Here is a 72,089-nt window from a genome sequence, read left to right as displayed (position 1 = left end):
TCCAGGTGACCAGGCAGGGGTCCACTCGCATCCTGTTCAGTTTGTCCTGAAGCAGTAGAGGCTGGATGGTGTTGAAGGCACTCGAGAAGTCCAAGAAGAGGATCCTCACTGTGCCATTTCCCTTATCCAGATGCGAGTGGGCTCGGTGTAGCAGGTAGAGGATGGCGTCTTCCACACCGACACCTGCCTGGTACGCAAACTGCAGACAGTCCTGGGCATGTTGTACCTGGGGTCTGAGGAGGCTGAGGAAGAGCTGCTCCAATGTCTTCATCAGATGTGAAGTGAGTACCACCGGTCGTAAGTCGTTCAGCTCGCTGGGCCGATTCTTTTTGGGAACTGGAACAATACATGATGTCTTCCAGAGGGTGGGCATTCTTCCCAGCTGCAGGCTAAGTTTGAAGATGTGTTGGAGTGGTTCACCCAGTTCAGCAGCACAGGTCTTCAGTAGTCGGGGACACACCTTCTCCGGGCCTGCTGCTTTCCTGGGGTGAAGCTTCCTCAGTTGACCTCTGACCTGGTCTGCAGTATTGCATGGAGGAGTCTGTGTTGAGGTGGGGGAGGAGGGGGAGGAGGGGGCTGCTGTGATGACTGGGGGGAGGTGTGTTGAGGGAAGAAGGAGAGATGGCTGCAGTGAGGGAGAGGGTGGGGGGGACGTAGGCTGATTGAACTGATTGAAAAAAAGTCATTCAACCCTCTCCACTGTCCCCTCAACGACTCTGGTCTTTGTGTTGTGGTCTGTGATGGTTTTCACACCTTCCCAGACCTCCCTCATGCTGTTCTCCTTCAGCTTCTGCTCCACCTTTCTCCTGTAGCTGTCCTTAGCTTCCCTCATGCAGCGTTTAACCTCCTGCTGTGCTGCTTTCATTGCCTCCCTATCCCTGCTCCTGAAGACGGCCTTCTTCCTGTTGAGGACAGCTTTGACTTCCTGTGTTACCCATGGCTTGTTATTAGGGTAACACTGTAGAGTCTTAGCGGGGGACACCACGTCTGCACAGAAGTTAAGGTAATCCGTCAGACAGTGTGTCAGCCCCTCTATATCCTCACAGTGTGGGCTAAGCAGCACATCCCAGTCTGTGATGTCATAACAGTCCCTGAGGGCATCTTCCATTTCAGGGGACCACCTCCTGATGGAGCTAGTTGTTGCAGGCTGCCTTTGAACCAGGGGGGTGTACTCCAGCTGTAGATGGACCAGGTTGTGGTCAGACTTCCCTACTGGGGGGAGGGGTGTGACTCTGTATGCATCCCTCACATTAGCATACAGCAAGTCAATTGTCATGTTGTTCCTTGTTGGACAATCCACAGCCTGGTAAAAAGCAGCCAAAGTAGAGTCCAAAGTAGCATGATTAAAGTCCCCAGAAATGATCATAAATGCCTCAGGGTGCTGTGTCTGCAGCCTTGCTGTGACAGAGTGAATCCTCTCACATGCAGCGTCTGCATCTGCCCTCGGAGGGATGTAAACACAGATGGTGATCACGTGACTGAACTCCCTTGGCAGATAATATGGCCACAGGCTAACGGCTAGCAGCTCCAAGTCCGGGCAACATAAAACTGTCTTTACGGAGATATGTCCCGGGTTACACCAGTGATTGTTCACATAAATGATGAGTCCCACACCTTTGCTTTTCCCGCATGTGTTAGTGTCTCTGTCGGCTCTCACAGCAGTGAATCCCCGCAGGTCCATGTTAGCATCCGGTACAAGGTGTGTTAGCCATGTCTCCGTAAAGATAAATAAGCTGCTCTCCCAGTAAATCCGCTGGTTGTTCAGAGCGGAAAGCTCATCGACTTTATTCTGCAGTGAGTTCACATTCCCCATGATAACGGAGGGAATAGATGGTTTGTAGCACCGCTGGTTGTCCGCTAGCCTAGCCTTTAGCTTAGCTCCAGCCTTGCAGCCCCTGGGTTTCCTCCTCAGCTCGGCCGGGATGGGGTGTCATATCCCGGCTCGTCCCATTGTTTTCAGGGCCAGCAGCTCCTCTCTCGAATAAATGAGATAACTGGCTCCTGGTTGCGTGTTAAAGTTAAATATATCCATGTTATATAGTAAAACACACTATGTCTTCGTAGAAGAGCAGAAAAGTAAAAAAAAGGGTGGAAAAAAAGAGGTTTAAAGAGCTAAAAACTACAGAGCTACTGGAGAGGCAGCCGTCTCACACAGCGCCCAAACCGCCTCTTAATTTGAAGGGATTAAAGCAAATAATGTGCATGAAATCACTCGCTTTGTGCAGTCAAGCAGACAGAGGAAGTCCGTGTGTGTGTGTGTGTGTGCATGCGCAGGTTTACCTTCTTCTTTTGGGTTTTATAGCAGCTGGCATACACAGTGTTGCATTACTGCTATCTACAGGTTTCCCTTTGAGCGTGCACTGACAGTTCCATCATTCTGTCGCTAAATGACCAGCTGATCACACCGAGGTGCTCGCTGAGCGCCCATATTTATTAGTTTGGTCCTGCGTTTCTTTTCCTTCACATATAACATAGCGTCTTTTCTTCTCGCTTTCTTTCCATTACTGTAGTTGGTCTTTCACGTTTCATTCGCACACTCACATCCTCCATTTTTCTCTCCTGTTTCAAATTTGTATCCCACAATGCCTTGCACAAATGGGGAAAGCCCACCACATGATGCATGACATAGTATCTTGAATTGGGTCATGATGAAGCAGGAAAAAATAGTGGAGAATTTAGGGCCACGTAGAGATAAATGCATTAATTGTTCTGTTTAAAAAAAAAAGAGAAGTCTGTGATTCGAATTCAGTAGTTTTCGGTCCACTTAACAAAAATAATTAGGTGTCAGGGAAAATTCTTTTTATGACCTACACTTGAAAAATCTGAAAAGCAGTCTCTCTTTAAGAAAAGAGGTTTGCTTTTTAGTTTATACACATAAAAACCTAAGCTTGCTTTTTTAGGGTCCTTTAGGATTATTATTACCATACATCAGCTTTCACGCACTGAAATCCATATACATAAGGTGAAATTGGCAGTGTTGAATTTCTATAGTTTATGTGAAGCAAATGCCACATGAACTTTTCTCGCAGTTTACTACTGATTTTATTGTGCTGGTGTTGACTTTTCTTCGTCAAAGTTCTGCTCTTTATGAGTTTTCAAGAGCACAAGGCCACATTCCAGACATACATCATCCAACTTCTAAGACCAACTTTATCTTTCCCTCTGCTCTCAAGTCATTCCATGGCTCTAAACCTGCTGGTGGGGGTATTGGTGATAAATCAGTTTCACAACTGGTGAATATTTATTTCCTCTTGGGTCCCTGACATTCAAATGAAACAATGACTTTTTTGTGTTAATACTTAAGAAATATGTTTGTTCCGGTATGTTTGGATTCTGTTGTACTATTGTTTGGTTGTACTGTTGTTTCTATCTGTTGCACTACTGTGATGTATTAAAATTGAGTGGTTAACAGTGCATGATGGTGTGATTTCTTTTACCTTTGTATTATAATTTTGAAACATATTTTAAACTCATCTTACCAGCTGAACATTAAAACTTAATGTTGTGATGTAATATGGTGCTATAACCATTCAGTAATGCTATTCTCTTTTGGATCCTGCTCTAATCTACCTGTAGTGTCTGGCTGTGGTGAAGCAAGGTCCTGTATTATAACCACAGTATGAATGCCAGTGTAAACCCTTTGATATTATGTCTAAAGTCCTTCCCATGCCATGCAATCAGGCGCACTGGGTGGCGCCGATCTCCGTTTCTATAGCTCTCGGCCTCTCGCCTATACAGCTAGGGTTACAGTGGGGGGCTAGTCCTCGGGTAACCATGAGAGTTTGACTCCCCACTCACATCTGTATTGCAGCGTGCCTTGCCAGATGGCAGTAGGTACCATTTTTATGATGGTTTTTGGTATGACCCGACCATGAGTAGCACTTGCAATTTCCTGATCAAGAGGTGGACACGCTAACCACTAGGCCAACTCACAGTTTTGATATGATGTAACCATCCATTAATGGGGAGGATTCTGGACTGCTGCTCTACCCAGGAGTCTTGGAATAAGCCTTGTTAAAGACATTACATTGCATTACATTACATTAGAGGCGCTCTTATCCGGAATGACATACAACATACCCAGAGCAGCCTGGGGAGTAGTTGGGGGTTAGATGCCTTGCTCAAGGGCCCTTCAGCCCTTCTTGTTGGTCCAGGGAATCAAACTAGTGACCTTTTGGTCCCAAAGCTATTTCTCTAACCATTAAGCCATGGCTTATAAGACAAGGGTTTTATAGAGCAGCCCCAATCAAATGAGATATCAAAACTTCTCTAATAGCTCACAATGTGTAAAGTATCTAACAAAGTCTTAAAAATGCAATGACAAGGTCAGCCAATGTTTATCACATTTATCTGATTTTCTAAAAACTGTACACTACCGTTCAAAAGTTTGGGGTCACCCAGACAATTTTGTGTTTTCTATGAAAAGTCACACTTTTATTTACCACCATAAGTTGTAAAATGAATAGAAAATATAGTCAAGACATTTTTCTGGCCATTTTGAGCATTTAATCGACCCCACAAATGTAATGCTCCAGAAACTCAATCTGCTCAAAGGAAGGTCAGTTTTATAGCTTCTCTAAAGAGCTAAACTGTTTTCAGCTGTGCTAACATGATTGTACAAGGGTTTTCTAATCATCCATTAGCCTTCTGAGGCAATGAGCAAACACATTGTACCATTAGAACACTGGAGTGATAGTTGCTGGAAATGGGCCTCTATACACCTATGGAGATATTGCACCAAAAACCAGACATTTGCAGCTAGAATAGTCATTTAGCACATTAGCAATGTATAGAGTGGATTTCTGATTAAAGTGATCGTCATTGAAAAGAACAGTGCTTTTCTTTCAAAAATAAGGAAATTTCAAAGTGACCCCAAACTTTTGAACGGTAGTGTATAATACAGTGGTAACTTGCTAGATATACTGTATTTTATCACAAATGTCATCCATTTTGTTCATAGTGAGACACAAGAAAGCATTAAAATTAGAATAAAATATCTATAATCCAGAGGTAAAACTTGCTGCTGTAATTTTTAGGAGCCCTATTACAAATAGCCTTTTTCCATTTTTCCCCCATCAACCAAAATGATGTACTGGATTTATCAGTGAAATTAATGTGGGGGGAAAACAAACTATACATTTGAAATATCTTACAAAATATAGTAAGTAACAAAAAGCTGTAACATTTATTTCCATTTAATTTTTTCTTTTTTTTTTTTAAATGAAATAATTTACATAATCATGTCATGTGTCTTGTTCATCATTTATGTAGTTGTCTTCGTTAGTCCAATCTTATCTCTGAACTCCTTTGTGATGAAATATTGCACATAAGATAAACACATTTCTCAAAGGACGTCAGTGTCATGAGTTTAAGGCACCATCAGTTTACACCTTGATAATGTGCTTTAAAGTCTACCTTTAGATAAAGTGTCTTGTTTGGAGCAGAAAGGTATGCATATTGCGCACACCAGAGTTGGGTGAACAAGCATTTAATCATTGAGAGAGTAAATGAGGTTATCTGTTCAGCCTGTACGTGTGTGTGTGAATGTTCCGTGTGAACCCCAGGCTTGTTGATTGCCCCAGATTGCCCCCTGAACCCACATTTCACCATAGATACTAAAGCGTTAATGGACTTTGCCTTACCAAAGCAAACAGGTTTTTTTCTGTTTTTTACACAGACCATTTTTGAATGTTACATTTATTCAAGAAAGGTAAGTAATGAAAAGATGATTTTTTTCATAAAGTGAGGTTGATTTTACAGCACACTATTCCTAATAGGCTTAATTATATTTTATTTTACATTCAACATGATGTAAGAGAGTGATGCAAGTAGATGCTGTTCTACGTTTGCTCTCAGAAGCTTTGTAAACATGCACAGAGACCCTGCCAAATATACTGTTAAATAACAACAAAACATGTACTACCAATTTGTATTACGGTCAATTATACAACCCCATTTTCAGAAAAGTTGGGATATTTTCCAAAATGCAATAAAAACAAAAATATGTGATTTGTTAATTCGTGTGAACCTTTATTTAACTGACAAAAGCACAAAATAAAGCTTTTGTCAGTAAAATAAGAGTTTTGTTAAAATAATAGTTTTAATGACCAACTTAATTGTACTTTGTAAATATAAATGAAGTTAGAATTTGATGTCTGCAACACACTCAAAAAAAGTTGGGACAAAGGCAGTATAAGACTGAAAAGTTCATAGGATATTCAAGTAACACCATTTTGGAAGATGCCACAATAAGCAGCTTAATTGGCAACATGATTGGGTATAAAAGGAGTATGCACCAAAGGCTCAGTCTTTGCAAGCAAGGATGGATCATGGCTCACTCCTTTGTGCCAAAATTCATGAAAGAATTGTTAGTCAATTCAAAAAGAACATTTCTCAATGCAAGATTTTAGATCTTTCAAAATCTACAGTACAAAATATTGTGAAAAGATTCAGGGAATTCGGAGACATCTCAGTGCATAAAGGGCGAGGTTGGAAACCACTGTTGAATGTAAGTGACCTTCAAGCCCTCAGGCAGCACTACCTGGGAAACCATCATGCTAATGTGATAAATATAGCTACATTGGCTCAGGAGTACTTTGGAAAACTGTTGTCACTTAACACAGTCTACCGCTGCATCCAGAAATGCAACATGAAACTGTGTTACGCAAGCAGGAAGCCATTCATCAATTCTACGCAGAAACAATGCTGATTGCTCTGGGCCTGAACCCATCTCAGATGGACCAAAAGACAGTGGAAATATGTATTATGTTGAATGTAGACTCATCTGACACGTGTTCAACATAGTAAATACTGTCTTTTGGTCCATCTGAGATGAGTTCAGGTCCAGAGAAATCAGTGTTGTTTCTGCATTTCCACTTGTTTTTGGGAAAACCAGATGTCGAGTCCTCAATGCCAAAGGTGAACATGATCAACCAGTTTGTCATCAGAGAAAGGTGCAAAAGCCAGCATCTGTGATGGTATGGGGGTGCATCAGTGCCTACAGCATGGGGGAGGTGCATGTGTGTAAAGGTACCACTGATATATTGGGGCATATATTGGGATTTTAGAGAGACATATTCATCAAGGCAACATATCTTCCCAGGAGGTCCATGCTTATTTGAGCAGGACAATTCCAAGTCTCATTCTACACAGGCTACAACAGCGTGGCTTCGGAGATACAGAGTGCATGTCCTTGACTGGCCTGCTGCCGGTCCAGATCTATCTCCTATTAAGAATGCATGCGGCATCATGAAGAGAAGGATCAGACAACGGTGACCACGGACTGTTGAGCAGCTGAAGTCTTATATCAAACAAGAATGGACAAAAATTCCAATTGCAAAACTGCAACAATTAGTATCCTCAAATCCCATAAACTTAAAAAGTGTTGTTAAAGGAAAGGTGATATAATACAATGGTAATAATGCCTCTGTTTCAACTTTTTTTGTGTATGTGTTGCAGGCATCAAATTTTAATTTTGTTTATAGTTACAAAATACAATTAAGTTGGTCAGTAAAACTATTGAAAATCTTGTCTTTGTACTTTTGTCAGTTAAATAAAGGTTCACACGAATTAACAAATCACATATTTTTGCTTTTATTGCATTTTGGAAAATATCACAAATTTTCTAGAAATAGGGTTGTATATTCAACCATATTTATATTCTTACATTAACATCAAAACAACATAAAAATGAGTTTAACATTTAAACACTGGAACACACAAATATAATTACACACTACCACCACCCCAGAAGCAGATATCTGACTTAAGGTCAAAAATGGTGATCGGGTATGTCCTTGTTATCAAAACGCAAACAATTTGCTTGTCCTGAGTCCACATTTGGCCTCACATGCTCTAATGATTGAAAACAAGGGAGAGGCTGGGGAGGGTGTCACCCTTCCATTAGACTTGACATTTTGGCATTACTTCAAGAGGGAATTCCTATGGCATCTTTCGGCACTGTGCCCTTAAGGGAAATTATAACTCTTTCGCTGCAGCAGAAGCACAGCACCTGATAACAAAGTGCTATATCACTTTTTTTATATGTGTATATTCATATCCACCCATATTTTATGCAGCTAAACAAAGCAGATGATTTTACAACATCATTATTCCGTTGCAACCACTCTATATATGTATCATATCTTTGCTATAACCTCTTAAAATGAATAATAAAAACCCCAAATACACCAATACTGTATATGTTTGCTTTAATATCATGAGCCAGAAGATATTATTGCTAAATGATCTTTTAAAAATATGCAACTCTTATATCCAGGCTTCTTTAGCGAGCACATATGCATAACAATCAGGCATTCACAATATCTCCTCTCAGGCTTGATTTGGTCTGTGCCCTAGTAATTCAGTATGTGTTACACAACCACCTTGTTACTTGTGAAAGCAAAATACAGGATATTTGTGCTTGCAGAATAATTTTGTCATTCAATAAATTTTCTAGCTGGGGGCTACCCAGTAAGATCACGATACATAAGACACTATGAGCATTGTAGAGAGGCACTGTAGTGACTTAGAAAAGAGAACAGTGTATAGAGCTGGAAGTTAAATGTAACCTGTGTAGGTGTTATCTAAGCCCGTTTATCACTTTCTCAGTGTGGGTTTTATTTAAAAAAATAATTCAGGAGGGTCATAAAATTGTATCATTTTCAAGAATATAATATCCAAGATTATATCTTGACATTACAAAGAATTGGCCATGAACACCCAAACATTCATTCATTTATTCATTCATTTCATTCTGTTTTCTTGGTGGGTTTGGCAGTGGCAACTGGCTGAGAAGGTCAGTCCAGACTCTGTCTCTATCCCTAACCTGTCACGAGCCAGCCAGAAACATCTAGGTCCTGATCTGGTCTTCCTGACTCTCCCTGGTTTTCCTTGAGCCTTCCCTGCACTGTGGCCAGCACACCAGTCTCTCATCAGCTCATCCATGGCTCTATATTACACCACTTGGAGATTCATTCAGCATGGGATTGTCTTCGACTCAGGATATGTAATTTTGCCTTTTTTCCCCTGTTGTTGAATTCTGTTATTTTGCTGTGCATTGTGGGATTACTCTGCTCTTTCTGTTGGATTACTTTTGCCTCTTGTTTTTTGGGACTGCGAGCACATTTCTTCCGCCACGAAACTGCTCTGGACTTTTAACTTTTGTTTTTGCACTGTGAGCTCTTTTCCCACTGTGGGGTTGCGTTCTGGATTTGGTGACATTTTTTTCTGCTTCCGCATTCATCTGACACTTCTTTTCTTCCTGTTTGACACTAGCCCCCTTTTCCCCAATTCTCCATTCCCGAATTTCTTCTAGCGGCTGCTCTCCTCCTCCAGTGCTTCGCGTTCAAGATCAAAGACTTGTCTTCTTCACTCCTGTGCACGTGAGTCTGCTTTTGGGTCTAGCCAGCACCTACAGCCATTTGGCTCATGACAGAACAATCCTCCCAAGAGAAATGGAACCAGTAGACTTGGATGCAGTCAGAGTAGCATTGACCAAACAAAGCTCTATTTTGGGCTACCGTCAGCAGGAGATCACAGCTGTCCACCAGAGTATGATGGCCATCACAAAGATATTGAAGAAACTCTCCTCTCAGATGGAGAGCCTTCAGCATTCTATCTCCAGTCAGCCAGCACCTATGCCTGTTACCGGTAGCTCACCAGTTGCCCTTACTGTCATTCCAATGCTGCAACCCCACCGAGAGCCACATCTGCCTGCCCCACAACCTTATGATGGGGAGTGTGGGACCTGCTGTTTATTCCTATCCCAGTGCTCCTTGTCGATGGAACTCCAGGCCTCCCCTTTCCCTTCTGAGAGCTCTAGAGTTGCCTATGTCAGCATGCTTCTGACTGGAATGACTCTGGAGTGGGGAACAGCGATTTGGGATGCAGGGCCCCCTTGTTGTTCTAGCTACAAGGAATTCCCTTAAGAGATGCAGAATGATTTTGACCAGTCACCCAAGGGCAAGGAGGCAGCTAGGCAACTAATGGGGCTCAAGCAAGGCAAGCAAGGTTTACGACTATGCCATTGAGTTTCATACCTTGGCTGTGGCCATGGACTAGAATGCCAGTGCCCTGTATGATGCATTTTTTTCATGGACTTAACAGCTCTACACTGGATGAGCTCATCCCTCACAACTTTGAAATTTCGAAATTTACTCAAGATGGCGCCAGTGTGTTTGTCGGCCTGCCGTCTGCTCCGTGAGCTCTTACCTGTCCGATCGTTGCTTTGTCTGTACCTGCTCCTCTCCCTGCTGCACTGGAAATACTCCACTGCTTTTCGGATTTACAATCGCCAGACACTGCTACATATTAAGGACTCCCTAGAACTTTTCACCGGTGGTAATCCTGCCACTCACAATTGGCATCATCATACGTTTGCTCACCTTCCCACAGAGTGCATTCGCCGGCTTCCCTGTTGCACTGTCCACCACAAGAAGCGTTGCAGAGGTGCGGAGGTTTTCGGGTGTGGAGGTTTTCGGGTGAAGATCAGGAGCTGGGCGAGTTCCGCCCTCTCACAACTAGGGCACATGGGGTGGGATGATCTCTTCCTGACCCGGCGTTCGTGGGACAGGAATTACTCTTGCCATGTCTCCATTGCTCCACTGACTACCCTGATGCCCGACAGCCCAGTTCGATCGAGGCCACGTTCTATGCTCGACAGCTCTGCTCGACCGAGGCCACGCATCCATAGTGGCAGGGTAAATCCCCGGAACATTTGTAAGTTGGAATACTCTTGTTGTCTTCAGGACATGGCTCATTCTGTGGCTAGGATGGCGCTAGTCAACAGCAGGTCGGTGGTGAACAAAACTTTTATACTGAATGACTTTTTCTCCCGTCATGATCTGGACTTACTGTTCCTAACTGAGACCTGGATCGCTGCTGGAGTTGGTGAGTCTTCTGCCTTTGGTGAACTGTGCCCTACAAATTGTTCCTTCATTAGCACTCCAAGGCATATTGGAAGAGGAGGCGGAGTAGCTCTTGTTTACAAAAATGTCTTCAAAATACAGTCGCTTCCTGTAGAGACATTTTCTACTTTTGAACTTCAGTGTATAACAGTGGAATCTAAAACTAACCTGTTGGTGTGTGTATAGATATACAGACCCCCAAAGCCAGATAAAGATTTTATTGCTGAATTCTCAGTCTTTCTTTCTTATTATGTGTCAGTGCATGACCAGTTATTAATATTGGGTGATTTTAATACTCATGTTTGCTGCCCAGATAAACCCTTAGTAAGGGAATTCTGTGATGTATTGGACTCTTTTGGCTTCACTCAACACATAGATCAACCCACCCATACACTGGGTCACACCCTTGCCCTCATTTTGTCATATGGTTTCACTGTAGATAACATTATTATTTAGGAGGCTACTTTCTCTGACCACACACCTATCCTATTCAACACAATCCTTCCCAATCCTGTGCAGACCGTCAGAGCTCTTGGTCACTACTCTAGACGCATAAACTCACTCACTACAGCTCAGTTCTCAGACTGTTTTCTCAGTAAGGCTGTTGCTACTACTTTGTCTACAGCTGCATCTGCCTCATCTTGCCCAGATGAACTGATTGCTTTATTTCATTCCTCCTGCACATCTATTCTCGATTTACTGGCTCCTCTTAGTTATAGACGACCACATTTCAAATCTCAGGTCAGATTAGATGAGGCTACCTGCTCTCTTAGGCAGGCCTGCCGGAGAGCTGAAAGAAAATGGAGGAAAGATGGTCTCACTATCTCCCTCGAAATCTTTAAATCTTCACTAAAATCCTTTCAGGCAGCTGCTAAAGCTGCCAGAGCTAAGTATTTCTCTGATATTATTAATCAGCACTCTAACAGACCTAAAATTCTGCTTGACACTATAAACTCAATCATAAACCCAGCACTCTTACCAGCTCCTATCACCAATACTGATGCTTGTGAGAAATTCTTGGAATTTTTCATTGACAAGATTGAGAATATCAGAGCTCAGTTCCCCCTCCCACCACCAACCCCCCTTTATGTCTCCCCTGGCCCTATACCTGGTTTCAGTCAATTTCATGTATTCCCGTTGCAGATTTGAAGGGCTTAGTCCTACGCATGAAACCAACCTCCTCTCCTGGTGATGTTGTCCCCTCTTATATTATTAAAGAAGCTTTTGATGTAGCTGGTCCATCCATACAGGTAAAATTTGTGTCTGTCATCTGGTGTTGTTCCTGTGTGTTTTAAGCATGTGGTTGTCCAACCCCTGCTTAAAAAGCATAACCTGGATGGTAAATGCTTGAGTAATTACTGCCCTATCTCTAAGCTCCCTTTCATTTCCAAGGTGCTGGAGAAAGTCGTGCTGTCCCAGCTGCTTCCCTTCCTGTCTGAGCACAACATTTTAGAGCTGTTCCAGTCAGGTTTTAGAGCACTCCACAGTACTGAAACAGCTCTGCTTAAAGTGACTAATGATCTACTGCTCACTCTAGACTCAGGCAAGAATGCAATCTTGGTCCTATTGGACCTTAGTGCGGCCTTTGATACTGTGGACCATGACATCCTCCTCTCTCGTCATGAGGAGTGGGTAGGCATTAATGGGACAGCACTGCTTTGGTTCAGATCCTATCTAAAACACAGAACATTTTCCGTATCTCTCGGTCATTTCTCCTCTTCCTCAGCCTCAGTCTCCTATGGGGTCCCGCAGGGCTCTATTTCGGGTCCAGTACTTTTCTGTTTGTATATGCTCCCCCTAGGTAACATTATTAGAAAGTATGATATCTCCTTTCATTTCTATGCAGATGATACACAACTGTACCTCCCCTTTAAATCTAGGGATTCCATACAGCCGCTATTGGATTGTCTTGAGGACATTAAGTGCTGGATGACCAACAACTTCCTCCAGCTAAATAATGACAAAACTGAGGTTATCATTTTTGGTCATCCCAAATCTAGATCCTCAGCGGCTGACAAGCTTGCTCATCTCTCTCCATACATTAAGTCATATGCTAAAAACCTAGGTGTCACTCTTGATTCAGAACTCTGCTTTAAAAAGCAGATTAGTACTGTTATTAAGAATAGCTTCTTCCAGCTGAGAATGATCTCCAGTCTCAAACTTTCTTTATCCTTTGAAGACCTAGAAAAAGTCATCCATGCCTTTATTACATCCCGGCTAGATTACTGCAATTCCCTCTATCTTGGTCTCCCCCAGTCTCAATTAATGTGTTTACAGTTGGTGCAAAATGCAGCTGCTAGACTGCTGATAGGTACCAAGAAGAGAGAGCACATTACCCCTGTCCTGGCTTCTTTACACTGGCTCCCCATTAGTTTCAGGATCCAATTTAAAGTCCTACTAGTAGTCTATAAGGCGCTGCATGGTCAAGACCCTATTTACATCTCAGATCTTCTGAAACCACCCCCTGCACCTAGGTCCCTCAGATCTGCTGATAAAGATCTCCTCCATGTGGCCCAGACTCAACTCAAACAAAAAGGTGATAGGGCATTTGCAGTAGCGGCTCCAAGTATGTGGAACTGTTTGCCCCCAGACATTAGATTCGCCCCCTCTGTCTCCTCTTTTAAATCCAGGCTCAAAACTCACCTCTACTCACTGGCTTTTGCATCCTCTTAGCTGCCCATTCCCTAGTTCTTTTTGTAGTGGGTGTTATTCAGTGTTGTTGTTCATTTGTTGTCTGTGTAATTCTGGTCTCTTTGTCTATCTGTCAATTTCTGTGTTTGTAATGTGTATTTTTGTTGCAGCTATTAATGCATCTTTTCTTTTTGTGTTTGTTTGTTCATTTTACTTCTGATTTCTTAGCTACCCTATGTACAGCACTTTGGTCAGTGAAAACTATTTTAAATGTGCTTTATAAATTAAATTTACTTACTTACTTACTTACAACCTCCCTAAGACTCTGGATGGCCTCATGGACCTTGCTGGTCAGGTGGATACTCCGTTACACCAACAAAACCTGAGAAGGAGCCTCAGGTTTGAACCCAAGGTTGCTGTTTCCTCATCTGAGGCCACTGCTTCCCCTGAACCAGAACCCATGCAGTTAGGCAGAATGCATGTCACCCCCGAGGAAAGAAGGCACCACCATGAGACCAAGTCCTGCTTTTACTGTGGCAAACCAGGACATTTTATCTCTCATTGCCTGTTAAAATGGCCTGCCCACCAGTAGCAGCAGGGATATGGGTGGGTGTATTGACACAGTTTTCTCCTGCTGAGAGGCTAGTGCTTCCCACTAAGATCATCTTTCAGAACAAGATTCACCCGATGAAGGTGCTCACTGACTCTGGGGCAGATCAAAGTTTCATCAGGATGTCTTTTGCTGAGGAGCTGGGGGTCAGCTTGTGAAAGTTAGACTACCCCCTAGCCACCAGGGCACTCAACAGCATTGAACTCAGTCCTATCTCCCATATCACAGAACTGCTCACCTTCAAGATCTCAGGGAACCACGTGGAATCTCTCTCTTTCATCACTATGAATAACCCTCATGAGTTGATTGTTCTTGGTCTTCCTTGGTTACACCTACATAATCCACATCTGAATTGGAGTAACGATACAGTTCTCCCTTGGAGCATCTGCTTCTTGGCTACCTCTTGTCTTCTGCCAAGACTCCCCTCACCCTCCAAGTCACCAGCCCTGATGAGTCCCTTGACCTTTCCAACATCCCTATGGAATACTGGGACCTCAGTCAGGTGTTCAGTAAGGCCCAGGACACCTCTCTCTCTCCACACCGACCTTATGATTGTGCTATTGATCTGCTTCCTGGTACTCCTCCCCCCAGGGGTTGCATTTATTCCCTCTCACTCCCCGAGAGAGAGGCCATGGACAAGTATATTTCAGAGTCTCTTGCAGCTGGTATCATTCGTCCCTCATTGTCTCCAGCAGGAGCTGGTTTCTTTTTTGTGGTCAAGAAGGACAAGTCTCTCAGGCCTTGCATTGACTACTGAGGCTTAAATGAGATCACCATCAAGAACCGTGACCTGCTACCTCTCATGTCCACAGCTTTCAAGCTGCTGCAAGGGGCCCAATTTTTCTCCAAGCTGGATCTCTGCAACACCTATCATCTGGTGTACATTAGGGAGGGGGATGAGTGGAAGACAGTCATCAATATGCCCACTGCGAATACTTGGTCTTACCATTTGGGCTCACTAATGCACCACCTGTCTTCCAAGCACTGGTCAACGACATCTTGTGAGATTTCATCAACCAGTTTGTCTTCGTATACCTCAATGACATCTTCATCTTTTCTCCCACATTTGAGATCCACTGGTCCTATGTCAGACAGGTTCTGCAGCGGCTACTAGAGAACCAACTTTTCGCTAAGGCTGAGAAATATGAGTTCCACAAGTACACAATCTCGTTTCTGGGTTTCATTATCTCCCCTAGTAAAGTCCAAGTGGACCTGGATAAGGCCAAGGCAGTCTCGGACTGGCCCATCCCCTCCTCTTGCAGGGAGTTGCAATGCTTCTTGGGGTTTGCTAATTTTTATTGAAGGTTTAGCAAGAATTATAACTCCATTGCTGCCCCTCTTACTGAGCTCACATCCTCCAAACATCACTTTCTCTGGAACAACCATGCTGACAATACATTCACATCTCTCAAGACCAAGTTTTCCACTGCACCCCTCCTTATCATCCTGGACCCTGTAGCTCAGTTCATGCTTGAGGTGGATGCCTTGGACAAGCGGTAGGAGCAGTCCTGTCCCAGAGATCCTTGAAGGATGGCAAGATGCACCCCTGCGCATTTTTCTCTCACCACTTGACTTTAGCTGAGTGCAAGTATAGCATAGGTGATCGGAAACTGTTGGCCATCAAGTTGGCTCTGGAAGAGTGAAGACATTGGTGAGAGGGGACTGAGACTCCTTTCATCATATGGACTGATCATAAGAACCTTGAGTACATCAAATCTATGAAGTGACTAAACTCATGCCAAGCCAGGCGGTCTTTGTTCTTTTCATGCTTTAACTTTGTGCTTCCTTTCAGACTGGGCTCCAAGAATGCTAAGCCAGATGCCCTCTCCAGATAATTCTCACCTGACTACCAGAAAGATGCCACAAAACCTATCCTTCCCGCCCACTGTCTAGTGGCTGCCACCTGGTTCAATATTGAGAAGGTTGTCCAGGAGGTTCTGGCCAGCGATCCAGGTCCAGGTAACAGACCACCTAATGTTCTGTTTTTGCTTCTTTGTGTATGTTCCCAGGTGCTTCAGTGGGGGCACAGTTCAAGTCAAGTCAAGTTTATTTGTATAGCGCTTTTAACAATAAACATTGTTGCAAAGCAGCTTTACAGAATTTGAACGACTTAAAATATGAGCTAATTTTATCCCTAATCTATCCCCAATGAGCACGCCTGTGGCAACAGTGGCATGGAAAAACTCCCTCAGACGACATGAGGAAGAAACCTCGAGAGGAACCAGACTCAAAATGGAACCCATCCCCATCTGGGCAAAAACAGACAACATGACTATAACATTAACAGTCCTAACATAAAGTCAGCTTCGTTGAGGCTATAAACCCCCCACCGACGGAAACCCAAGCGCAAAACCATTCACGACAACCATAGTCCCAGAGTCAGCAAGTCAACTGCAGTCCTAAAGTTAGCAAGTCAACTGCAGTCCCCAGCCACAAAAGCACCACTGCAAGAGTCCAGAGCATCCTCCAGGCGCGACCCTCAACTGTCCTCATGGGACCGCCCTCCACAGGAGCAAAGCAATGAGACTCCAACCAGACACAAGGCAACAGGATGGATCAGGCAGGTCCGAGGAGCAGAAGAGGTCAGCATCTTGATCCCAGGACCGACATGTAACTCAGAGGGACAGATTTGGAGGGGGAAGAGAGAGAAAACACAGGTTGTTAGGTATGCCCAATGTCACCTGAATAAGTTGAAACAGTATACATATTGCACTGAGTACAAGCAGGGACTCCGGCAACTAACTATGACAGCATAACTAAAAGGGGAGAGCCAGAAAGTAACACAGGCATGAGGGAGCCCCAGGACATAAAGCAGCAGCCACTACACCATCAACAAACTCGAGTGAGCAAGCGAGTGGGGACTGACAGCATCCATACATCCCAGTTTACCAAAACACTCCATGTCTGAGGACCCTCCAGATCTACACCTTTACCTCATAAACACCATTAACAAAAGGCTTGACTAAACAGATATGTTTTCAGCCTAGACTTAAACACTGAGACTGTGTCTGATTCCCGAACACTACTTGGAAGGCTGTTCCATAACTGTGGGGCTTTGTAAGAAAAGGCTCTGCCCCCTGATGTAGCCTTCACTATACGAGGTACCAGCAGATAGCCTGCACCTTTTGATTTAAGTAGGCATGGTGGGTCATAGAGGAGCAGAAGTTCACTCAGGTACTGTGGTGCGAGACCATTCAGTGCTTTAAAGGTCAATAGTAGTACTTTATAATCAATACAAAATTTGATTGGGAGCCAATGCAGTGTGGATAAGACAGGGGTGATGTGGTTATATTTTCTAGTTCTAGTAACAACTCTTGCTGCTGCATTTTGAACTAACTGGAGCTTGTTTATGCACTTATTGGAACATCCAGACAGTAAGGCATTACAATAATCCAACCTGGAGGTAACGAAAGCATGAACTAGTTTTTCCGCGTCATGTAGTAACATTAAATTTCTTATCTTAGCAATATTTCTGAGATGAAAGAAAGCTATCCGGGTAATGTTATCGATGTGAGTTTCGAATGAAAGACTGGGGTCAATAATCACCCGAGGCTTTTTACTGCTGCACGTGAAGAAACAGAAAGGCCATCCAGAGTTACTGTGTAATCAGAAAACTTACTTCTAGCTGCATGTGGTCCTAGTACAAGTACTTCAGTCTTGTCAGAGTTAAGCAGAAGGAAGTTAATAAGCATCTAGTGTCTAATGTCCTTTACACATTCCTCAATTCTATTAAACTGGTGTCTCTCATCAGGTTTTGCAGAAACATACAACTGTGTGTCATCAGTATAACAGTGGAAACTAATACAATGTTTATGAATAATATCACCCAGAGGTAACATATATAAAGAAAAAGCAGTGAACCCAAGACAGAACCTTGTGGAACACCAAACTTTACCTCAGTATGTCTAGAAAAATCACCATTTATATCAACATACTGATAGCGATCAGTTAAATAAGACCTGAGCCAGGAGAGGGCCATTCCCTTAACTCCCACAACATTTTCTAGTCTATCCAGAAGAATGGAATGATCAATGGTATCAAATGCTGCACTACGGTCAAACAACACAAGCAGCGAGACACAACCCTGTTCAGACGCCAACAGTAGGTCATTTACTACTTTAACCAGAGCTGTCTCTGTGCTATAATGAGGTCTAAATCCTGACTGATATATTTAATGGATGTTATTCCTATGTAAATATAAGCATAACTGCTGTGCCACAGCTTTTTCAAGGATCTTGGAGATAAAGGGGAGGTTTGATATTGGCTGATAATTGGACAGCTGACAGGGATCAAGGTCAGGTTTTTAAATCAGGGGTTTGTTAACTGCTAGTTTAAAGGATTTGGGTACATAGCCAATCCTAAGAGAATAATTTATTATTTTTAGAAGCGGTTCAATTACTTCAGGTATTATCTGTTTGAATAGACATGTAGGTAAGGGATCTAGTACGCAAGTTGAGGCTTTTTGATGCCGAGATTAATGAAAGTAATTCAGTTTCTTTTAGGGGAGTAAAACATTCTAACTGATGATCTGATATAGTTAAATTGTTAACTACAGGGTCACTTACCATACATTGTCTGACCTTAAATTAGTAGTTTGAATTTTTTGTCAGATATTCTCAATTTTGTCATTAAAAAAATTAATGAAATCGTTGCTACTACATACTACAGGTGTGCATGTGTCTATAGTGGACTTATTCCTGGTTAATTTTGCTACAGTATTAAATAGGAATCTAGGATTATTTTTGTTATCTTCTATTAGGGAGGAGAGATATGTTGATCTCGCAGCACTAAGAGCTTTTCTATACTTCAGGAAGCTCTCCTTCCATGCTAATTTGAACACTACCAATTTTGTTTGACACCATTTACGTTCCAATTTTCGAGTGGTCTGTTTTAATGTGCGAGTGTCATCATTATATCAGGGTGCTAATTTTTTGTCTCTGACTATTTTCCTTTTAAGAGGAGCTACACTATCTAAGGTATGGCGGAATGTTGACTCTAAGCATTCAGTTGCCTGATCAAGTTCTGCAGGGGCTGACAGTGACCCAATCAAAGTTGATAACTCTGGGAGATCATTTATAAAGCTCTGTGCAGTAGTTGATGTAAATGTACGTTTAATACAGTAGCGTGGTGAGGTGCATATATTATTACTCAGACATATTTTGAATGAGATGAGATAATGATCGGAGATAACTTCAGACTGTGGAAGTATGACTATATTTTTTACGTTTAACCCGAATGTTAGTATTAGATCGAGAGTGTGACCACCATTATGGGTCGGTCCTATGACATTCTGATTAATCCCTACTGAGTCTAAAATGGACACAAACGCTGTTTTCAAAGCGTCTTCTGGGTTATCGAAGTGAATATTAAAATCTCCGACAACTAAAGCTTTGTCTAAGGAAATAACCAGATCTGAGATAAAATCTGCAAATTCTTGCGTGTCACCCTGGGATGTCCCAAACCCTCTTCGTTATCAGACAACGTGGCCAACAATGCAGCAAGACGTCAAGACTTTTGTGGCAGCCTGCGACATGTGTTCCAGAAGCAAGACTGGTAACCAGCCCATGGCTGTACTATTAAGACCACTACCTGTACCTCATCGTTCCTGGTCCCACATTGCCATCGATTTTGTCACCAGCCTCCCCAGTTCCAAGGATAACACCTGTATCTTGACAATTGGTGATCATTTCTCTAAAGTGGCTCATTTTATCCCTCTCCCCAAGTTGCCAGCTGCTAAAGAGACTGTTGAACTCCTTATTAACCATGTTTTCAGGATTCATGGCCTGCCACTGGACCTCATGTCTGACAGAGGTCCATAGTTTTCTGCTCACTTTTGGAAGGAATTCTGTAAACTCATTGGAGCCACCCCTAGTCTTTCCTCAGGTTACCACCCTCAGACTAATGGTCAGACAGAGCACACTAATTAGAGCTTAGAGGTCACCCTACAATGCTTGACCTTGAGCGATGCATCTTCCTGGAGCCAGGCCCTGCCTTGGATTGAATATGCACACAATAGCTTCCCATCATCCTCTACTGGATTGACCCCATTCCAGTGTTGTCTCGGGTACCAGCCACCTCTATTTCCTGAGCAAGAGGAGGCGGCATCTGTCCCTTCTGCCCAAGCCTTCATTTGACACTGTTGCAGAGTGTGGGCACATGCCAGGCATCATCTGCTACACTCCAGCCAATTATATAAGAGGAAGGCGGACCGATGCCGCACACCAGCCCCAGTCTATCATCCCAGAGAGAGGGTTATGTTATCTACTGCCAACCTTCCCCTTCAAACCCCCTCCTGTAAGCTGGCACCCAGGTTTGTTGGTCCTTTTCCCATTTCCAAAGTTATTAACCCCACTACTGTCAGGCTGATGTTACCTAGGTCCATGCGTTGTGTTCACCCTTCCTTCCATGTTTCTCAACTGAGACCCCCGGTCTCCAGCTCTTTCTCCCCTCCCTCCAAGACCCCTCCCCCCAGGTTCATCAATTGAGATGAGGCCTATACTGTCAAGAAGTTGCTAAAGGCCTGTCAGTGAGGTTGGGGGCTGCAGTACCTGGTTGATTGGAAGGGGTACAGCCCGAAGGAGAGGTGTTGGGTCCCAGCACACTTCATCCTGGACCCTTCACTCATCAGGAACTTCCACTGCAAAAACCCAGAGGCCCTGTCTGGGACGCCTGGAGGCATCTGTAGGAGGGAGGGTAATGTCACGAGCCAGCCAGGAACATCTAGGTCCTGATCCAGTCTTTTACTCCACTCCCTGGTTTTCCCTGAACCTTCCACGCACTGCAGCCAGCACACCGGTCTCTCATCAGCTCATCCAGGGCTCTATATTATACTGCTCAGAGATTCACTTGGCGCAGGATTGTCTTCGCCTCAAGATATGTAATTTTGCCTTTTTTTCCCTGTTGTTGAATTCTGTTATTTTCCTGCTTTGTTGTGCACTGTGGGGTTACTCTGCTCTTTCTGTTGGCTTACTTTTGCCTCTTGTTTTTTGGGACTGCAAGCGCATTTCTCCCATTGCAGAAGCACTCTGGACTTTTAACTTTTGTTTTTGCACTATGAGCTCTTTTCCCGCTGTGGGGTTGCATTCTGGACCTGCTGATTTTTTTCTGCTTCTGCACTCATCTGACACTTCTCTTCCTGCTTGTCACTAGCCCCCTTTTCCCCTAATTCTCTGTTCCGGAATTTCTCCAGGTGGCTGCACCCCTCCTCCAGTGCTTTGTGTTCAAGATCAAAGATCTGTCTTCTTCACTCCTGTGCACATGAGTCTGCTTTTGGATCGAGCCAGTACCTACAGCCATTTGTCTTGTGACATAACCACTGATTTCTGCTCCAAAGCCAACTGTGATATATAATCATTCCAGTGAGTCCTGGGTCTATCACAGGGTCTGAGTCCAGTAGGACATGTCTGATAAAGCTCTCGTGGAATCTGACCATGAAGAATCCTTGTAAGGTGTCCAAACCACCTCAGCTGGCTCCTCTCAATTTGTAGAGCAGCAGAACTATTCTGAGACTTTCCCAGATTGTTGTGTTCCTCACTTTCTTTTGGAATCTTAGTTGTGCCACCTGACCTTATTCTTTCAGTCATTTTTTTTCTAGATCAGTCTTCTCTCAGCTTAGCAGCAGGGCTGTTAGTGATGGACAGGACACTGGTAATGTGCACTGAGGAAGGTGCTGACTTCACTTTTGAATTTCTGCCGGTCTCTGATGGTGACAATTTCTTCTGGAAGTTTGTTCCACAGATCTACCATGGTTGGTAGGAATGTTCTTTTATGGGTAACTGTATGAGAATCATGGGTCTCCAGAGTTTCCTTGTGTTGGGAGCTTGACTGACATGTAACTCGCTGCACCTATTTGTGTTTTGGGACTAGATCATTCAGTAGGGAAGGTGCTTCTCTGTGGCACATTCTGTGAATAAGGGTCAAGGCTCCTACTTTTCTGCATTGGTCCAGGGGCTGGATCTGTGCCTTATTTAATGCAGCTGGAGGGAGACTGATGATTTTTAAGGCTCTTTTTTTTTTATTGAATCGAGCCTTGCTAGTTTGGTTTCACACGCAGTGACGTTCGCTTTCAGTATCTGGTGTGACCCCCTTGTGCAGCAATAACTGCAACTAAACGTTTCCGGTAACTGTTGATCAGTCCCGCACACTGGCTTGGAGGAATTTTAGCCCATTCCTCCATACAGAACAGCTTCAACTCTGGGATGTTGGTGGGTTTCCTCACATGAACTGCTCGCTTCAGGTCCTTCCACAACATTTCAATTGGATTAAGGTCAGGACTTTGACTTGGCCATTCCAAAACATTAACTTTATTCTTCTTTACCCATTCTTTGGTAGAATGACTTGTGTGCTTAGGGTCATTGTTTTGATGCATGACCCACCTTCTCTTGAGATTCAGTTCATGAACAGATGTCCTGACATTTTCCTTTAGAATTCACTGGTATAATTCAGAATTCATTGTTCCATCAATGATGGCAAGCTGTCCTGGCCCAGATGCAGCAAAACAGGCCCAAACCATGACACACCATGTTTCACAGGTGGGATAAGGTTCTTATGCTGGAATGCAGTGTTTTCCTTTCTTCAAACATAACGCTTCTCATTTAAACCAAAAAGTTCTATTTTGGACTCATCCATCCACAAAACATTTTTCCAACAGCCTTCTGGCTTGTCCACATGATCTTTAGCAAACTGCAGATAAGCAGCAATGTTCTTTTTGGAGAGCAGTGGCTTTCTCCTTGCAACTCTCCCATGCACACCATTGTTGTTCAGTGTTCTCCTGATGGTGGACTCATGAATATTAACATTACCCAATGTGAGAGAGGCCTTCAATGGAGCACTTGCATGTGACGTCACAGCCGATCCAGATTGTGACAGACGCCATCTTGTCGGTCAAACGCCATATTTCCGCCTTCTACTTCTACTTCTGGCTCTACTTCTGCTTTTACTTCTACCTTTTCTTCTGGAAAACCCTACTATATACAATTCTACTACAATGGCTGCGGCTACAAGCTCTCCCTACCTGTGCATGTTTTTTATGTTTTTTGTGTGTATTTTTGCGTGTTGTTTGTCTGTACCGGACTTCAATATCCACTACAACCGTATGGACTTACTGGACATTGGTTTCCAGCATAAAATCACGGTTTGTAGCGATTTCCATCGCATGCACAACATTCCGGACGAGATAGCGAGACCAGCGGGGTCTCCGTGGATTGTTATCGGAGGCAAAGCGAAGGAGGCGGCATCGGGAGCGGAAGCAAAAGTGAGGCTGCAGAGCCGGCCTGTTGACTAAGCTCAGAAAACAGCCACTCAAACCTCCACTGCTAAGCCTCTACCTCTCCAACGCCAGATCCATGTAAACAAGACGGACGATTTGGAATTACAGCTGGAATTACCTTATTCTATTCTATAATCGGCTGGTCAGTGCTATACTCAATACTTAAGTGACTTACCCATCCAATGAGGATTCTTGTTTACAAGATGCCACATCTGAGTTGCTGACAAATCCTGAATTTCTGTAAAGATAACTGTCCAGAGATTTATAAGCACGCAGTGCTTCACCACTGAACAGCGAGGGAAAGTTAATGAGGTAATTATACACGTCCGGGTATTCCGCTGGCAGTTCAAAATCCGGTCATGAAAACTCCGTCCAGTAAGCCATAAGGGTCACTAATCTGTAGCTCGTTTATTTTAGACATATATCTAGTTATCTGTTCGGTAGAAAAATGAGCCATGTAGTCTGTCGGTTAAAATTGATCCATTCTGTACACGAGTGCAGCAGTATTCAGCTGTGTTTTTTACCGACAAGATGGCGGCTGTGTACTTTCCGGTCACGTGACTGCAAGATCTCTATTGCTTAGAAGTTACCCTGGGGTCCTTTGTGACCTTGCCGACTATTACATGCCTTGCTTTTGGAGTGATCTTTGTTGGTCGACCACTCCTGGGGAGGGTAACAATGGTCTTGAATTTCCTCCATTTGTATACAATCTGTCTGACTGTGGATTGGTGGAGTCCAAACTCTTTAGAGATGGTTTTGTAACCTTTTCCAGCCTGATGAGCATCAACAGCACTTTTTCTGAGGTCCTCAGAAATCTCCTTTGTTCGTGCCATGATACACTTCCACAAACATGTGTTGTGAAGATCAGACTTTGATAGATCCCTGTTCTTTAAATAAAACAGGGTGCCCACTCACACCTGATTGTCATCCCATTGATTGAAAACACCTGACTCTAATTTCACCTTCAAATTAACTGCTAATCCTAGAGGTTCACATACTTTTGCCACTCACAGATATGTAATATTGGATCATTTTCCTCAATAAATAAATGACCAAGTATAATATTTTTGTCTTATTTGTTTAACTGGGTTCTCTTTATCTACTTTTAGGACTTGTGTGAAAATCTAATGATGTTTTAGATCATATTTATGCAGAAATCTAGAAAATTCTAAAGGGTTCACAAACTTTCAAGCACCACTGTACCTCCTCTACCTCTGTGAGTATATTATCCATAAAGCTCAGGTGAGAGTGTGAGTCTGCAGCATCCTGCAGTCAACTGATTTTAATGCTTTTGCATTTTGCAGCTCCAAAGTGGATATTCCATTAATTTTCCCAGTCTTGGATTTCTTTTACGTCTTCATTGAAGGATTTGGCTGATTAAACCCTAGACTGTCTGTTCTCTATAATGCTCAGTACTGATGTGTCATCTACATACAAGATAGCCTGGTTAAGTTGTTTTTCTGTTATGTCATCAATGTAGATGATGAACAGTAGTGAGCCAATGATAGAACCTTGGGCTCCAGTGTTTGGACTATCCAGTGTTTGTTACCACAGATGAGGATATGGACATATATTGATGGGTAAATAGAAGAATGTTTTGCTCACAAACTGAGCTCCTGTTTCACAACCACAGAATGGTCCAACTGGAACATTGTGCCACTGGACTGATGTACCGTACTAGTCAATCTCACATTCTCTTTTTCCAACACTCATCAATAAGATCCCAAGATACTTAAACAGGGGCAAGGTCTCTGAAGGGACCTTCATCCCTCTCTTTTCTGGGAGAGAATCATGCCATCAGACCCTCAGACGTGTAGGTGCTGACCCCAGCCTCTTCATAGTCAGCAGCTAAATGTTCAAATAAATGTCAGAGGTCCAGATCAGATGGTGCAAAGAAAAGAACATCATCTGCAAATAAGTGGGATGTTACCTCTAGTTCTGCTTGCATCTTGATATTCTGTTCATGAAAACCACAAACAGCAGTGGAGATAAGACACACCCTTGACAGACCGACCTTAAATGATTATAACTTAAAGATAAGAATGCACAGACAACTCTCATACAAAGTCCAGATCACACAAAATAGCAACCCACATATCCTGCACTCCTGCAGTCACTCCCAAAACAAATGTTGAGGCACACAATCAGCATTCTCAGAAAGCACAAAACACATGTAGACTGGATTAGCATGATCCCATGACCCCATGTTCTGAAAGAGTGAAGGGCTGCTCTACTATTCCACAGCCAGGACAGAAGCAATACATTTACTCCTTATAGGTTCAACTATGAGATGGAAATTATTCTCCAGAACCCTGACATAATTTAATCACTCATCCTAGAATTCACCAGCATCTCAGTTTGGCAGTCACAAGTCACTGCCAAAGATCTCCATGCAACATTGAAGAGGTGTATGAAAGCCAAACAAAAAAAAAACAAACAAACTAATTTATACTGATAGATAATATCCACACAAGACATGTCCAAGTGTTCATTTGTTCAAATTTGTACCTGTATCCTGTGTACAGATTTAATTTTAAAAGAAAAACAACATCCCTGGATGCTGACATCTTAATCTCTCTGAGATTCAAATATTGTGAGTACAAATCGTGATGTCACCTACTCCTCACATGACTTACAGTGTCTTGCAAAAGTATTCATCCCCCTTTGTGTTTGTCCTGTTTTGTCATATTACAAGCTGGAATAAAAATGGAATTGGGGGGAGGGGTTATTTGATTTACACAACATGCCTACCACTTTAAAGGTGCAAATTGTTGTTTTATTGTGACTCAAACAATAATTAAAATGAAAAAACAGAAATCTGGAGTGTGCATAGGTATTCAAATACATCCCCCCCCCCCCCAAAAAAAAGTCAATACTTTGTAGAGTCACCTTTTGCTGCAATTACAGCTGCAAGTCTCTTGGGGTATGTCTCTATTAGCTTAGGACATCTAGCCACTGGGATTTTTGCCCATTCCTCAAGACAAAACTGCTCCAACTCCTTCAAGTTAGATGTGTTGCATTGGTGTACAGCAATCTTCAAGTTATGCCACAGATTCTCAACTGGCTTGAGGTTTGGGCTTTGACTAGGCCATTCCAAGACATTTAAATGTTTCCCTTTAAACCACTCCAGTGTAGCTTTAGCAGTATCTTTAGGGTCATTGTCCTGCTGGAACATAAACCTTTGTCCCAGTCTCAAACCTCTGGCCGACTCAAACAGGTTTTCCTCCAGAATTGCCCTGTATTTAGTGCCATCCATCTTTCCTTCAGTCCTGACCAGTTTTCCGGTCCCTGCAGATGAAAAATATCCCCACAGCATGATGCTGCCACCACCATGCTTCACTGTAGGAATGGTGTTCTCAGGGTGATGGGAAGTGTTGGGTTTGCACCACACATGGCGTTTCCCATGATGGCCAAAAAGATCAATTTTAGTCTCATGGATGCTGCCACCACCATGCTTCACTGTAGGAATGGTGTTCTCAGGGTGATGGGAAGTGTTGGGTTTGCGCCACACATGGCATTTCCCATGATGGTCGAAAAGATCATCATTTTAGTCTCATTTGACCAGAGAATCTTCTTCCATGTGTTTGGGGTGTCTTCCACACGCTGTTGGGCAAACTCCAAATGTGTTTTCATCAGCAATGGCTTTTTTCTGGCCACGTTTCCATAAAGCCCCACTCTGTGGAGTGTACGGCTTAAAGTGGTCCAATGGACAGATACTCCCATGTCTGCTGTGGATCTTTGCAGCTCCTTCAGTGTTATCTTTGGTGTCTTTGTCGCATCTCTGATTAATGCCCTCCTTGCCCGGTCTGTGACTTTTGGTGGGCGGGGCCTTCTCTTGTCAGGTTTGTAGTGGTGACATTTTTTTTCCACATTTTGCTGTAATGGATTTAATAACGCTCCATGGACTATTCAAAGTTTGGGATATTTTTTATAACCCAACCCTGATCTATACTTCTCAAGAACTTCATCTTTGACCTGTTTGGAGGCTCCTTGGTTCTCATGCTGCTTGCTTCGTAGTGTTGCAGAGTCAGGGTCCTTCCAGAATAGGTTGATTTATACAGACATCATGTGACAGATCATGTGACACTTTGATTGCACACAGGTGGATCTTAATCAACTAATTATGTGATTTATGAAGTGAATTGGTTGGAGTAGCTCTTATTTAGGGGTTTCATACAAAAGGGGGTGAACACTGATGCACACTCCAGATTTCTATTTTTTCATCTTAATTATTGTTTGAGTCACAATAAAACAACAATTATGCACCTTTAAAGTGGTCGGCATGTTGTGTAAATCAAATGGTGCTAACCCTCCAAAAATCCATTTTAATTCCAGCTTGTAATCCAACAAAACAGGACAAACACCAAGGGGGATGAATACTTTTTCAAGACACTATACCAAGGCTAGTGGATCTCATGGACACATTGCTTCTAAATTGTTGTCAACAACCCTGAAGATTGGATTAGATTCAACTTTATCATTGTTCAGAGTACAGGTACAAAGCCAATGAAATGCAGTTAGCATGTAACCAAAAGTGCAAAATACAGTATTATTTTACAGAAAAGTGCCAGAAGTACTGCAGCATAGTGATGTTACACTATATACAGTGATAGACGGTGACAATATATAAAGATGCCCGAGTGTCAAGTGTTTGGGTGTAAAAATAAGCCAGACCATTGATTATTTTATGTGACATGCTTTTGTTTGTTTTTATTCATTGAGAAAAGTGATCTTTTTAGATGGCAAGAATTATGTTGTTATGGCAATGGGGTTGTTTACTAGAATCTGTGTCAGAACTGCATATGAGTTATCTAGCCGAGTGAGATTTAAACTTCATAAAAGTGAAGTCTGTTGATTTACGTGTTTTGTTGCCAGTAAAAATCATGTTTACAGAAAATTTCTGATTAGATTTTTAGAATTAGAAGCTTTTATTTGTCACTTATACATTACATATATATTACAGGGGCGGCACGATGGTGTAGTGGTTAGCACAGTCCTAAACTATCGTAGCGAAACTGCAAGTGTTCACTTCTAAATGTGTCTTTTGACTGTCCATATGGGACCATCCTCTACAGGAGCGAAGCAATGAAAACCTCAGCCAGAAGTAAGGCATCAGGATGGATCAGGCAGGTCTGAAAAGCAGGAGAGACCAGCATCACTTACTCACCTAAATTTTTATGTGAGAGAAGACAGTAGGTCATCTCTACCATGTGTAATCCTGCACTCTGAACCTAGGTACATTGGACACAATCGTCTCACATCTACAGAGAGAGGCCTGTGCTTTTACTATAGAGAAGCTACCTACAGTGATTTTGCATCATTCAGACACTCCGTTTTTCTAGGTTTAATTGCCACAAAAGCTGCAGTTAATTCAACCAGAACCTGGCGAAAGATATTTACTGAGAGATGCAACCACTAGCATTTCTAGTGCAAAGTCAAGACCTGGATGGTTAATCCATAGGAGAGAATATGATAACACAACAAGTCCTTGGTTGAAACTTGAAACAAGTGCACTCCATCAACAAACCATTGAATGCTTTGACTCACAATCTTTCCCATATACAGTGGTGCTTGAAAGTTTGTGAACCCTTGAGAATGTTCTATATTTCTGCATAAATATGACTGAAAACATCATCAGATTTTCACACAAGTCCTAAAAGCAGGTAAAGAGAACCCAGTTAAACAAATGAGACAAAAAATATTATACTTGGTCATTTATTTATTGAGGAAAATGATCCAATATTACATATCTGTGAGTGGCAAAAGTATGTGAACCTCTAGGATTAGCAGTTAATTTGAAGGTGAAATTAGAATCAGGTGTTTTCAATCAATGGGATGACAATCAGGTGTGAGTGGGCACCCTGTTTTATTTAAAGAACAGGGATCTATCAAAGTCTAATATTCACAACACATGTTTGTGGAAGTGTATCATGGCATGAACAAAGGAGATTTCTGAGGACCTCAGAAAAAGCATTGTTGATGTTCATCAGGCTGGAAAAGGTCACAAAACCATCTCTAAAGAGTTTGGACTCCACCAATCCACAGTCAGACAGATTGTGTACAGATGGAGGAAATTCAAGTCCATTGTTACCCTCCCCAGGAGTGGTCAACCAACAAAGATCACTCCAAGAGCAAGGCATGTAATAGTCGGGGAGGGGTCAAAGGACCCCAGGGTAATTTCTAAGCAACTGAAGGCCTCTTTCACATTGGCTTATGTTAATGTTCATGAGTCCACCATCAGGAGAACACTGAACAACAATGGTGTGCATGGCAGGGTTGCAAGGAGAAAGCCACTGCTCTCCAAAAAGAACATTGCTGCTCATCTGCAGTTTGCTAAAGATCACGTGGACAAGCCAGAAGGCTATTGGAAAAATGTTTTGTGGACAGATGAGACCAAAATAGAACTTTTTGGTTTAAATGAGAAGCATTATGTTTGGAGAAAGGAAAACACTGCATTCCAGCATAAGAGCCTTATCCCCTCTGTGAAACATGATGGTGGTAGTATCATGGTTTGGACCTGTTTTGCTGCATCTAGGCCAGGACGACTTGCCATAATTGATGAAACAATGAATTCTGAATTATTCCAGTAAATTCTAAAGGAAAATGTCAGGATATCTGTCCATGAACTGAATCTCAAGAGGTGGGTCATGCAGCAAGGCAATGACCCTAAGCACACAAGTTGTTCTACCAAAGAATGGTTGAAGAAGAATATAGTGAATGTTTTGGAATGGCCAAGTCAAAGTCCTGACCTTAATCCAATCAAAATGTTGTGGAAGGACCTGAAGCGAGCAGTTCATGTGAGGAAACCCACCAATATCCCAGAGTTGAAGCTGTTCTGTACGGAGGAATGGGCTAAAATTCCTCCAAGCCGGTGTGCAGGACTGATCAACAGTTACTGCAAACGTTTAGTTGCAGTTATTGCTGCACAAGGGGGTCACACCAGATACTGAAACCAAAGGTTCACATACTTTTGCCACTCACAGATTATGTAATATTGGATCATTTTCCTCAATAAATAAATGACCAAGTATAATATTTTTGTCTCATTTGTTTAACTGGGTTATCTTTATCTACTTTTTGGACTTGTGTGAAAATCTAATGATGTTTTCGATCATATTTATGCAGAAATATAGAAAATTCTCAAGGGTTCACAAACTTTCAAGCACCACTGTACCCCAATGTTTTAGGAATCCACAGAGTTTATGATTTTAATAACAAAGGCCAAAATACAATTATTTAAAATATTTATTATATGGTATTGCATATGCTCATCACTTACAACGTCTGCTTGTCTTTATTTTATCTTCCCCATCATTGTGTTCTCCCCCTTTCATAATTGAATGAGCTTAATACTTATTTAAATCTCCTAAGCCCATCCTGCAGTCAAGCATATTTCTTGTGATTTGACTTTGAATTTCACCATATTAAAATATTTAATATATTTCTACTAATCAGTGACGAAAGTAATTATGCAGTGAGTACTTAAGGGTGCCATGGTTAATTAGGAAACCATAATCTGGAAAGGGCAACAAAGGGAATCAGGATGTGTGCTGTTCTGTTCTAATTTGCTGTGAATTTCAGTATGGTGATGTGCAGTGGGTACTTTTAAGGTAATCTTTCACATGAAAAAGAGGAAAACTTGAGGAAAAAAATTAAAAGAAAAGAATCAGCAAAAAAGGCAACACTGAAGAAATCTGAGTTTTATTTGGTTTCACTTTGTTAGATTTTTTTTTTTTAAAAGCAGTGCTAGCAAAGAGTTCAAATCGATAATTAAAAGTAAAGGCTACTCTGGCCCTGAAAGCCTGGCCAGTGATTTAAACTGAATGAATAAACATACAGTATACCTGAGAGTCCATCTTATAAATCCAGACAATCCAGAGATGAGCAAATATCTCTGGCTCGTCTTCGAGTCGTTCAGTATTATGCTAGCTGAATGGAATATATCTGCTAGACCACGAAAAAAAGCCAGCCAATATTATTATTATACATACACACTCTTCATATCAGCATTCTCGAAGGCCAACACTAGCTTACCCGCAACTTGGTGCTGCACGGTGGTGTAGTGGTTAGCACTGTCACCTCACAGCAAGAAGGTTCTGGGTTCGAGCCCAGCGGCTGGCAGGGGCCTTTCTGTGTGGAGTTTGCATGTTCTCCCCGTGTCTGCGTGGGTCCCCTCCGGGTGCTCTGGTTTCCCCCACAGTCCAAAGACATGCAGTTAGGTTAACATGGGGCAGCCTTGGGCTGAAGTGCCCTTGAGCAAGGTACTTAACCTGGGGTGCTGTAGTATGGCTGGCCACTGCTCTGGGTGTGGGTGGGTATGTGTGTTCACTGCTTCAGATGGGTTAAATGCAGAGGATGAATGTCATTGTGCATGTGACAAATAAAGGCTTCTTCTTCTTAATGCAGCAGTCCAGTTAGCTTCCAGCCGGTGTAGCATTAGCAAAGGCTGACAGTAATTTACCCGCAATTCAGCACTGTTAATGTGGCAGTCCAGTTAGCTTCCAGTTGGCGTAGCAGTAGTGTTAGTAAAGGCCTACAGTAGCTTACCCACAACTTGGTGCTGTTAGTAGGGCAGTGCAGTTACCTTCCAGCTGATGTAGTCTTAGCACAGGCCAAGGCTAGCACAGTCAAGCTGAATATTATTATTATTATTATTATTATTATATATTCTCATCTCATCTCATTATCTCTAGCCGCTTTATCCTGTTCTACAAGGTCGCAGGCAAACTGGAGCCTATCCCAGCTGACTACGGGTGAGAAGCGGGGTACACCCTGGACAAGTCGCCAGGTCATCGCAGGGCTGACACATAGACACAGACAACCATTCACACTCACATTCACACCTATGGTCAATTTAGAGTCACCAGTTAACCTAACCTGCATGTCTTTGGACTGTGGGGGAAACCGGAGCACCCGGAGGAAACCCACGCGGACACGGGGAGAACATGCAAACTCCACACAGAAAGGCCCTCGTCGGCCACGGGGCTCGAACCCGGACCTTCTTGCTGTGAGGTGACAGCGCTAACCACTACACCACCGTGCCACCCAATTATATATTTTCCCTGTGTAATTTACTTAGTTACTTTTAAAATCAACATTGACAACTACACACAACAGAGCTACCTAGCAGCCAAAATTCTCTCAAAATCTTCCGCTTTCAACAAAGCAAACCTCGCGGCCATGTTTGTTTACAAACTGTCAGTCACTCGCTAGCGTGGACATTTTACATCTCCAACGTGTCTCTTTTCTGGATTTTCTGTGAGCAGTGTCATATAAAGGCAAGGTACTGTCATTCCTCACATCTCAGACAAATGTCATATTAGGAATGAAATACAGTGCTTCCACAATCACGGTGCTATGTTCATTTCATATTATGAAACAGTGACAGAGAAGTGGAAAAGTAACATAGTGACAGATCACTGCAAATTTACAACCCCGATTCCAAAAAAGTTGGGACAAATTGTAAATAAAAACGTAATGCAATAATTTACAAATCTCAAAAACTGATATTGTATTCACAATAGAACATAGACAACATATCAAATGTCGAAAGTGAGACATTTTGAAATTTCATGCCAAATATTGGCTCATTTGAAATTTCATGACAGCAACACATCTCAAAAAAGTTGGGACAGGGACAATAAGAGGCTGGAAAAGTTAAAGGTACAAAAAAGGAACAGCTGGAGGACCAAATTGCAACTCATTAGGTCAATTGGCAATAGGTCATTAACATGACTGGGTATAAAAAGAGCATCTTGGAGTGGCAGCGGCTCTCAGAAGTAAAGATGGGAAGAGGATCACCAATCCCCCTAATTCTGCACCGACAAATAGTGGAGCAATATCAGAAAGGAGTTCGACAGTGTAAAATTGCAAAGAGTTTGAACATATCATCATCTACAGTGCATAATATCATCAAAAGATTCAGAGAATCTGGAAGAATCTCTGTGCGTAAGGGTCAAGGCCGGAAAACCATACTGGGTGCCCGTGATCTTCGGGCCCTTAGATGGCACTGCATCACATACAGGCATGCTTCTGTATTGGAAATCACAAAATGGGCTCAGGAATATTTCCAGAGAACATTATCTGTGAACACAATTCACCGTGCCATCCGCCGTTGCCAGCTAAAACTCTATACCGTAGTTCAAAGAAGAAGCCATATCTAAACATGATCCAGAAGCGCAGATGTCTTCTCTGGGCCAAGGCTCATTTAAAATGGACTGTGGCAAAGTGGAAAACTGTTCTGTGGTCAGACGAATCAAAATTTGAAGCTCTTTATGGAAATCAGGGACGCCGTGTCATTCGGACTAAAGAGGAGAAGGACGACCCAAGTTGTTATCAGCGCTCAGTTCAGAAGCCTGCATCTCTGATGGTATAGGGTTGCATTAGTGCGTGTGGCATGGGCAGCTTACACATCTGGAAAGACACCATCAATGCTGAAAGGTATATCCAGATTCTAGAGCAACATGTGCTCCCATCCAGACGACGTCTCTTTCAGGGAAGACCTTTCATTTTCCAACATGACAATGCCAAACCACATACTGCATCAATTACAGCATCATGGCTGCATAGAAGAAGGGTCCGGGTACTGAACTGGCCAGCCTGCAGTCCAGATCTTTCACCCATAGAAAACATTTGGCGCATCATAAAACGGAAGATACAACAAAAAAGACCTAAGACAGTTGAGCAACTAGAATCCTACATTAGACAAGAATGGGTTAACATTCCTATCCCTAAACTTGAGCAACTTGTCTCCTCAGTCCCCAGACGTTTACAGACTGTTGTAAAGAGAAAAGGGGATGTCTCACAGTGGGAAACATGGCCTTGTCCCAACTTTTTTGAGATGTGTTGTTATGAAATTTAAAATCACCTAATTTTTCTCTTTAAATGATACATTTTCTCGATTTAAACATTTGATATGCCATCTTTGTTCTATTCTGAATAAAATATGGAATTTTTAAACTTCCACATCATTGCATTCCGTTTTTATTTACAATTTGTACTTTGTCCCAACTTTTTTGGAATCGGGGTTGTAGTAAATATAATAAATAGCATATGCAACTATACAGTAAACGCTATAGTCCACTCTAAACAGCAAACGTAATACACAGTCGTGTTATTTGATGAATTAATTCATGCCCTGAGAAACAGTGACTTGTGTGGTGTGCGAGGAATTGTTATCAACTGTCAAGTGTGTGTGTGTGTGTGTGTGTGTATACACAAAGCATTTTAAGGGGTTTATAGAGTGGGAGTTTGGATGGATGTTGATTCCAAGACAATGAAATGAGGGAGCTAATCAACAAAAATAATGTCTTCATCGCAGGTTGACACGTTTATAAGCAGAAGAAATCAAAAGCAAATTCAAATATATGTTCAAAGACATATGGTTAGGTTAACTTGGGGCAGCCATGGCCTGAAGGTTGGGCTGAAGTGGCCTTGAACAAGGCATCTAACCCCCAACTGTTCCCTGAGTGCTGTAGCATAGCTGCCCACTGCTCTGTGTGTGTGTGTGTGGGTGGGTGGGTGGGTGTGCTCATTGCTCACTGGTGTGTGCATGTGTGTGTTCACTGCTTCAGATGGGTTAAATGCAGGAGGAATTTCACTGTGTGCTTAAAGGAGATACACAGAACCTTTATTTTTAAATACACTTCTGAGTGGATAGTATCTCCATCCATGACTCTTGTATGCTGCATAATTGGGAATAAAAATATATAGTTTTGAGAGTTAAAATTGACCGCAAAGTTGGCATTCGAGCTGCCCCGCTGAGCCAGCCAGCCCTGGGTGGATGGCGTCACAGCGGGAACTGGTGCTATAGACCAAAGCCAGACTCGGCAGGCTAGAGTGGTTGCAATGGCCTCTTCGTTCGGATTTATTGGAGATTCTTCAGATTCCTCAGATAGTAATACATCTGACTGTGATAGTCCTGAAATTGGAGTGTGTGTGTACATACTACTGCTATACACGTAGAACCGTATCAGTTTGAACTATCAGAAAGTGAATCCGATAGTAACACATCGGCCACAGAGGCCCCCGCCTTACAAAATAAAGCCAGAGAACAAAGCCATCTAAAGAATTGGATGGAATTGAACTGACAGTCTCATGTGACTCTCATTAAAACAGGATAGGCGTTATAACTTATGCACCATACATGTACATGCATGCATTTTCACTGATAAAACGTAAAAGGCTCATTAAATAATCAGATGAACTGAGACAATCACATTCTGAAGCAAATTAAATAATCTTATACCGGCAACTTAAATACACAATACAAGTTACATGTATTAATCTAAATGCAGGTAAACAATGAGTGTTGTTGTTTTTTGTTCTGTAACCAAATGAGAGTCGCATCTTACCCATCTATGTTCTCGCTTCCTGAAGGCCAATCTTGTGGCCGATTGTTTTGAAACAATCTGACTTTCAGTTCTTCGTTCATCCGCTTCTTCCACGTAAGTGCGAGATATTGTTGCTGAGGCAAGCATATCCGGGGGGGGGAAGCATATCCAGCAGAGATATCTGATGACTGGTCCACTCATTCTCCATTTTCTCCATACTGAGTACTCCGCCATTACTGCTCGGCTCACACTCTGGGAGAACTGGTGCAACTGAACTTACTTTCCTTTTCTTGTAGTTTTCTTTTCCTTTAATTGTTGGTACTGCACCCTCTTTCAATACGGGCTTATAGCCAACGCTCCTCAACAGATCAGAGGTTTCATACAAGTCCTCAGTAAAATGTGCAGAGCAGAGGAGAGACCACTTCGTAAGCACCCAATCCGTGAATTTCTCACAAAACGCGTCCAAATCTTTGCAGTTTGAACATTCTTGGGCCATGAATGCAACATAAATCCACCTTCTGTCATGTTGCTGCACCCACCAGCAACACATCTACTGTACGTGGCATGGCGATAAATTAGCTCAAAATGGAGGATCGAAGTTGCAGTCAGCTCTGTGTTTTAGTATAGCGGAAATGGCGATGAGACCATTAGACTTCCTGCTGTTACGTCACAGATGTCAAGGTCATTCACTCAGACTGCGACCTATATGAATCACTTTAATCATAAAAATTACTACATTAGATTTATTGTGAATGCTTAAAACTATTCCTGTGCCATTCTTGAGGTCTCAAGGCGTTTATAAACAAAAAATGAGGCCATGGCTCTGCGTATCTCCTTTAAGTCTGTGCTTGAGTGTACATGTGATAAATAAAGGCTCCTTCTTTTTCTTCTTCTCAAATTGTTTTTGATTTTTCAATTATAATTTCCATGATATGCTGTATTTTCAATAATGACCTATATTCTGCATTTTATCATAATTTTATCATATTCTATATTGTATCTGGGCAGCATGGTGGTGTAGTGGTTAGCACTGTAACCTCATAGCAAGAAGGTTATGGGTTCAAGCCCAGTGGCCAGCAGGGGTCTTCTGTGTGGAGTTTGCATGTTCTCCCTGTGTCTGTGTGGGTTTCCTCCGGGTGCTCCGGTTTCCCCTACAGTCCAAAGACATGCAGGTTAGGTTAACTGGTGACTCTAAATTGAGCGTAGGTGTGAATGTGAGTGTGAATGGTTGTTTGTCTCTATGTGTCAGCCCTGTGATGACCTGGCGACTTGTCCAGGGTGTACCCCGCCTTTCGCCCATAGTCAGCTGGGATAGGCTCCAGCTTGCCTGCGACCCTGTAGAACAGGATAAAGCGGCTAGAGATAATGAGATGAGATGAATAAATATAAATACTTCATATTTAAACTCATGTTGCCATAATCTTATTCTTGGGTTTCACGTGACGTCACATCCGCCTCATTAGTTATTCAAAACTTTAGCTGGTGGTCGACCAAAGCTCAGTCGACAAAGCGTTTGTACGGAGAAGGTGCCTTGCTCGCATGAAAAATGCCTCATGCTTGTGTTGCTTTAGGTTGTTTGAGTCGATCAAACCGTGAAACTGAAAAGTTCCTTCAGGGTTCGCCGTGAACTAATAAAAAAGGGTGAACGAACACAGGATTTCACAAAAAGATGTTGAGAAAGGTGGCTTTTGAACCTCTGACTGAAATCGAAGGGAGCCGAGTTGAAGCACGCTCGAGTTTGCAGTGATCACTTGGTGAAAGGTTTGTATTTCCCTCTCAGCTCTGTCCTTAGTGTTTTCCAAGTACTTTTCTTGCTGTGTGTCGCTATTTTACGCGGTACTTTTTTCAGTCACGTAGCGCTAAAGTCCCCAGCTGTTTCTTTGTTTACTCCTCATAAAGTCCATATGCATGAAGGTCGCGACAAAATTCTTCCCCAGCCGTACAGTTACAATGCGCCGTGATCACTTCTCCGTCTTGTTTAACTAAGATCCAGGTCTTTAAAGGGGTTTCTGATGATCTTTGAATGATTTAGCTGAGAGATAAGAGCCAACACAAGTGAGAATCAAGCCAACTGTTGGTTGTTTACACTTCAACTTGCAGCACTTCGTTGTAAAGATGTGAACGAAAAGCTTAAACAGACTTCCACGGGCAAAAACAATACAGGATTCATTCGGCAGCGACTTGATACTGAGGCCCTTTACCCAGCCACATACAAAAAAGTTGTAAACCTCCGTACTCTTCCACACTTTCATCTGTTTTGCGGTGTAGAAGGACGTCTGCAACACCAGATAGTTCGAGATGTTGGGGAACTCGACTGAAGGGTAGTTTGCGAGATCGTATGACAAATCCTTCTTTCCCAGACTGTAGCGGTCGATTCCATTGCACATAGCAATCTTCTGACTATATCTAAAGCGAGCAGTGGCTTCTAGATTACGAGCGTACTCTGATAAGTCATCGCTAGTTGTTTGCACTACGGCAGCCGTTTTGGTTTGCTTGACCACCAGCTGTTTTACCAGAAGTGAAATTGCTAAGAAAAGTCACGTGACTGAAACCCAAGAATTAGAATATCTGTTCAGAGCTTTTATTTGCCTGTTTCACCAGCACTATAACACTCCATTCACAGCTCATGATTTTCTGGCAAGCACAGATGAATTCTGTGAAGCTCCATGTCTTCAAATCATTTTATGTTCTTTATATTTTGTCATATTTTAGATGTCAGTTTTATTTTTTGCTCAGAGAATTCTAAATATGACATTATAATACAGGCACATGGGTCACATTTCTGAGCATGCAGAAGTTATGGAGTAATAAAAAACTTCAGCTAAAATAGCAATGATGAACTTTTCATTAAAATATAGGAGTCACTGTAATGAGACAGAACAGGACTTGATTCAAGTGTGTGTGTGTGTTTTCTTCAGGATGGCTGTTTCCTGTGAAGAAATATGTGGGTCACAGTCGTTATTTGTTACTCTCCTGGGGAAGAAAAGGTTCCACATACAGTCATAAAATAGACTGAAAACAGCAGTTTTAAATGTTTAATTTATTTGTTTCATTTTGACAAATCAGATTCTGCCTGTCAGAACACATGAACAACTCCACCAATGAATTGCAGCCAAGATGGGATGCGGATTTTTATGGGCTTAATAAAACAAATTAAATCATCGGGTACCCACTTTCATTCAAGTCAAGACAAGTAAAGCTTTGTCATCTCAGCCACATCCCATAATTCTCAAAATTTACATAAATTCTGATGATTTCAGTGCAGAGTTTAAGACTGTTATGTGTGATGATATTGTGTCCAGGTTCATCAGCTGTCCTCATTTCCCATTATCTGCCCTTTTGGCCCTGTGCCTGCTTGTTCCCTCGCAGAAGCATCAACATGTTTATCAAAATGTGTGTTTGTGCGTAGCCACACAGATTTAGGAGTGCTTTCTTTCTGATAAAAAAAAAAAGCTCTGTGGCCTCAAATGCCCCTATTTTTCAGAGGATGCAGTGCACCATGCTGTAACGGTTTAGCTCAGGCCTGGAGAACACCCAGGAATGTACATCAAACTGTGGCCTCGAATGCCCTTTTGGAGGACGAGATTTTGCAGAACAGATTTACATTTAAGCCAACATTAATTTAAAGTGTATAAAAAGATTGTTTGATATTTGCTATTGTATTCTGAGGTTCAGATATTTATTCTTTTAAATTCAAACCATGAACATGGTGACATTTGAATTATGGAAAAACATCAAAATAATTTTTGGGATATATAATATACACACACACATCTGTGTGTGTGTGTGTGTGTGTGTGTGTGTGTGTGTGTGTGTATACATATATAGGGATCAATAAAGTTCTATCTAAGCTAATATATAGTGTCACTAGGGCGTCTCAAAATATTGAAATCGTGAAATTTAATTTTTTCGCTTTTAATTTAATTTAAAAAGGTAAACTTTCATATATTCTATATTCATTACACGTAAAGAGAAATATTCCCTTGTCAAAATGTTTTTTTAGAATTCTATAGAAACTCTATAAAAAATCCTATAGAAACCCCTCTTTCTATACAATCTCTATAGAATGCTATAGAACTAATACTCTATAGAAAATAGTTTCTATAGAAGTTGTATAGAAATAGTATAAATTCTATAGAAGTTGTACTCTATAGAAAACAGCTTCTATAGAATCTCAACAGAATTATATATAAATAGTAGTCTATAGAAAACTATTTCTATAGAATTGATACAGAGTTCTATAGAAGCTCTACTTTATTACAGAATTGCTTTCTCATAGCTCAAGTGTTATTGATAATAGATTAGCAATGCATTAATTGTATTTCCTTTTTTAAATTTCAAAATCCCATTTTTTGTTTCAGATCTTGCATGCCGTAAATTTGGATGCCCTCCAGCAACTATAAAGATGTCTCTTGCCAACAAGCTAAAGGAAATAACAAAAAAGGCAGCAAACTAGCTTACATGTACTGGTAGGATAAAACTAATAAATTTCAATACTTTCAGCAAGAAGCGCTTTTGTCATACTGTACCAGGGTCTGGCATTTTGGAAGTTAAGAGTGATTTGGTAGGATGTCCTGAATTCTATGGCACCTTGCATCCTTATGTTTTCCGCCTTTGATAGCTTTTTCTCAAGATGAATTTGGAGATGAATCTGTCCAATTTTTATAATTTGGTATTCTCTCATGTTACTGTTATGATTATTTGTTATACGATCCAGTATTCAGGTGGTGGACACAGTTTTAGTTGCTCACTGTATTTTCATGGGTAGGTCTTCGAGTGGGCGGCACGGTGGTGTAGTTGTCGCCTCACAGCAAGAAGGTCCTGGGTTCGAGCCCCGGGGCCGGCGAGGGCCTTTCTGTGTGGAATTTGCATGTTCTCCCCGTGTCCGCATGGGTTTCCTCCGGGTGCTCCGGTTTCCCCCACAGTCCAAAGACATGCAGGTTAGGTTAACTGGTGACTCTAAATTGACCGTAGGTGTGAATGTGAGTGTGAATGGTTGTCTGTGTCTATGTGTCGGCCCTGTGATGACCTGGCGACTTGTCCAGGGTGTACCCCGCCTTTCGCCTGTAGTCAGCTGGGATAGGGTCCAGCTCGCCTGTGACCCTGTAGAAGGATAAAGCGGCTAGAGATAATGAGATGAGATGAGGTCTTCGAGTATCTATTATGCAGGTGACTTCAATAACTATAGCAATCTCTATAGAAATTGCTATAGTCTCTATAGAAATTGCTGTAGAGATTTTCATAGTACTCTATAAAGAATTCTATAGAAACTTCGTTAAATTCTGTTGACTTTCTATAGGAATTCTATAAGATTTCTATGTATAATCTCTATAAAATTTCTATTAAAACTCTATAAAATTTCTATTAAAACTCTATAAAATTTCTATTTAAACTCTATAAAATTTCTACAAAAAGTCTATAAAATTTCATTTAGAAATTTTATAGAATTTTTATAGATTTTTTTTCTATAGAAATCTATAGAAAATTTTACCAAGGGTTTCAAGGCTTTTTTTATTTTATTTTACTGACTATGGCTTCCAGCTCATGAAAATCAGAAATCCAGTATCTCAAATTATTAGAATATTTTATTTCGAATTTGAGTAAAACACTATCAATACCATGTATCTCTTGATCTAGTTCAGTACACACAGCCACAATCATGACGAAGACTGCTGACTTGACAGTTGTCCAGAACACGATCATTGACACCCTCAACAAGGAGGGTAAGCCTCAGAAGGTCATTGCTGAAAGGGCTGGCTGGAAAAGGTGTGCAAGCAACAGTGATGACTGCAGCCTTGAGAGGATTGTCAGGAAAAGTTGATTCAAGAACTTGGGAGAGCTTCACAAGGAGTGGACTGAGGCTGGTGTCAGTGCATCAAGAGCCACCACACACAGACATCTTCAGGAAAGGGGCTACCGGTACAACTGTCGCATTCCTAATATCAAGCCACTCCTGAACCAGAGATGTTGTCAGAAGTGTGGTCAGATGAATCAGTATTCCAGGTCTTTTTTGTAAGAAATGGACACCGTGTGCTCCAAAAGACAAAAAGGACCATCCTGACTGTTACCAGCAACAAGTCCAAAAGCCAGGGTCTGTCATGGGTTGCGTCAGTGTCCTTAGCAAAGGTAACTTACACTTCTGTGATGGAGCAGTAATGCAGAAAAGTACATTGAGATTTTGGAGCAACATATGCTGCCTTCAGGATGACATCTTTTCCAGGGATATTTCTACAAGACAATACAAAATCACATTCTGCACATATTACAAAGGCATGGCTGTGGAGAAGAGGGTGTGTCCCCTCTGTCCCCAGTAGAGAATGTGTGGTGAATTTTGAAACAAAATATGATGATGACTCAGTACTCTTTCACACCTTAAAGTGCCATTCCACCATTGGATGTATTTTTTTGGCATAAAATACAATATATTTTATGACAACATGACTAGACAGAGAAATCTTTTAGCTTCAAAATGATATATCAAACATAATTTTTTGACAACGACAAGTATATTAATTTTGCGACCAAAGTCACCTACCCTTTTAATTTCCGCGCGGTAGTGAAACTTGATGTCATCGGCAGGTTCCCCTTCTTGTGTACCATGTCACGTGTGACGTGGCACAGATTATCAGCAATGGTGGATAGAACGCGATTGTCAGCTTTGGAAAAGAAGCGAAGGAAAATAGCAAGTGATGCCCAAAGGAGACGGTCGATGGTGAATATCGGCACAGCAATCGACAAGTGGAAATCTCGTTCTATCCGCCATTGCTGATAATCTGTGCCGGTACACAAGAAGGTACACAAGAAGGGGAACCTGCCGATGACATCACGTTTCACTACCGCGCGGAAATTAAAAGGGTAGGTGACTTTGGTCGCAAAATTAATATACTTGTCGTTGTCAAAAAATTATGTTTGATATATCATTTTGAAGCTAAAAGATTTCTCTGTCTAGTCATGTTGTCATAAAATATATTGTATTTTATGCCAAAGAATACATCCAATGGTGGAATGGCACTTTAAGACCTGTTTGCAGGAAGAATGGGACAAAATACACCTGAAATGCTTCATCACTTGGTGTCTTCAGTCCCTCAACATCTTTTAAGTGTTGTGAAAAACAGTGGCAACATTATAAAGCATGACTGTCCCAACTTTTTTTTTTTTTTTAAAGTGATGCAAGAATCAAAACTGAAATGTTTTTGTTTTGGAAAAATAAAAAAAAAGTCATGAGATCAAACATCAAATAATGTGCTTCTGTGTGCAAAATAGGTCAAAGATTATTTACAAATCATTGTTTTCAATTTTAATTTCAACATACCGATTTGGAATTGTACAAAAGCGCTTCTGTAAGTTGGTCCCGAGATAACAGTATCTGTCAAATGCTGTAAAAATAAAGAAATTAAATCACAATAATAATAAAACGCAGAGAATTTGTTCTGGCCAGACATGACTGGGGTTGTGTCCCCCACCCCCCGAAGTGTTGTATTCTCAGTGCCCAAACTGTATTTTCCGCAATGCACTGTCAGCATAGCTTTACGGTTATGTAGCACAAAAGTCTTTTAGCGCGGGCGGCACGGTGATGTAGTGATTAGCACTGTCGCCTCACACCAAGAAGGTTCTGAGGTGGGTTTGGCTTGGGTATGGGTTTCCTCCGGGTGCTCCGGTTTCCCCCACAGTCCAAAGACATGCAGGTTAGGTTAACTGGTGACTCTAAATTGACCGTAGGTGTGAATGTGAGTGTGAATGGTTGTTTGTCTCTATGTGTCAGCCCTGCGATGACCTGGCGACTTGTCCAGGGTGTACCCCGCCTTTCGCCTATAGTCAGCTGGGATAGGCTCCAGCTTGCCCCAGACTCTGTGCAGGATAAGTGGCTACAGATAATGGATGGGTACAACTCTAAGTTCTTTAGCACAAGATCCAAGAAAACTTAATCTTTATTATGAATATTTACTGGTCATGTTTAAAGATGTTTGATGGATTTTTTTTTTATGAAAGTTGCCGAGATTCCGATCGAAAACGAACGATTGTATTTCCCCACTCTGCCATCTTGTGATATGATCAGAAGCGATTGAAGTTATTTGTGAAGGTTCCCACAATTCAAGGTTTGTTTTGGCTTAGCTACAAATATCCAAAGACACCAAAGCATCCGATTTTCAGTCCACGTTTGGTCAAGGATCAACAACTGATCCTTAACCGTAAGTCACTAAGAGAGGCAAAACGTAATGGTCAAAAAAATAATAATTATGCAGTGAAACGAGGCACAAAGCTAGCTACAGCACCATTTGTTCGGGGCGCTTTTGTTCTCTGATGTGCTCAGCTGAGTATGCTGACTTACGTAATGTTGGTTTATGTGCTATTCCCAGTTTTTTGTATGTTTAATGCTCGTTTACTGATTAGCTAAGCAGCAGCCTTTTGTTTACACTGCAGTTAGCTAGAAAATACTCTATATGATAAACTCTGTATGCTGCCCCAAATGTCATGTTCTTTTAGGTTTTATATATATACACACTGTATATTGATGAAAAAGAATGAGTGAGTGATACATGATACTGAAAATTATGCTGAAATTACTATTCCATGCCTGTCTGAACATTGTTTCTGAACATTCTGCATGGACAGAAAATGATTCATAAAAAGCCCTAATAACATCACATAGCTCTGTTGACAACAGTTTTTGTTCTGACTAATAAAGATGTAGTAGCAGTGTGATGATTAAAGACACTTGCACAAGCGCACACACACACACACTGCTGTAAATGAAAGATCTTAATTACTTGGTGTTCAAAATATGTGAGTTGAAGTACATTCTGGATGGTGCAAGTTACAAAATTTCTTTAGTGCCTCATGGGGAAACGGAGTGCAACACATGTCCGGGAATCTTTCTGACTCATAGCACACATGTATTGCACACAGCGCTCTGATTGGTCGTCTTCTCAAAGGGTATTTTAGGTCTTCTCAGTTTCCAGTTCATACTTGAATAACAGTGCTCTTTTGTTCAGTGTGCATCATACATACTCATTCATGTGTACTATGTAGCACTACCCACTCTGTGTAATGATGACCACATTAATACGTGGGCTTTTTGACAGCTTCTGACTTCTCACTAACCTATACAGTATGTTATGACACTTTTTATCTTTAGCCAAACTTAAAATCAAATTTAAGTTATTTGCTAGAGCAATTAAGGACTATGATCCTTATATTTCCTATAAAACATATTGCTACTTTGGGCTTTTTTTTTTTCTGTATAGATTTGGGTGTTGTTCCCCCCCTACCGAGTCAGAACTGAAACTGCCTGCATTGATGTGGGTGTTTGGTGCAATAGGGGGGTATAATATTTAGCTGGCAGAGTGAAATTTTCAAGCCCACTTCAGGCCAAATTTACACTACCACCACAAAAAGCCCTTTCTTAGCACAAAAGAAGAAGGTGGTAATAAATGTGTTGTGTGGGATTTTTTTTTTTTGGTGAGTTCAAGTGCAGTGCTGTCCCGTTTCATACGACCCGCTGTCCTTGTGTGACCTGTGACTTCAAACTTGTAGCAGAGTTTACTGGAAGTAACTGGGTTAGGAGTGTATTTGACTGTGTATTCTGGATAGCAAATTCGCTCTGCATACTTCTTGTAAAAGTAAAAATAAAGAAATAATCCAATATATATCCATTCAAATAGGTTATAGTTTTATAGTTGTGTTACTAGATAAATGTCAGGGTGAAAATCCAAACATGTAGAGTTTTGTAGCTGTACACTATTAATGTTAGCCCACTTTTATATAAATAAATTACCTTATCCAGCGATTAACTAAATACAGCTGAGTGGATTATTTTAATAATTAAGAACAGTGCCTCTCCAGGGTCCAGCTCTTTTTTTTCCTTTTTTTTTTTTTGTGAAGTTTCACAAAAACATTGATGGGTGGATTGGTTACTCCAAATTGCCTGTAGGTATGAAAGTGTGTGTGTGTGTGTGTGTGTGTGTGTGTGTGTGTGTGTGTGTGTGTGTGTGTGTGTGTGTGTGTGTGTGTGTATGTGTGAGTGAGCACATAGTAGATGCCCTGCTCTGGATGGGGTATCGCTGCTTTGATGGTGTTTCTGGACTACCATCCCTTACCATCAAGCTGACAAAATTTGCAGACATCACAACCCTTATAGGCCTAATGCTTCTTTTCCAACCACGTGACCAAAACTGCTTACGTCACTGACTGCCGCCATATTGGAGGATAAACAATATATTTATATATATACACACACACAGTGTTTTGAGTACAGACTGGAAGGTAAAGAGGAGTTACATTTAGAAGCTTGTAGTCGTTTCTCAAATCTATTTTAAAAACAATCATTTTGTCTGCTTCAAAAGACCGGTATCTAACACACTATAGAACATATTTAATTCTAAAAGAGCCCTCACCGGGCAACGAGGCTGCAGGATTTGAGGTCGGGGATTGACGTGAATCTTGTTCGATTGATTCTGTGATCGTTTGGGAAGATTCTTCAATAATTCTGCGTTTCTTTCTGCGCTCTGTAAGCCTCGCATTTCGAGCTCCCACTTTAGTACCATCTTTGATTTTGTTGTGGCCCGTATTTTGTGTCGGAGCCCAGTCTGGATCCGTAAAATTGTCGAGATCAGCTGGTTTCCCTAATGGAAAGAAAAAGCAAAATAAAAGCAGCAGCATCAAAAATGATATACAGCTCTTTTTAAAATGAAATAATCGTAGAAGCCTTTGATTATCGGATCACACACTCGATGATCACGGCGAGTTTCTGCACGACCAGGCTATTAAATGATCCAATATTTCTTATATATTGCAATCTTTCATTAATAACTAGTTCGTAGCACTTACCGTTGATAAAATGTTCACTGCAGACTTGTGTGGTTTTTGCTTTCTCATCGCTGAGATCAGCTCGGTTTATGTTGGACAGTCAGTGACATCTACGCTCCATGGACAACTCTCTTGTTTTTTCTCCTTGATTATTTATAATTGCAGGAATTCTAAAGAACTTATCAATCCCCTTGTCACAAATAGAGTTGTACCTGCATCCAGTTACAGCACAAAAAGCATAAAGGCATAGCGAAGAAACAAGAGAAGAAACAAAATGCTCATCAGTGATGCTTTTTTCAACAAAACATTATGTAATTAACAAATATAACTGACCATTATAATAACAGAAACAATAAAATATACATTTGACTGTCATTGAATAACAAACTCATCAAATGTATTTTTTAAAGTGTAAAAGAAGGCAAAATATATTTTTTGTAAGTTATATTATCCAAGCTTACATGTTTACCCCTAAAATATCGGTGTGGGATAAAATTGTATCTCATTTCAAAGACGTCACTCTGTACCGTAGATATGAAGTCATACAATAATTTTTTAAAGGGACCGAAAGGTGATATCACCGATCTACAGCTTTTCATAATGTATTTCTATTCATTCTAACCATTCCTATTACTGCACCACTGGCCACAAAAATGTTTGTCATACACTCTTACTCCTTATTTTTGTGTTTGCATCAGAATCATGAATACACGGTCGGATTTCGTTTCTGTTTCCTTTTTGATTTTTTGTGTCAAATTGAAAGAGAGCACAAACTCTTATCTTGCGAAACAATTTGATGACCATAGGTCATGATAGCATTTTTTTTCCTCTTTTTTTTCTCTCTCCAGCTCCTCATTTTGCATTAATCAGCACTGTGCCTGTAGTTCTGTCCACTGTCATGGCATGTCTTTGAAATTCCATTCAGCTACAGTGAGTGTGACACCATGCTGAGGTGAGTGAGCATGGCTTTGTGCGAGCACTTCCTGGTGCTTTGGGATGCCTGGATCAAAAGGGATTATGCAAATGAAATGCATAATTAATGTAGGACCCTTCTGCACAACTGTGAGGATTTCTTCATTACGCAAAATTAACACCAACCAAGAAATTACACATCCTCTAAATATAACAACATTTATATAGAACACTGAATTTGCCCTTATCCAGCATGACACAGAAAACCCACAGATTCAAAAAAAAAAAAAGCACAGTAATTTCATATCCTAAGAGTGCTTCATGTGATTTAAATTAAATAAAAAATTGTCAAAAAATAAAATAAAATAAAATAAAAACAGGTAAAAAAATTACAAAAAATAATTTGGGGTATATCCCCATAAAATGAATCCAGTTTGTCAAAAACTAAAAAGTTGTTATATTCAACACTAAATCTATAGTTAATTAGCATTAAAATTAGTCATTAAATTTGGTGCGGCCAATCCAGAGAAATTAGAAAAAATGTTTCAAGGTAGACTGCCTTTCAGATTTTTCACATGTAGGTCATAAAACGAATTTTCCCACATGGCCCTAAATTCTCCGTTATTTTTTCCTGCTTCACCATGACCTAATACAAGATACTACATCATGCATCACATGGTGGGTTTTCCCCATTCATGCAAGGCATTGTGGGATACAAATTTGAAACAGGAGAGAAAAATGGAGGACGTGAGTGTGCGAATGAAACGTGAAAGACCGACTACAGTAACGGAAAGAAAGTGAGAAGAAAAGACGTTATGTTATATACGAAGGAAAGGAAACGCAGGACCAAACTAATAAATATCGGCGCTCAGCGAGCACCTCGGTGTGATCAGCTGTTCGTTTAGCGACAGAATGATGGAACTGTCAGTGCACGCTCAAAGGGAAACCTGTAGATGTCAGTAATGCAACACTGTGGATGCCAGCTGCTGTAAAACCCAAAAGAAGAAGAAGAAGGAAAACCTGTGCATGCGCACACGGACTTCCTCTGTCTGCTTGACTGCGCGAAACAAGCGATTTCATGCGCATTATTTGCTTTTATCCCCTCAAATTAAATAACTTCCCAGCCACAGAATGGCCTGATATTTTTTTAGATATTACAGGAATAAACATAGATCACAATGACCACATTTCAGACGGAACTAAATTTCACTGATTTTATGAAATCGAAAGGCCGTCTAGCTTTAAGGTATCATCATCTTAACAGAAAATCAAGTTTGGAGAAAATTAGCTGTAAACTTTGATGTGTAGATGGAAATTAATGCTTCGCGGACATTTATTTGTCTTACAAAGTCATATTTATAGGTCGTTTTACAGTATAATATTTTTGTGACTGATGCATAATAGATAAAGGAATGTATTTACAGCAACATTACAAACAGAAAAAAACAGCGATATGTGAGTCATTTTTTATGCGTTCTCGTTTCAGATTGTTTTATCTCAGAATGAAGTTTTGTGACACTAGACTCATTTTGTGTTGACACGCCCCATTTACTCAAGAAGAATAAATTAGTGAAGGGCTTATGTAAGTGCCATTGCAATTCATAGGGGCTTGAATGTGAGAACACTGAGTCAAGGAAAGCAATAGAGACTTTCCCAGAAATATTTACAGCAGCATGTACTGTAGGGGGCCAAGCATCGTGGATTTTGAGCACTTCAGATGTTAATTGTTTAGAAGGTGCTAGCGGTGTTTAATTGTGAATGCAGGTTGACCTTATGTTCTATTGGCAGATGCCACTGTCTTCATGAGCAGTGAACCAGTGCCAAGGTATTGCAGGGGTACTAGAGCGGTGGCTACAATTATCGACACCTTCACGATCTTTTGGCCGTTGCAAAAGTAGAAAAGACTTTCAATACATAAATTGTGCATGAATAATTACTCAAACTTCCACTGAGGAAAAATGAGTTGATTCCTGATTACTTAGCGCATCAGATCACATGATATCGTTCTACAATTATCAACACCTTTGTCCACAGTTATTGACACCGTTCCACAATTATCGACATCCAGATGATTACTTATTAAAAAAATCATTTGTATGTGGGATTAAGTTAACAAAACATAGTTTTTTATTTAAAATTTGTCTTACATAGACTTATATTTAGTACAAAATATATTTTATATAAATATATGGATGTCGGTGTTTACGTAAATGAGGAAGAAATTCTAATTTTTGTAAACAAATGAACTGATAATGTTTAACCTGCATCAGAAAATCTTTTTCTTCCACTTTCTACCCACTTTCTAAGTATTTCCGTAGATCATATTTTAATCATTCGTTGTTGTTTGTATTAATTTCTAGTTTTGTAGTTTACCAATAAACGTCAACAGGGAATTGACATTGTAACCACATGACAATCCAGGTCAAAGGTCGCATGTCATTCCTTGAACCAAAATATAAAATGTCTACTGATATTGTAATATGTAGTAGATATTTACAACAAACTGCAAAAATATATATATTTTCTGAATGGAATAGAAAAATCTGAATATTTCAAGCATGTAATTTTTTTATATGCTCGGAATTTAATTCTGGTCTAATTCTATTTACTGCAAGTGGATTCCAAATACTCTATAAACATTCCGTTCTGTTATGAATCAGAAAAAAAATGATTATAAATCACAGCACTTTTATTTTTTTAAAAATACTTCAACAGTGTGACCCAAAGATCGATCCATAACAGTTGTAAATGTCCCTTAATCCCACAGGGTGTCAATAATGGTGGACACCAGTGAAAGTGATCACTATTATCGACACCTCACGTGACTTCTCAAACGCGCGTTTAGATACAAAATGGCGACTGTCAAATGAAAGAGTCAGAAACAAAGTAGGTTTCGACGAAGAGATCATGAAATATCAGTGCATTTGATCAGTAAAAACATGTCCATGATCTTTCCACCATGCTCACCTGCGATGATAACATCCGGGTTTTTCTCAAATTGCTGATCGTGCTGAAAAAATTCCATCTCAGGTAACGAGCTGTGTCAGCAGACGACAAGATCAGAGGGTGAGGCGGGTCTTTTGGTTGATTAATTAACCAATAATAAATGCTGTAACTGAAACTCACCTTTGTAAAATGTTTTTTTATTGGTAAATCTGAAAAGGTGTCGATAATTATGGACTGTCGATAACTGGAGCTGCCGCTCTAGTTTATTCCACACAAAATAATGTTTCTAATGATGTCACAGCAGAAATGGCCTCATTCAAAGTCCTGTTCAGTGGTGTCGGTAACATACTCTAGCAGAGACAAACCTCTGAGTGCAGGTATTATCAAAAATGATATAAAACTGTTAATGGGAATGTACAATATGTTATCTAATCATCAATCTATCTATCGATCTATTTACACACCATCTGCACACAGTGTGCATAGTTGCAGAGGAAAAATCCTGCAGAGCTAAACTCTGGCCTTGATAACAGTATAATCCAAAGTGGGCATAGATGAAGGTTGCTTAGTAACTACAAGCTTAGTAAACCGAAGGTGAACTTGCATGGGCATTTTTGGCCCGTAAGATGCCTGGTGGAGATGATGGCCAAAAATATAACTGTAGCAAACATAAATGGGCTTAAGTCAAACGATACGTGAAGAACATGTTCTCTCTATACACTACTGACACACTTTCTATGTGCTAAGTTAACTGTTGCTGAAGCTGGATCAGAGCTGTTTTTCCCATTCTCAGCTGTCCTTGTCTGACCTGTCAATGTGTGCCAAACTCATAGCAGAGTTTATTGGAGGTAACAGGGTTAGGAGTACATTTTCAATTGTATCCTGGGTAGGACATTTCCTTGGGAAACTTGATGTTATGGCAAAAATAAAGAAATAATCCAATAAATCCATTCAAATTATTTTCTTTCGTTCTTTTACTTATAAAATGCTTTGAGATAAATGTCATTAAAAAATTATCACAAAACCACAGGTCAGAACCTTAAAAAAGAAAAGCGTGAGAGTAGCAATAGTCATTTGAATAAGCAAGCAGAAAAAAAACACAAAAATGCATGTATTGACAATCACTGTGACTGCACATAGAAATGTTATAAACTCAAAAGAGCTAAATTCCTCTCAAAGCATTGAAATGTATTTAACATTGAAATGTAGTTAAATATGTAGAGGTGTGTGTGTGTGTGTGTGTGTGTGTGTGTGTGTGTGTGTGTGTGTGTTTGTTTTACATACTACTGAGGACCAAATGTCCCCACAAGGATAGTAAAATCTAACGATTTCGACCTTGTGAGGACTTTTGGATGGTCCCCATAAGGAAATGGCTGCTGTGTTTAAAAAAAATCATTAAAAATAAATAAATAAAAGACCCAAAAAGTTTCCTTCTCATTACTGAGGTTGAGGTTAGGGTGAGGTTGAGGTGCAAGAACAGCATTAATTAACTGCAATAATAATTATGTCAATGGAAGGTCCTCACAGGGATAGTGAAACAAGCATGTGTGCATGCGTGTGAGTGCGTGTTTATATACTACTGGGGACCAGATGTCCCCACAAGGATAGTAAAATCTGACAGTTTCGACCTTGTGGGGACATTTGGATAGTCCACATAAGGAAATTGCTGTTGCGTTTATTTTTTAAACAAAATATAATAATAATAATAATAATAATAATAATAATAATAATAATAAAGAGCCAAAATGTTTCCTTTTCATTACTGAGGTAAAGGTTAGGATGAGGTTGAGGTGCAAGAACAGCATTATTTAACTGCAATAATAATTGTCAGTGGAAGGTCTTAACAGGGATAGTGAGACAAACGTGTGTGTGTGTGTGTGTGTGTGTGTGTGTGTGTGTGTGTGTGTGTCTGTGTGTGTGTGTGTGTGTGTGTGTGTGTGTGTGTGTGTTTTATATACTACTGAGAACCAAATGTCCCCACAAGGATAGTAAAATCTGACAGTTTCGATCTTGTGGGGACATTTGGATGGTCCCCAAAAGGAAATTGCTGTTGTTGTCTCATGTCATTATCTCTAGCTGCTTTATCCTGTTCTACAGGGTCGCAGGCAAGCTGGAGCCTATCCCAGCTGACTACGGGCGAAAGGCGGGGTACACCCTGGACAAGTCGCCAGGTCATCACAGGGCTGACACATAGACACAGACAACCATTCACACTCACATTCACACCTACGGTCAATTTAGAGTCACCAGTTAACCTAACCTGCATGTCTTTGGACTGTGGGGGAAACCGGAGCACCCGGAGGAAACCCACGGGGAGAACATGCAAACTCCGCACAGAAAGGCCCTCGCCGGCCACAGGACTCAAACCCGGACCTTCTTGCTGTGAGGCGACAGCGCTAACTACTACACCACCATGCCGCCCTGCTGTTTTTTTAAGCAATAAATGAATATATATATATATATATATATATATATATATATATATATATATATATATATATATATAGATAAAAGAACCAAAAAGTTTCCTTTTCGTTACTGAGGTTGAGGTTAGGGTGAGGTTGAGGTGCAGGAACAGCATTAATTAACTGCAGTAGCAATTATGTCGGCGGCACGGTGGTGTAGTGGTTAGCGCTGTCGCCTCACAGCAAGGTCCGGGTTCGAGCCCCGTGACTGGCGAGGGCCTTTCTGTGTGGAGTTTGCATGTTCTCCCCGTGTCCGCGTGGGTTTCCTCCGGTTGCTCCGGTTTCCCCCACAGTCCAAAGACATGCAGGTTAGGTTAACTGGTGACTCTAAATTGACCGTAGGTGTGAATGTGAGTGTGAATGGTTGTCTGTGTCTATGTGTCAGCCCTGTGATGACCTGGCGACTTGTCCAGGGTGTACCCCGCCTTTCGCCCGTAGTCAGCTGGGATAGGCTCCAGCTTGCCTGCGACCCTGTAGAACAGGATAAAGCGGCTAGAGATAATGAGATGAGATGAATGAACAATTATGTCAATGGAAGGTCCTGACAGGGATAGTGAGACTAACAGTGTGTGTGTTTAAAATACTACTGGGGACCAGATGTCCCCACAAGGATAGTAAAATATAACAGTTTCGACCTTGTAGAGACATTAGGATGGTCCCCATAAGGAAATTGCTTTTGTGTTGTTGTTGTTGTTGTTGTTGTTTAATTATTATAAATAAATAAATAAATAAATAAAAGAGCCAAAAAGTTTCCTTTTCATTACTGAGGTTGAGGTTAGGGTGAGGTTGAGGTGCAAGAACAGCATTAATTAACTGCAGTAATAATGGAAGGTCCTCACAAGGGTAGTGAGACAAACGTGTGTGTGAGAGAGAAAACGTTAACAGAAGGTGCCATGCCATGTGATGCATAAAGTCGAATAAATCAAAACAAAGGATGATACCGTGAATGATGTTCGGTCCCCCCGCAGAGCTCATTCGGGGAGCGCGAGCGCCGTCTGCTGGGACATTTCCGGGCTTGGGTCAGTATAAAGTCGCCTGAACTCCACAGGATCTGTCGGGTTTTTAACTAAAAGCATGATGCAAGAACTTGCTTTGGTCAGTGCAATGTCTCTTGTTGGGCTGACTGATGAGTTAATGATAAAGCTGAATGAGCTTGTCTTTCCAGAACTTCATCAGTCTGATTAAACTCGAATGACCCACTGGGAGCTTCATTCATTCCCTTCCATTTCGCCCCGCGCTCTGCTTTAATAACCTTCTTGGTGCTGGGTTCAGCCATCAGCCCACTCTCCAGTGCGGTGTGATCCTTCTGCTCCATTTATTTAGAAGGGAAATGTGGGTATGACGTCACTGAGGAAGGAATGAAATTCACATCTTAGATTATTCCTCATTTGGGATAGTAATGAAGGTCATATATAGTAATGTGCTTAATGAATTAATTAACTTAACGCTTCAAGCGCATCCCTCCTTCCTCTCTCTCTCTCTCTCTCTCTCTCTCTCATCCAGGCGGCCGAGGTGCCGGGAGGTAATCCCCTCCATGTGAGGAGGCGGCACGGGCGTGGAGGCGTGGAGGGATCTTTTTTTTTCTTTCTTTCTTTTTTTTCTTTTTCTTCCCCCCCCCCCCCCCCCCAAAAAAAAAAAAATCAAATCCTTACAAGTCCTATAAAAGCAGCGAACTCGGCGCAGGAGTCTCCAGGCAGGAGGACAGATGGAGGTAGTAGGTGACAGTTCCGTGTGCGCACCCGCTCGAAGGATGCAGGACTTTGTGTCTGCGCTCCTCAAAACCGCGCTGGTGTCCCTGATGCTGCTGCCGCGCTTCCTGCTGGCCGCCGCGCTGCTGTGGCTTCTCGACTTCGTCTGCATCCGCAAGAAGGTGCTGGTGAAGATGCGCGAGCGCGAGGGCTCGAGTCCTGACGACCCGCCGGTGACCGTGTCAGAGTCGAACCGGATGTTCACGCTGGAGTCCCTGCGCGCCGTGTGGTACAGCCAGAAGTTGGACTTCTGCAAGGTGGCGCACTTGGGGCTGGCGGCACCGAACACCGAGGTGGTGCCGCTCGGAGAACGGAAGCGCGCGCGCATACTGGACTACGCCCGCGGTCCGAGACCGCTCATCCTGAACTTCGGCAGCTCCTCATGACCGCCGTTCATGACGCGCTTGGCCGCGTTCCGGCGCGTCGCCGACCAGTACGCAGACATCGCCGACTCGCTGCTTGTGTACATCGAGGAGGCGCATCCGTCTGACGGCTGGGTGAGCACGGACGCCCCGTACCAGATCCCGCGCCACCGCTGTATAAAGGACCGGCTCAGAGCCGCGCGGCTCATCAACGCCACCGTACCTGGCAGCGTCGTGGTCGTGGACACCATGGACAACTCGTCCAACGCGGCGTACGGAGCCTACTTCGAGCGCCTGTACGTCATCAAGGACGAGAAGGTGGTCTATCAGGGAGGTCGGGGACCCGAGGGTTACCGCATTTCTGAACTGAGGAACTGGCTCGAGCAGTATCGGCAAGAGCTCGAAGGATCCGGACCGGTCGTGGTTCATGTCTAGATGTTTGTTTGTTTGTTTGTTTGTTTTTAAGTAGATGCCAGTCACTGTGTGCCATGAAGAACCAAGAAAGCGGGCGTCCGAGAAGCTGCTATGAACTGAAAGCAACAATACACACTTGAACTTTTGTTCTCATGCGCGCATCTTGGAAAAGGTGTGTGTGTGTGTGTGTGTGTGTGTTGTTCAGTGATGCAAACCGCATGATAATTGTAATTGTTTTGCCCTTTAATCGTTTGCCTGTGTTTGATGTAAAACTGTTCACATTTCATTTGATGATTAACTATTCTTGTGTGTGTGTGTGTGTGTGTGTGTGTGGCCGTTGGACTGTGTCCTTATATTCTGGTGTTATCATGAAGTTCGGTTTTTAAAAGGATTTGATCCAGAAAACCGGTTCTGATGTTTTCTAACACTAGAGCACTTGGTAACAGAAGAATGGCCTCTTTTGTAATTGCCAAACTTTGTTTTGTAAAATGTGCATATTTTTTTAAATAAATGATAGAACAGAGAATGATGCTTTTTTAAAAATTATTTATTTATTCTGATTGGGCCTCTATGTTTGTTTGTTTGTTTGTTTGTTTGTTTACACCCCTTGCCATCACTGTTTTGCTGTTACTTCTGTACCTTTTGTTGTCATTTGGGTTCCATTGTGGAGCATTTTATACTATTTAAACGATGAAACAGTTTAGAGACGAACACATACTTCAAAACTATAAACGATGAAAATACAGCATAAAATATAGACGTAAATTCATGAAAATATGAAACCGATAATCCGTTAATCTCTTCATATCATTTGGTGTTTTTTTTTTGTCAGAGACTACTGCAAAAAAAAATCTTTCAAAGGATGAAACTGGTGTAATATAAAGAAGAACGACAAACTCTATGATGATTGACCTCAATTTCAGTTTTACATCTAGATAAACAACGTATAATATAGTTACTTCCCAGCCTGGGGTCTCATGTACAAAGCTTGCGTACGCACAAAAAAGCTACGTACGTCACTTTCTGCGCAAACATTCGTATGTACAAAGATTGACTTGGCGTGGAAAAGTGCGGTACTCTATGCAGACCTCATGGCTGGCGTACGCACATTTCTGGTGCATCTTGGTACTCGGCGACACTTAGAGGCAGAGCAACGCAACTACATTTAGGCCTACTCGGTCAAGAGTCGTGACATGGCGATAAGAGGCATCCAAAAATGCATCGGAACATCAGGATGCGTGAATTGAAATGTATGTCAGTCATACGACATTGTCGAGACACATAATGCGAGACTGTTGGGTAAATGCCAACAGATCCATCAACCATCCCTTCCATATTGTAATTACGGGAAATGAGAAACCCCAGCAATATAATTTCGATATTATTCCCATTGACTATTGGTTAATTAATTAAATTAAAGAATGCACATGCAGGACCATGCATTGCAGCTAGCTTAATAGATCTTCCTCGCGCATTTGCCGCGAGGTGTCAGACTGAAATATTATTACTTGATGTTGCGTGGGGTAGCCTTATCACATAATTACCAAGATCAATATATGAAACGATTTTCAAGTGCGTACAAATCAGACACAACCGCAGTGTGTGGCGTGTTACACAATGTGGCGCAGTGGCACGGCGTGCCAATAATGGAGCGAGACCTGCCGGAGGACCCAGACCCTGGGCCTCACAACGAGGTGCTACAGTGACATGGCATACAAACCCGGCAGCGCTTAATAGCCACAATATGAAAAGGTAAGGACAGACGGGACACGGGACACCATTCATTTTTTAAGATATTCTTTTAATGTGTTATTCAGTTCCTTCAATTCCTCGCGGATTCCCTCGAGGTTGTCGTTAATCGCCTCTATCCCCTTTAAAATTTCCCCCTGCGACTCAAGGACCGCGACAGGGGCAGGCGGTGGAGAAGGGGGGCAGGTGACAGTGACGCTGGATCCGCTCGGCTGGGGGTCCTCTTCCTGCTCGGGTGGGATGGACTGGGGGCCTCCTGTTGTTCCCTGGCACCCTGCTAGAATACATTTGTCATTAAAATCCTATTGTGGAAAATATGTGCACATGTTTTATTTCTGGTTACATGTGGCTAGGAATATTGGGCCTACTAAGAGAGGAAGACATTTCCTCAAATACAGGGTGTCCCTGAAAAAATGTACACATTAGAGCACTAAAGGTGTTTTTTTGTTTTCAAAACCCATGTAACTCAAATAGACACTCATTGTGGCGCAGGCACTGCGGACGATGCGAATCATACCGTTATCTTGGTATAGGCTACATTCACATTCAGTGGCATACAATCAGTGACCGTTGCATGTCTCATAGCATACACTTTGAACATCACTTTAATTGGAGGTGACAGAACAATTAAGTGATGTATGTGAATTCTATTACACTGTGCTAAAGGCAGGGATTAACGCGAATAAATGTTAATGTTAAATGTTAATAATAAATGTTAAATGTTAATTTGATTAACGCGAGATTTCTAACATTTAATTAACATTAACGCGTTAGTAAAAGTTGCCATGTCTTTTACCTAACGCGGGCCTTACTGCAGGTCTATTTATACTAATTAACATATTCAGTGTGGAATAATTGAGGGAGGAGACGGGGCGGGGAACGGGGCTCGTGCATGTGCGCCGAATTCCACGTTGATTGGGATGTACAACAGGAGAGTGCGTGGAAACCTTCGTACGCACTGATTGATACATCCGGATTTTTTTGGTCGTACGCAAATTTCCCGATTTTGACGTGCGCACATATTTAGTGGGAAATCCACGCAGGTCTTTGTACATGAGGCCCCTGTGCTTTTGTCTTATCCAGTATTTGTTTTGTAGTTTGTTGTGGATCACAGTGTCTGACTGCTTTTCCCACATGACTCTTGCTTTCAGGGATTTTTTTTTTTTTTAAAGCTTGAGGAGGTCAGATGCCAAACCTGCGTCATCTACAAGAATATATGACATTCAAGGGATTTATATAACCAGTAATAGAACTGTGAGTTATTTCAGATTATAAACCCTGAGCTATTTACAAATACTGCTTTTTAGTAAAATGGCTGCAAGTGTCATTTAGTGGTGGCTTTCCCACAAATACTTTGTCTAGAAAGTACAGTCTAATAAACAAAGGTTTCATTTGATGATATACACATTACACAACTGAGACAGCATCATAATCCAGTACTCGACATCTCTAAGTATGACAGTACTGCATATCCGTCCTTGTCTTAGGTTCTATTGTCTTTGTTTAGATATAAACAACTTGATTTAAAGGGACACTTTGCAACAATCAAACCTAAGAAATACCCTTTGATTGAAAAGTTATGTATTCTCTCTCTCTCACTCACACGCACACACAGAGCGAGAGAGACAGACTATCAAGCAGCAGGCAATGTGATTGGATCCCACGTGGCAGTCTTTCGTGCTGCTTGGTTTAATGTATTCAGTGCTGGGTGAGTAGCCCTTTAATCTGTGTGCAGTGTTATCAATGTGTATTCCCTTCAGCCTTTCTCAGGGAGCAGCGTGATCAGCCTGGCTGCTTGCTGTGAAGATACTGCAGTGTACAGGCTGAATCGACACTACTACACAGGGAGTGGGGCTGTTCTGTGAGGTCTATCACTGTTCATACACTTCAAGGACCTTCTCTCCAGATCACCAAATGACAGGGCATTAATATTACAAAACATATTTGCTGGCACTCTTCAATATGCCATCTAAGATTTTGCGTGTTTTACAGTGTGCCAAACAAGAATGTGAAACCCCCATGACTCTTTGAGCTTCTCAGGAGTCCATCCATCCATCTATTATCTATAGCCGGTTATCCTGTCCTACAGGGTCGCAGGCAAGCTGGAACTTATCCCAGCTGACTATGGGTGAGAGGCAGGGTGCACCCTGGACAAGTCGCCAGGTCATCACAGGGCTGACACACAGACAACCATTCACACTCACGGTCAATTTAGAGTCACCAGTTATCCTAACCTGCATGTCTTTGTCTTTGACTGCGAGGGAAACCGGAGCACCCGGAGGAAGCCCACACAGACACGGGGAGAACATGCAAACTCCACACAGAAAGGCCCTCGTCGGTCGCTGGGCTCGAACCCAGGACCTTCTTGCTGTGAGGCGACAGCGCTAACCACTACACCACTGTGCCACCTCTTCTCAGGAGTCTTTTCTATATTATTCAAAGCTGCTACAGTGAACTCCAAACACCACATACCGTACCTACAGCCAACTCAAAAAAAAAAAGTTTTGTAAAGGAGCACAGAAGAAAATACTGAATACAGAGCTGATTTTAGGAATTTTTTTCCTTCCCTCCTCCAATGTATCAAATGTTTTCTTTTTTCATCCAAGTATTGCGCAATTCTATGATCCCGAGTAACAGTGCCAGAAGACCAAAAACTTGCACATTTCTTGCAATTTAAAAACTGAAAATTTGTAAAAGGTTAAAGCTAGGTTTGGTGACACAGTTACCGTTCATACTTTTGCCCTGACAAAGTCCTTCAAATATAGTAAAAATTGCTTCTTCTAGCCACCAGCTTTTCAGATGCTTTCACTTACCAGTATACAAATAGCTTTCTATATACAATCAACATATCACCCAAGATCAAATGCAAAAGGGAGACACATACAGTATTTTTGGCATTTATATTAATTATATACAGCAAAACTGGGGGCGGCACGGTGGTGTAGTGGTTAGTGCTGTCGCCTCACAGCAAGAAGGTCCTGGGTTCGAGCCCCGTGGCCGGCGAGGGCCTTTCTGTGCGGAGTTTGCATGTTCTCCCCGTGTCCGCGTGGGTTTCCTCCGGGTGCTCCGGTTTCCCCCACAGTCCAAAGACATGCAGGTTAGGTTAACTGGTGACTCTAAATTGACCGTAGGTGTGAATGTGAGTGTGAATGGTTGTCTGTGTCTATGTGTCAGCCCTGTGATGACCTGGCGACTTGTCCAGGGTGTACCCCGCCTTTCGCCCATAGTCAGCTGGGATAGGCTCCAGCTTGCCTGCGACCCTGTAGAAGGATAAAGCGGCTAGAGATAATGAGATGAGATGAGACAGCAAAACTGGTGTATCTACATAGAGTCCACACTCACTGAGCACTTTATTAGGAACACCTAGTCATTCATCCATTATCCGTAACTGCTTATCCTGTACAGGGCCGCGGGCAAGCTGGAGCCTATCCCAGCTGACTATGGGCGAGAGATGGGGTACACCCTGAACAAGTCATCAGGTTATCGCAGGGCTGACGCATAGAGACAAACAACCATTCACACCTACAGTCAATTTATAGCCACCAATTAGCCTAACCTGCATGTCTTTGGGGGAAACCGGAGCACCCAGAGGAAACCCACGCAGACACGGGGAGAACATGCAAACTCCACACAGAAAGGCCTCCGTCAGCCGCTGGATTCAAACCCAGAACCTTCTTGCTGTGAGGCGGCAGTGCTAACCACGATACCACCATGCCGCCCCCTGTTCATTCATGCAATTATCTCATCAGCCAATCATCTGACAGCAGTGAAATGCATAAAATCATGTAGATACAGCTTCAGGTAATGTTCACATCTACCATCAGAATGGTGAAAAATAGTGATCTTAGCGACATTGATCGTGGCATGATTGTTAGTGCCAGATAGGCTGGTTTGAGTATTCCTATATCTGCTGATCTCCTGGGATTTTCACACATAACAGTCTCTAGAATTGACTCAGAATGGTGCAATGAAGTAAAAGCATTCAGTGAGAAGCAGTTCTGCAGACAGAAACGCCTTGTTGTTGAGAGAGGTCAATGGAGAATGGCCAGACTGGTTTGAGCTGACAGGTGAAGACTGCAAAACTGTAACCTGGCCTGATGAATCTCAATTTCTGCTGAGGTACACAGATGGTGGGGTTAGAATTTGGCACCAACAGCACGAATCCATGGACCCAAGCTGCCTTGTATCCACAGTCCAGGCTGGTGGAGGTGGTGTAATGATGTGGGGAATGTGTTCCTGGGACGCTTTGGGCCCATTCATATCAAGCAATCATAATTTAAGTGCCTCAGTCTATTTGAGTATTGTTGCATCTCTTCAGGAAAACAATTTACTCACCGTATAATGGTTACTTCCAGCATTTTAATGCACCATGTTACAAAGCAAGTCGTCTCAAACTGGTTTCATGAACATGACAGAGTTCAGTGTTCTTCAGTGGAGATTCAGAGCATGAAAGTGGACCTGAAAAATCTGTAGTAATTATATGATGCAATCATGTCAACATGGACCAGAATCTCAAAGGAATACTGTATTTCCAACAACATTTGGAATCCATGGCATGAAAAATTGAGGCTGTTTTGAGAGCAAAGTGAGGTCCTACCCAGTATTAGAATAGTGTTCCTAATAAAGTGTTGTATGACTATATGCAAAGCTCAATAGAATACAAAAAGCTCAAAGGGTAAGGTTTCAGCTGTGTTCTTGCTAAGGCTTTATAACTTATTTTTGTGAGCAACATGATGGAACAGTGAGTAGCATTGACGCATCACAAATTCAGTGTCCCTGTTTCGCAGAGGTTTCCTTTGGGTACTCCGGTTTCCTCCCACTGTCCAAACGCCTTGAGAGTTATCTCTAGATGCATGGCTCCCACCCCCTCTGCTATGCTGCCTGTTGTTGAAGGCATTCCGCCTGCCAGCATCTGAAGGAACCACCTGGTTCTCAAACTCACAGAGAAATCTCGTATCCCGGTCAGCCTGGTGCCAAACATCAGTGAAGTTAATACTCAACCGCTCCTTAACCGCAAGCACTTTGCTGTATGTGCTGCAGAGTTTGAGAACAGCACCCCCTTCACCCCTGATTGGGTCAAGGATCAGTGGTGCAAGGAATGGGAGGGTGCTAATTCCACCTTGCACAATTACACCCCTGAGCCCTCCAGTAAACCTGCTGGGCACTCCCTCCCACGCCCCATCTGGGTCAGGCTGAACCGTCCTCACACCGGTTGGAGGAAAACTCAGGCCTTCCTCCACACCATTGGTGTGGCAGCTTCTGAGAACTGCTCCTATGGTGCCCCTCAAACTGTGAGCCACCTACTCGAACCCTGTCCTGTCATTGGTGCCCCCAACAGAATCCTGGGGTTAAAGACTCTCAATGGCCCCACTGTCAACTGGCTCTCTCGCCCCGACCTCCCACTGTGACTCCTGGTCGGTTCATACAAATGACAATGACGGCCACTGTCCAAAAACATACAGATGGGTGTATTGGTTCCAGTAAATTGCCCCATGTTTGAATGCATGTTGCCTTGCATTGGATTACGATCCCATCCAGGGTGAATTTTCCCACTTTGCTACAGATCCACCAACACCTTGATCAGGATAAAGCAGTTATGTTAAAATAACTCTCACAAAAAGTGACTGAATTTGTGAAAGTTATTCATTTCCTTTTTGATATCTTTAAATTTGCCACTGCTAAAAGTAAACAATATAACAGTCATAAAGGTTAAGGGAATGATATGCCTATGAAAAATGTTATCATCAAGAAAAATGAGGATATACAGCTTTTAATGAATTTGTACGCAAAGAAGTTACAAAGTTTTCTGAAACCTGACCTCACAGAGCAAATCAATACACAATATCACAAGTACTGTACAAACGTCTTAGATACCCTATTTTTAATATAAACTTTGTTATAGAGTTCTATTTTATGACTTCTACATTATCGTCAGAAAAAAAAAAACATTTTAGAATTCCAAATGTTTGTATTTGTTCCAGCACAAATTTAAATGTTACAGGAAAAAAAAAGCTTGTATCTGAGCAGCATATTCCATAAGAGAGCACTTTTCAGATTAAAAAAGAAAACAGAATGAAGGCTACTGGGTTTTGGTGCAAAATGAAGAAGAGATTGTGACAGTCAAAGTGTCCAGAAGAACTGTGGCTGGTTCTGAAGATGCTCAGTAAAACCTACAGATCATTTCATTATAAAACTGCATGAATGTACCTGAGACCGCTATTTTTTTTTTAAAGCAAAGGGTCGTCTCACACCAAATATTGACTTTGTTTCATTTATTATGGCTGACTGATTACTGTTTATAGTATGTTTTTAATGTTGAAACATTTCATTTAATTATTTTTAAGCCATTTTTTCTCTATAGCATTTCTTTACATGCGCCAAAGACTTTTGCACAGGACTGTAAATTAAAAAGCATTTCATATTTTATAATATGAGTATATCTGTGGGGCGGCACGGTGGTGTAGTGGTTAGCGATGTCGCCTCACAGCAAGAAGGTCCGGGTTCGAGCCCCGTGGCCGGCGAGGGCCTTTCTGTGTGGAGTTTGCATGTTCTCCCCGTGTCCGTGTGGGTTTCCTCCGGGTGCTCCGGTTTCCCCCACAGTCCAAAGACATGCAGGTTAGGTTAACTGGTGACTCTAAATTGACCGTAGGTGTGAATGTGAGTGTGAATGGTTGTCTGTGTCTATGTGTCAGCCCTGTGATGACCTGGCGACTTGTCCAGGGTGTACCCCGCCTTTCGCCCGTAGTCAGCTGGGATAGGCTCCAGCTTGCCTGCGACCCTGTAGAAGGATAAAGCGGCTAGAGATAATGAGATGAGATGAGATGAGTATATCTGTACAAGAATGGGATCATCCTTGGGTAACTGGTATTACAAGATTCTCAGGCCTGTTCCTTTATCTGTATTAACATATGATCAGTAACATCTTAACCCATTATCTTTCTTAAATTATAAAATATTGGGGGCACCCATTGGCCTGAAGGGTCATCGGTTCGATTCCTGGGGCCGGCAGGAAAAATGTGAGGGGAGTTGAGTGAATGAACAGTATTTTCCCCTCCCTCTGTATCATGGCTGAAGTGCCCTAGAGCAAGGCACCTAACCCTGAACTGCTGTAGTATAGACCCTTTTCAGTCACGTGACCTTCGTAAACACGACCGCCATTTTGGACATGTAGTGGACTTCGGCTCGAATCGGTTTGAATGCGAGGAAGGCGACAAACATAAAAGAAAAAGGAGCAAGATGCAGAAAACTGTATTTACTAGTTTACTGTAATTATGATCTGGCAGCTATTTACACCGGATCCAGTGTAAATAGCTGCTGGAGCCAACGTCCGAGCTTGCCGGAGCACGCTCCGGAACCTCGGACGTTGGCTCCGGCAGCTATTTACACTGGATCCAGTGTAAATAGCTGCCAGATCATAATCACAGTAAACTAGAATGGAATGTTAACAGCAATGTAATGCCTTCTCTGGCTAATTTTATTCGTCTTACCTCCAACAAAGTGGTCACTACACAAGCGTTGGCATGCCGCTATCCATCTTCTCCGTCGGTCAGCATCTACCGGGATCCGATAAAATGATAACCCTTGCCTTGTTTGTTGATGGTTACTACATCCAGGTGCACAACAATATAGTGGCATGATGGAAGTCTTGCTGAAAATAAACACTTTCTTTGCTGCCGTTCCTCAATGTTGGCTGTGGTAAACTACTGGTAGTACATGTCCAAAATGGCGGCCGCGTTTGTCGTGACATCACGTGAAAAGGGTCCATAGCTTCCCACTGCTCACTTTGTGTGTGTGCGTGCATGTGTTCACTGCTTCAGGTGGAAGAGGAAGACATGGAGGAGGAATTTCACTGTGCTTAAGTCTGTGTGTGAGTGTACATGTGAAAAATAAAGGCTTCTTGTTCTTCTAAATATTGAAAAAATCCCTTGTGACGAAGGGGAAGTCGGATTCACAGCACAAATGCCACTGCCGAATTTCCTCTTGGAATGGCTGGAGTGTTATTTGAACAGACTGTTATACAATGTTTCATCAATCTAGAAATAGTCTATACTTAAATGCGTACACTTCATAATTTTTAGATCAGAGCTGTAACCAAATACATTATTCAGATTAAACAGATAATATGTTCGACCCAGATAAAATACTGACTCGATTAGGAGGCGTTCTATTGGGTTTTATTTAGAAGTCGAGTCAAGCAGATCTTTATTGTCATCTCAGACATGTACTGTAGTATGTACAGCACACAGTGAGATGAAATAACATTTCACCTGGACCCATGGTGCAGTCAGGAAAGGGCAATAAGAGTAAAGAACCACGCAGGGAGAGAGAAATAGAAAACAGAATGAGTATGCTTGGGGAAATGGGGGGAGGTGGGGGGTCAGGAAGACAATTAATACTCCGAATCATAGCAATATTTAACATAACAATAAAAACACTGACATTACTGGCAAACTCTAACAAGGTCCATAACTGCAACTTGAAATGAAATTTTAGATTAGATTAGATTAGATTAGATTAGATTAGATTAGATTAGATTAGATTAGACTTTATTGATCCCTTTGGGCGGGTTCCCTCAGGGAAATTAAGATTCCAGCAGCATCATTACAGATAAACAGAGAAAAGAAATAGAGAAAACTTCTAGATAAATTAAAATAAATTAAGTATTTACATATACAAATATAAAAAGAATAAGATATGGGGAAAAGGGGGAGGGGGAGGGGGAGGGGGAAAGGTGGGGAGAAGGGGGGGGGCAGCGGCAGGAGAGATATTGCACTTTATATTGCACATTATCCGGTATTGCTTATTGTTAGGCTAGGCTACTGCTCCTTCCCGTCCTCTGTCCTTCTGTTACCCCTCCTCCCCCCCAGAGAGGAGTTGTACAGTCTGATGGCGTGAGGAGGGACAAAGGAGTTTTTGAGTCTGTTCATCCTGCACTTGGGAAGGAGCATTCTGTCACTGAACAGGCTCCTCTGGTTGCTGATGACGGTGTGCAGAGGGTGACTAGCATCGTCCATGATGTTCAGTAGTTTGTCCATAGACCTCTTCTCTGCCACCGTCACCAGAGAGTCCAGCTTCATGCCGACCACAGAGCCGGCCCGCCTGATCAGTTTGTCCAGCCTGGATGTGTCCTTCTTGGATGTGCTGCCCCCCAGCACACCATGGTGTAAAACAGGACACTGGTGATCACAGACTGATAGAACATCCACAGGAGTTTCCTGCAGATGTTAAAGAACCGCAGCCTCCTAAGGAAGTATAGCCTGCTCTGTCCCTTCCTGTATAAAGTGTTTGATGTTGCAAGTCCAGTCCAGCTTGCTGTCCAGCCACAGCCCGAGGTACTTGTAGGAATCCACAGCCTCCATCTTGACTCCCTCGATCAGAACTGGTCGTGACCTTGGTCTGGACCTCCCAAAGTCAATGACCAGCTCCTTGGTCTTCGAGGTGTTGAGCTGCAGATGGTTCCTGTTGCACCACACAGCAAAGTCCCTCACCAGGCTCCTATACTCCTCCTCTCTGTCATCACTGATGCACCCAACGATGGCTGTGTCATCGGCAAACTTCTGAATGTGACACAGCTCCGAGTTGTAGCAGAAGTCCGCGGTGTGCAGGGTGAAGAGAAGAGGGGCCAGCACCGTGCCCTGGGGTGCTCCGGTGCTGCTAATCACAGTGTCAGACGTGATGTCCTTCAGCCTGATGTACTGCGGCCTGTCAGTGAGGTAGCTGGAGACCCAGGTGACCAGGCAGGGGTCCACTCGCATCCTGTTCAGTTTGTCCTGAAGCAATAGGGGCTGGATGGTGTTGAAGGCACTCGAGAAGTCCAAGAAGAGGATCCTCACTGTGCCATTTCCCTTATCCAGATGCGAGTGGGCCCGGTGTAGCAGGTAGAGGATGGCGTCTTCCACACCGACACCTGCCCAGTATGCAAACTGCAGACAGTCTTGGACATGTTGTACCTGGGGTCTGAGGAGGCTGAGGAAGAGCCGCTCCAACATCTTCATCAGATGTGAAGTGAGTACCACCTTTCGGAAGTCGTTCAGCTCGCTGGGCCGATTCTTTTTGGGAACTGGAATGATACATGATGTCTTCCAGAGGGTGGGCACTCTCCCCAGCTGCAGGCTAAGGTTGAAGATGCATTGGAGTGGTTCACCCAGTTCAGCAGCACAGGTCTTCAGTAGTCGGGAACACACCTTGTCCGGGCCTGCTGCTTTCCTGGGGTGAAGCTTCCTCAGTTGACCTCTGACCTGGTCTGCAGTAATGCATGGAAGAGGCTGTGTTGAGGTGGGGGAGGAGGGGGAGGAGGGGGCTGCTGTGATGACTGGGGGGAGGTGTATTGAGGGAAGAAGGAGAGATGGCTGCAGTGAGGGAGAGGGTGGGGGGGACGTGGGCTGGTTGAACCGATTGAAAAAGTAATTCAGTACGTTTACATGCGCATCCAAATCGAGCTGCTGTCGGTAATCGAGCAAAGGGTCCCAGCAGGGGTGCCAGAGAAATCCAATCCTACATGCATACTGTGAAATCGAGCTATTGAGTGAGGTGCATTGTGCACCCGAGCCACAGGTGGCGCTACACACCCCATCGTGTTGGTACACTTCCGGTTGTCGTCATGAAGAAGAGCTATTCAAGAGTATAAACAAAGGGACTACAGGCGGAAATTAGCATGTACTGCTATAACCTGGTACAGACATCTGTCCTTACCACAAGGTAATGTTTAATTTGTACACTGTCCCTTTTAAAAATAAAATAAACTCTAAACTCTAAGAAGAGTGTTTGTAGTTTGTATGTACGAACAGAAGTGTTCCTAATAAAGTGGGCGGCTAAGGTGAAGTGTCATGCCGACCGAGGCTGTTGTGTTTCCCGCTTGTGGTCTCGTCACTCGTCACTTCCGGAAGGGGCAGTGCTTTAGTAAGTAGATCGAATATGTAGCTCGATAGGGTTTACATGCACTAAGTAGCTCGGCAGAAATCGCATAATCTAGGTCGTGTAGCTCGATTCGAGAAATCAAGTTCGGTTCAATTTCAGCCTAGCTAAGGTGTTTCCATGGCATTTAGAACTTCGATTTCAGACGAGCAACGGCAGAAATTCGATTTTCTCCATGTGCATGTAAACGCACTGAGTCAACTGAGGCTACGTTTACACTAGACCGTATCTGTCTCGTTTTCTTCACGGATGCACTGTCCGTTTACATTAACCCCCCTGAAAAAGCGGGGAAACGGGAATCCGCCAGCGTCCACGTATTCAATCTAGATCGTATCAGCTCCGGTGCTGTGTAAACATTGAGAATACGCGAATACGCTGTGCTGAGCTCTAGCTGGCGTCTCATTGGACAACGTCACTGTGACATCCACCTTCCTGATTCGCTGGCGTTGGTCATGTGACACGACTGCTGAAAAACGGCGCAGACTTCCGCCTTGTATCACCTTTCATTAAAGAGTATAAAAGTATGAAAATACTGCAAATACTGATGCAAATACTGCCCATTGTGTAGTTATGATTGTCTTTAGGCTTGCCATCCTTCCACTTGCAAGTAATAAGTGATATGCGCTGGGATCTCACACACAGCGGCTCAGTCCCGAATCGTGGCTTGTTCACTTCACTCGCGCGCTCTGTGAGCTGCACAGGGCCGGAGTGCACACCCTCCAGAGGGCACTCGCTGTTCAGGGCGGAGTGATTTGGAGCGCAGGATGCCTGCGGAGCCGAGCGTATCCGCGTATTGGTGTTGCTGTGTGCACGGCTAACGGTTTTAGTGTAAACGCGAATCATTTTAAGAACATTAATCTGATGATCCGCTGATTCGACGTAATCTAAACGTAGCCTCATTCGCCCTCTCCACTGTCCCCTCAACGACTCTGGTCTTTGTATTGTGGCCTGTGATGGTTTTCACACCTTCCCAGACCTCCCTCATGCTGTTCTCCTTCAGCTTCTGCTCCACCTTTCTCCTTTTTAAAGAGGCAACTCAGTATTGGTTGTGAACTTAAGATTAAATTTTAATGTGGCAGTGTAGTATTTTGGTCATGAACAAAAAACCAAACAAACAAAAAATTGTTTCAACTAAGGATGGACATCAGGACTGGGATCACTTCGAACGCAACAAAAATGTCACACAAGCAGGAGATTTTTTATACTGCATTCAACTTGAGGGGGGCGGCATGGAAGTGTAGTGGTTAGCACTGTTGCCTCACAGCGAGAAGGTTCTGGGTTCGAGCCCAATGGCCTATGCGGGCCTTTCTGTGTGGAGTTTGCATGCTCTCCCCGTGTCTGTGTGGGTTTACTCTGGGTGCTCCAGTTTCCCCCACAGTCCAAAGACATGCAGGTTAGGTTAACTGGTAGCTCTAAATTGACCGTAGGTGTGAATCGTTATTTGTCTCTATGTATCAGCCCTGCAATGATCTGGTGACTTGTCCAGGGTGTACCCCGCCTCTCACCCATAGTCAGTACGTTTACATGCACATCCAAATCGAGCTGCTGGCGGTAATTGAGCAAAGGGTCCCAGCAGGGGTGCCAGAGAAATCCAATCCTACATGCACACAAGGAAATCGAGCTATTGTGTGAGGTACATTGTGCACCCGAGCCACAGGTGGCGCTACACGCCCCATCGTGTTGGTACACTTCCGGTTGCTGTCATGAAGAAGAGCTATTCAAGAGTGTAAACAAAGTTATCAGTTCCGTGTTCTCCATTGCGCGTTTTTCTCCCGTCCATGAATTTTAATATATTCAACTCCTTAAGCTGAATGAGCATGAACTCTGTCTCCTCATTGCTCCGGAAGTGCACGTTTCTGCTCGCCATTTTCTCTTCTTCGTTTGTTCCTCCTGACCTCTTCTGCTGCTCGCTACTACTGTTGTCATGCCGACCGAGGCTGTCGTGTTTCCCGCTTGTGGTCTCGTCACTCGTCACTTCCGGAAGGGGCAGTGCTGAAGTAAGTAGCTCGACTACGTAGCTTGATAGGGTTTACATGCACTAAGTAGCTCGGCAAAAATCACATAATCTAGGTCGTGTAGCTCGATTACAAGAAATCAAGTTCGGTTCAATTTCAGCCTAGCTAAGGTGTTTCCATGGCATTTAGAACTTCGATTTCAGTCGAGCAACAGCAGAAATTCGATTTTCTCTATGTGCATGTAAACGCACTCAGTCAGCTGGGATCGGCTCCAGCTTGCCTGTGGCCCTGCACAAGATAAGCGGTTACGGATAATGGATGGATGGATTCGACTTGACGTTGCAATCAGGAAAAACCAAAGAAAATTCCTACTCATCAGCTTGAGGGTAGTCTTCTCAACTATGAGCTCTTCACCTGTTTACTGAGTGATGTCAAATAAGCATGGCTGCACACAGCATCTGAAATAAACACTTCTTACTTTTAAACAAGCTATACTGTATATACAAGTATTTGCTTCCAGAAGCAAATCCATTCTGGTTTAGGCCACACCTAATTTGGGTTTAAATCCAAATACAGACACAGATAGTGATATTTCAAACATTAAACAGATACAATTGGAGATACAAGGCATTGTTTTACACTCCATCCATCCATCCATTATTCATTTATCCTGTACAGGGTTGCGGGCAAGCTGGAGCTTATCCCAGCTGACTATGGCCGAGAGGCGGGGTACACCCTGGACAAGTCACCAGACCATTGCACAGCTGACAAATAGAGACAAACAGCTATTCACACTCACATTCACACCTACGGTCAATTTAGAGCCACCAATTAGCCTAACCTGCATGTCTTTGGACTGTGGGGGAAACATGAGCACCACGAGGAAACCCATACAGACACAGGAAGAACATGCAAACTCCACACAAAAAGGCCCCCATAGGCCACTGGGCTCGAACCCAGAACCTTCTTGCTATGAGGTGACAGTGCTAACCGCTACATCACCGTGCCACCCTATTGCAGATTTCATTAAATATACATCTGATAATGTTAGACAGTGAAATGCGTTTTTTTCTGTATTTGTATTTGCTATATACAGAATAAATATATTCATTCTGGAATATACAGAGGTCACCAGCTACCATTTCTGTCTGGGTCACTTAAGCATAATCTCGCTTGAATGAATACAACAGGGATTAAACAAAAGCATGCAATTTAAATCCTGAAAACATGTATTCTGTGATGAAATGAAAGCAAAATGAACACCAGCTGATATAGAAAGGGGGGAATCACTTCATTTCAAAAGGCTGAAATTCAGGTGAAGTGAACTGATCACATTTTAATGATACACTAACAATTACATTACAGGCATTTAACAGATACTCTTATCCAAAGTGATGTACAACATACCCAGAGCAGCCTAGGAAGCAGGTGCCTTGCTCAAGGGTACTTCAAGCATTTCTGTTCATCCAGGGAATTGAACCAGTCAGTACGTTTACATGCATATCCAAATCGAGCTGCTGTCGGTAATCGAGCAAAGGGTCCCAGCAGGGGTGCCAGAGAAATCCAATCCTACATGCACACAAGGAAATCGAGCTATTGTGTGAGGGACATTGTGCACCCGAGCCACAGGTGGCGCTACACGCCCCATCGTGTTGGTACACTTCCGGTTGTCGTCATGAAGAAGAGCTATTCAAGAGTGTAAACAAAGTTATCAGTTCCGTGTTCTCCATTGCGCGTTTTTCTCCCGTCCATGAATTTTAATATATTCAACTCCTTAAGCTGAATGAGCATGAACTCTGTCTCCTCATTGCTCCGGAAGTGCACGTTTCTGCTCGCCATTTTCTCTTCTTCGTTTGTTCCTCCTGACCTCTTCTGCTGCTCGCTACTACTGTTGTCATGCCGACCGAGGCTGTCGTGTTTCCCGCTTGTGGTCTCGTCACTCGTCACTTCCAGAAGGGGCAGTGCTGAAGTAAGTAGCTCGACTACGTAGCTCGATAGGGTATACATGCACTAAGTACCTCGGCAAAAATCGCATAATCTAGGTCGTGTAGCTCGATTATGAGAAATCAA

General features: G+C 42.4%; 1 protein-coding gene and 1 long non-coding RNA gene across 2 annotated transcripts; one reads left to right on the top strand and one right to left on the bottom strand.

The window, feature by feature from the left end:
* Positions 1–41,369: 41,369 nt before the first annotated feature.
* On the bottom strand, positions 41,370–54,354 carry LOC132883026 (uncharacterized). The gene is made up of 4 exons (XR_009654272.1): positions 53,819–54,354; positions 46,576–46,766; positions 46,143–46,370; positions 41,370–41,976 (listed from the first exon to the last, which is right to left on the bottom strand). It is a non-coding gene; the product is annotated as an uncharacterized LOC132883026 (long non-coding RNA).
* Positions 54,355–54,545: 191 nt separating this feature from the next.
* dio3b (iodothyronine deiodinase 3b) lies at positions 54,546–55,927 on the top strand. Its single transcript, XM_060916149.1, has one exon. It carries the CDS (start codon positions 54,583–54,585, stop codon positions 55,420–55,422), a length of 840 nt encoding a protein of 279 aa, XP_060772132.1. The 5' UTR covers positions 54,546–54,582; the 3' UTR covers positions 55,423–55,927.
* The last annotated feature ends 16,162 nt before the right edge of the window (positions 55,928–72,089 follow it).

This window comes from Neoarius graeffei, chromosome 3 (genome assembly GCF_027579695.1).
Source record: "Neoarius graeffei isolate fNeoGra1 chromosome 3, fNeoGra1.pri, whole genome shotgun sequence".
In the NCBI taxonomy this organism is placed as follows: domain Eukaryota; kingdom Metazoa; phylum Chordata; class Actinopteri; order Siluriformes; family Ariidae; genus Neoarius; species Neoarius graeffei.
This window is presented reverse-complemented; position numbering and strand designations above follow the sequence as displayed.